This window comes from Ochotona curzoniae, unplaced genomic scaffold, assembly GCF_017591425.1.
Source record: "Ochotona curzoniae isolate NIBS_2020 unplaced genomic scaffold, NIBS_Ocur_1.0 contig_1014, whole genome shotgun sequence".
NCBI classification, from domain to species: Eukaryota; Metazoa; Chordata; class Mammalia; order Lagomorpha; family Ochotonidae; genus Ochotona; species Ochotona curzoniae.
The window spans coordinates 11,510,500-11,571,447 of NW_024464920.1; the positions used below are offsets into that span (position 1 = coordinate 11,510,500).

The following is a 60,948-nucleotide window of genomic DNA, read 5'->3' on the forward strand; positions in this document are numbered from 1 at the left end:
CTCGATGTGAAAAGAACAGAACCAGATTTGCTTTGGGACAAAAGTGTCGAGCTCTGCTCAGAGGTTGACCTTGGGAAAGCATCACACACACACACACACACACACACACACACACAGGCAAGGCATGTGAGCCTCAGTGTATTTCAGAAAAAGGTACATACACATTGACAACAAACCCACTGAAGATTCCAAGACCGGGACGGCAAAGGGAGGTGGTGAGAACAGACACTTGAGTTGAATTGACAGTGAGGGGACCCGGACAGGTCTTCAGGCATACGTACCAAAGGCATCCAAAAGGGGAGAAATATCTAAAAATGCAACTCATCTTTAAAAAAAAAAATCACAAGAATTAGTGAAGATATGTGAAGCATTTCCCCCAAAGTTAACTATCAGCTTGGAATCAGTGAAATATGTCTCTCTTTTTTTTTTAAAGTAAAAGAAAAAGTTGAGCCTGTTTTATTTTCGGGAATAAAACTGCAAAAGCAGCCCCTATTTGAGGACTTTTTAAAATAAGCAATTCTCCTGACACGGAGAGCTTGTTTCATTTCGACAAAATTTTAAGCACCCCAGTAAATCTAAGTGTAATATCCATCACATATTTTGCGAGAGTAATAACGTCGGGGCAGTGAAAGAACGCTCTATAAATCCTTCCTTTCCAAGTGTTGCTGACAAGCACGGGAGCCCTGTGTTTCTGATTGGATTATTCAATTTGACATATTAGCAGGAGACAGTAAGACGTGTCTCAACGGCTAGTTACGTAACCACAAAGTTCTTGTTTAATTCCTATTTAAAGCATAAAGATCCCCCAGCACAAGAGTTGCAACCTTTCCCTTCACTCTGGCAGTTTGCACGCCGATAGTCCGCTACCAACTCCTAAGAATAAACATTCTTTCTAGTAATTTGGGTAAATATGCATTCATATGACTGGCTGTTGGAAGAGTCCTTCTCTACAATAAATTAATTTCCTCTGAGTACTCAAGAGGGAGGGAGAATCACAGCTAAAGAAAAGGGAGGGTAAGAATAATGAACAGCATCAGGATACCCCTTCCCGTGCAAACTCCAAATGAAAACCTCCTAGTAACTCCATGTAGTTAGTGTTAGTTAGTTCAAACACTGACTTGGGCAAGAATCCCTTCTGAAGTCTTAAAGGACTTAGAAGAAATTAAGAGTTGGGCAGTAGATGTCTCAGCTATGAAAGGATATTCTTTGTTTCACTTTTAAGCTTTTTAGCAGAATATGTAAAGAGCTATAAAAATGAAAGTACCCTAACACTGGAGGTCAATGTTAGGCAAAATTAAGGAAGGACAGTCAGATGTAAGCTAAAACGTCCCGACTTCAGTTCCTTGATGCTATCTGCATTTTTCTTACGTTTCAGTACATTGTGACCTTGAAATCATTAGCCTCAGATTTTAGATGATAAAGATGTATCTATGTGAAAATATAAAGCACCTGGACTTAGAAACCAATATTTTTTTTTCCTTCTTATTTCCAAAGGAATTTATTTCTGAATTTCTAAAGCAAATAGTCCTGCAGGTGTTTCCTGCCAGCTCCGGGGAACATTCTATTTAGGGACCACGCCATGGAGCGGGACATCTTGCCTCTTCCCTTCCTGCTCGTGTCCAATGCCTTGCTGCGACTGTGGATCTGATAGCCAGCAGTTCTGATGAAGACTGGCTTGCCAAGCCTGCCAGCTTACTTCCGTTATTTACTTGGTCTCTGATCGTGGAGTAGCTTTCAGTGCAACAGAAATTCAGATCTTTAATAGGAAACTTTTCAAGTGTGCTCTGTGGTTTTCTTTTTCCCTCTTTGCTGACATACAGATCCTCCTGTGACATGACCATGTCTTATTTTAATGTGAGTTTTGAGCAAGCGGGAACTCAGTGTTCAAAGAGCCATTTTCTAGGCAAGCAGGTAATGTGGGAACTGAAATATCTGTTAATGCTCTGTACTTCCCAAACTGTTGGCTATAATCTAGAAGGTAACTGGAGGTGCTACTATGGTCATTTGTAAAAACAACTTCAGAGCAATGTGAAACCACAGGCTTTTTGAAACTTGGGTCTAGCTATTTGCTTTCTTCTGTCAGGAGTTCTAACTATAAGATGCAAACTAAAAATAAGAACATGAAGTGTCTCTGCATGCGTGGAATGCCTTAAACACCTGAAGTCACCAACAGATCAGATGCTTCTTTAGCGTGGGGTCATTGGGATAATCCCCACAGACACAGCTAACTGCCCCTGCAGCTCCAGCTTTCAGTTCCAGAAAACCGATTCTGTTGTCCCTAGCAGGGCCACCCCTGGCATCCAGAGTGGGTGCAAAGGGCAAATGGCTGGTATGGAAAGAAACAAACATGGAGAGAGCGAGTGGAAGACCGGAATGAAGAGGATGGCAGACGTAACACAGAGTGTTAGGAAAAAAGCAGCCTGCGCCATGGTTGTTTTATCAATGCCTTCTGAACAGAGCTCATGGACCATATCACACAAAAAGAAATGCTTCGGTGAGCCAGCCCTGGGGTTGTCTGTGGAGTCACAGGAAGGCAAGAGCCAGGCACCTGAGGTCTCTGGCCTCACCGCGGGAGGTGTCAGGTGTCGGGGCTGCTTGGCTGCCCCAGGCTTGTCCCTTTTTCTGAGGTCCCTGTGGAGAACTTCACTTGCTACTCCAGAGACACTCCTTGTGGGGAAGAGATTTAATTCTGAGGGCATTTCATTAGCAAATTGATAAGCTGATTTGGTCTGAGTATCAAACATGCTGCTTTAAAATTAACTGTGTTTTCAGGGAAAACCGGTCAGTTCAGTTCACAGCTTAAAATAATCATAATTTAATTGAGGTCTGAAATATCAAAGGATGTATGACCTTTTGGTAATGTGATTTGTAAATATCCAGGAATACGTGAAATGCACACACACCCTTTGACTGAATCCTCCCCACCCTCCCTGCCCTCTAAATCTCCTGACTGGCTTGGAATGATTTGTATTATTGCTGGTGTTTGTAACAGCGGCAAGCTGCAAACAACCTATATTACCATCAGAAGAGGATGATGGGTCCCAGCAACCGTGGGCATTCAGATCATAGAACATTGTACAGTTGCTGAAGGGACCCCAAATATCAGATTTAAAAAGGAGAGTGTGAAGCAGAATACATTACATGATACAAGTTGCATGTGTTTTTGCGGAGGATAAAAAAAGAAAATACCTGCATTGTATTTTTCAAACCTGGGAAGGATAAAAAGCCAAACTTTGACCAATAGTTATTTATGGGAAGTGGGGCAGGCAGGGGGTGGTCATTTCTTTGTCCTTTTCTGTCCCCTTCAGAATTGACTAGATTTTTTTTTTTTAACCACTGTGTGGTTGGGAAGAAATGAAAAACTAGCTGCTAAGAATTATTTACCCCCGCACTCACTGCCCCCTCCCCCAGCGATGCTCTCTTTGGGAGACAGCCGGCGGGATGAAGAAGTTAACCCATTAGTCAGAGAGCAAACCCAACCACGGTTTGCCGCCCCCCACTCCACCGCCACACTTGTCTGGGACACTTCCAGAATGAAATCCCTGGCCGCGGGTCCGCCTGCCACCGTTTCCTTGCCCCCGGGGCTGCGTTACATAAGGCCCGGGGAGCGCGGGGCGGACAGGGGCAGGGCTGCCACGCCACGGCGGCCCGGGGACAGCTGCCGCCGGGTGTCCTGGCCTGAGTGCCCGTCCTGCAGGAGCCAGACGGTGGCCGCTCCCTTAGAAAGTCCTCAGGCAGCGAAGCGCGGAAAAGTGTTCCGGGAGTGTCCTCACGCCGCAGACACGCACCACACATTCTCTCCTTTCTTTTTCATTTCTCTTGGCTAATTCCTAGAAATAGCCACCCTGGCTACTTCATTTCTGCTCTTGTATAATAGATGTGAACTATGGTCGCTTTCAATCTTTCAGTGCTAAACCTTATAGGGTCCCCCCGCCCCCAATCTCTTTTAGTTACTGTAAAAGTTCTCTCTTCCGATACTTCGTGAACCAGCTTCGTGATGACGGGTCACCTCTTTTGGGTTTGGAGCTCAAATATATCTTCCAAATTTAAAATGTTTACTGCCCTACAATGTATATGTCAGTAGAATTTTTTCTTGTTGTGTTGTTGTTGTTTTTCCCCGGTCGTTCTGCTCCGAGAGTATTCGGAAGGCTTTCGCGGTGCTGCCAACAAGTTATAACTTGCTCCTAAGCCTGAAAGTCTGCAGGGAGAAGCCAGGCAAGTTTAAAGGAAAAGTAACCCTCTGACTTGCCGGGGAATATTTACCATATAAATGAAGAAAGGGATGGCAATTAGCACGTGTGAATGTGAATCCGGCAAGAAGCCTTTCAAACAGTGCCATTCTTCAAAAACCAGCCAGAACGGTAAACAGCAATCAAACCTCCAGGTTAACCCCGGAGCAGTAGCTCTGCTAACTAGACTGGAAAATGCTATTAGAAAAATACAGGGAGGGGGTGCTCGCTGGTCTTCTGCCGCTGCCGGGGGCTGCCTCTGGAAGGCCCAGAAAATTGCCTGTTTTTGCAGAAAGCCCACATTCACAGTTCGGCAGGCTCAGATCGGGCGCTCCCAGAAGGCGCTGTGAACCAGCCCTAAAAACTGAAGTCCCTTATTTTTCCTGCCTCTTGAGAACGAGTTTCGCCGCAGAGTTCTAATAACACTAAGTTCCTACAAATCAACTTGGGAACGTCTGAACGTGTTTTTCCTAGAAAAAGTGCCAGACATCAATTTTATCTGGCAACCATCAAAAGAAAAAAAGAGAGAGAGAGAGAGGCCACGGGACTATACATTCATGGACCTCCCAAGCAGCTAGGCATGGAGGAGCCTTGCTGAACGGTAACTGCTGCAGCCTGGAGGCGTGAGCAGCCGCAGGGACAGCAGCCATGCTCCTGAGGACACGTAGCTGCATGTTCAAGAGCCTAACCATGAGTGGAGACTGCCTTCTCAGGTTCTGGTTGAAGGTTTCCTAGAGGGCAGGGTCCCTGGGGCTGGCCTTATCAAGGCACCTGGAATGGGTGCCCCGCCTCTGCTATTGTGTATCCCGGGAGGTGGCAGGTGATGCCTCAAGGAGTTGGCTACCCACATGGGAAACCCAGGCAGAGCCTGGCCCAGCTCCAGCTGCTGGCAGCATTTAAAGCGTGAACCAGCTAGATGAAAACTTGCTCTCTTGCCCTTTCTGTCGCTCTGCCTTTCAAATAAATGTCTTAAAAGATAATTACATATGGCAAGTGTTTGGTGCAATCGTTAAGATGCCAATTGAGTATGTCAGCATCCCATCTTGGAATGCCTAGGTTCAAGCTGTACTGCCACTTTGGATTCCAGCCTCTTGGGGCTATGCTGCAGTCAGCCAGCCAGCCAGTGATGGCTCAAGTAGTGGGTCCTTGCAACCCATGTGGGATGAGCCGGATGGAGTTGAGGTTCCTCACCTTGGCAGGGCCCAGCACCAGCCATGCCCTAAGGCATTTGGGGAGTAAATTAGCAGATGGGAATTCTCTCTCCTCTCCTCTCCTCCTCATCCCCTTGACTCTCAAAGTTTTAAAAAGATGCAAAGGAAAGAAAAGCGTGGGTCTGCTAGGTTGGAGAGGAGGGAAGCAAAGGGATCTACCTTTCTGGAGGTGGAATTTGATTTTTTTAAAAACCATACTATATGTTTTTCTTGGATAAAAATTGAGTAGGTAAATAACGCCAGCAGTAGGGAGGAGAGGGCAATCACAGTAAGGACAAGAAGAATTTTACTCCAGCCGGTAACTGGATGGGCAAAGGGGTGTGTGTGAACTCCTGCCTCCACTTCATGTCCACAATCCATCAGCCAGTTCACTCTCTCCAGCATCACTCACAAGTCCTGCCTTCTCCTCTCCATTACTGCCACAGCCTGCACATGATTGCTTGACAATTATCTTGAAGCACATGAATTCTGACCTTTTAGGGCCCCCCATTGGCAGCCTGCAAAGACTTGGGGAGCCCGCTCAGAACTTTGCACATGAGTCATAAGATACATTAGTCAATAACATGTAGTAGTAGCTCTAATATTTGCCAATGTCGGCTTAACGAAAAGTATAAAAGGCATTTTAGTAACTACAAATGATATCAAAGTACTGGATTTCTATTGGTGATAAGCTTCCATCCTCTCCTAATTTGATGCTTAGGTTCATATTAAAAGGAAAATGCTAAATTTTACTTAGTGAGGATAGAGATAGTAACAATGTAATTTTTTCCCATCCAAGTTTATGGATTCCAACAGTTCTAGGGATGGGTCCCTTGCATGTCTAGGGATCAGGTTAAGAAGCCCTGATGTCATGTCCCTCCAATGCAGACTGCACACTGCCACCAGATCTGATACTGTCACACTCTTGCTCAACAGCCTTCAACAGCCCCCTTACCTCCCAGAAAAAAAACAGTGAATTCTTCTGAAAGTCAAGTGGGCTGGAGTGCTCTGGTTAGTCAGGACAACTCACTCATTACAGTAGCAAGCCAAAAGCTGCCTCTTTGAAGAACTGCTCTGATGTCCTGAGGCCATGTATTCTTTGTCCATTCTTCCATTCTTTGCAAATACCGCATTCCCTGGGTAGCTACCACACTCCCAGAATGCTGAACCCTTATATCAAACAGTACAGTATTTGGATGTGGTCTATACACCTACATATTTTAAATCATTCTTATGTTACTTATAATGCCTAACACAGTGATAGATAATTGCTGTGAATGTTATAGATACCTGGAATCTACACAGGGAAAGCAAAAGCTGTCCATGTTCTGTACAGATGGAATCTCTGAAATGCTTCAGGAGGAGAGCATTGTGGCATTCACAGGTAGTGCCACCTCTCACACGGATATCCCAAATGGGGAATGGTTCAAGACCTGACTGCTCCACTTACACTCCAGTGGAAGATGGCCTCAATGCTTGGGCCCCTGCACTTGCATAAGAGAACCGGATGAAGCCCCAGGCTCCTGCCTCGAGCCTGGCTCTGTCTACGCTGTTGTGGCCATCTGGGGCATGAACTAAGAGATGAAAAATCAACTTATGTCTCTCCCTCTCTGTGTATCTCTGCTTCTCAAATAAATAATCTTTTGAAAAATGATCTTCGAGATACCGCCTTATTGTACAGTAGCCCCCCTGAGGCTTCAGTGGCCCACAGTCAACCCCAGGAAGCAAATGGAGTAATAGTCCAGAGATAAGTAATTTGTCATTTCACAATAACTTTTATTTACTATATTGTTAAAATCAATCTACAGCATTGCTATTTTTGTTCATCTCTCCCTATGCCTAAATCACAGACCATACTTTCGGTATCATGGATAGGAAGAAACATGGTGAATCCAGGAGTCTGGTACTAGCCTTCGTATGAGCCTCAGCCTGGGCATCTCAGAAGATAAGGAGAGATTCCTATCCTATCAAAGCTGGCGTGTGTGCTTCCCCTCGGGGTCTAGTAAGCAGATGCAAGTGGAGGAAGGAATACATGAATGGAGAGAAGCCTAAAAAAAAAAAAAAAAAAAAAGAGCTAACTCAGCAGAGGGAGAAGTCAAAAATAATGCTAAAATGTCTTAGATCAGTGTAGAAAAAAAGAACTGAAATGTGGGATGAAAGAAACAACCGAGTTCAGTAAAGCTGTAAAGCAAGCACATTTTTGCAGGCTTTTAAAGATGGTAACCCGTGAATACAGTAAAGCGTGATATACTCAGCTAAACCACAGCATGGGGGGAGTAGGGGGGGGCAGGCATTTGGCATGATGGTTAAGACACTGTTTAAGAAGCCTGGATCCATTATTGGAATGCCTAGGTTTGATACTGGTTCCGGTTCGTGGCTCCAGCTTCCTGGAGACCATGGAGTGCAGACCCTGGAAAGCACCACTGGTTTAAGCTAACTGGGCTCCTGCCAGCCACACAGGACACCTGGATGCAGTTCTTGACTCCTGGTTTCAGCCCCTGCTTTCTTAAATATCTGGGAGGGCAAAGCAGCAGACAACAGTTCTCTCTTGCTGTGTCTCTCCAATACATTTAAAAATTAAAATACAAGTATGACATTTATTTTGATTATAGAAAAAAATTGTTGTAAAGAAAAAAGGACTCAACCTAGAAATACATTGCATTCTAAAACAAAGCTTATCAATCAGCTATCTGAAATTTAGAATTTTTCCCAGAAGCAAATGAAAATTGATGATTAGAAACTCATTTGAATTTGAGCAAAAATTGGCAAAAAGAAAATCCTGTTATTATTCAATACCGCCATTATGCATTAATGTGATATACAATATGTAATAATGCTATATGTTTGTAATAACATCAACACTACTGAGACAATTAAGCAAAATAGTGAACAACAGAAGTGAATGTCAATGATATTTATTTATCATCAATACTGATATTTGCATTGAGTGTAGCAGGGCAAGAAGGCTCAGAGAGACGAGCTGAGAGCGCAAGGACTCTCTGGCCCTTCTGGAGGTTTCTGAGGTCAGCAGCTTCAGCTCTTTCATGTGTGTGACTTCACTAACTATCCAAAGCCTTTCCCTCTGGTTCACGCAAAACACAGACAAGACATTGCTTTGCAGTACTTGAGAAAGTTCTGAAAGAAAAAGAGGAAGGAATAATGGAGTTAACCTGAGGTCAAATCAGCCAAGCTAGGAGGAAAACAAAGACAGCCAGACACACAGCACATTTGGTGCAGCGTATGTGGCAGTCATGAATGCAGGTGTTTGTCCATTCCGGGGCCCAGAGAGGAGGACCGCACTGCACTGCCTGGCTTCCCGCTGGCCGGGCTGCAGCATTATCCAGAGTCTGGCCAAGGAACAGGGCATGGAAGCAACAGGAGAATCAACCGTCATTGGGATGCCCTGACCTCTCCTTTTCTATGGCCTCAGCCACGTTCGAGGTCACGGTGCTGTCCCTGAGTGACCAACAGCCTTGCTCACAACACACATGTGCCGATATGGCTGTAGCTTTGTCACCTTCTGTGGCCATTCAGAGTTTGGGGCTTGTGTTCTGCAGCACCACATGGCCTACTCCACCACTCAGCCAGCTTGCCTCCAGAGAAAGGGGTATGGCTGCACTGGAGGAAGACGGAAAGGACCTTAGAAGGGAGGGAGAGAGAGAGACAAACTCCGACGTGAAACAGTCTTCCCAGCAGGATCCCCAAGACGCAGCTCCTGACATCAAAGTCCTAGGGACACCATCACTGCCAGTTGGACAGACAGGGCGAGACTAAAGGTACTCATGACTGGTATACAATATTGGGGTGTCTGGTGGCTGTGGATGTACTAAGAAAATGGATTGAAGAGTAAATAAAAACAAGGAATTTGGAGTCAGACTGATCAGAATTCAAATAAGCCTCCAATCTTCCTCTGGGATCACTTAATCTGTCTAAGTGTCAATCTCCTTATCTCTAGAGATAAAAATAGAATCTACTTCAGAGGTTTGTTGGGAACACTCAATGATGTCATAGAGCAAGTGCCTGGCGTTCCTAGGTGTTCTAGCTTTTCAACCAGCCCTTTGGAAGTCCAAGAGATAGTTTGTTATAGAATGTCATTACCATGCCCTTGAAAGTAATGAGCCTCCTGGTCTACCCAGTGCTGCCTCCCACTGGAGCTCTAGCCAGCTTTTAGCCCTCACCAAGCTCCTGGCGTCCTTGGGCCTGACATCCACACGTACCCCCGCCCTTCTCGTGGCTGCTAGTCCATTCTCTGTCATGACACAATGTCTGAAGCTGGGTGACTAACAAAGAAAAGGACGCTTATTTAGCTCGCAGTTATGGAAATCCAGAGTATGGTGCCGGCATCTGTGCAACTTTTGGTGGCTGCAAGTGTTTGGGACCATCTGCTGCAGCTTTCCCCAAGCATATAAGGAGGGAGCTGGCTTGGAAGCAGAGCAGCCAGGACTCAAATCAGTACTCCCATGGATGGGATGCTGGATCACAAACAGTAGCTTCACCCACTATGCCACAACACCTGCAGCTCCAGATCCCCTGATAACAAAAATTATTATCACAGTGGCTGAAACAAACCAAATTCTTGACTCCTGGTTTTGGCTTGGTCCAGTCCAAGATGTTACCAGTGTTTAAATGGACTCAGCCTTGTAGCAGTATGCTAAGCATAACCTGGAATGCTTATTTTCAAAATAAATACCACAGGTCTAAGTGTCTGTGCTGTGCTTCCACACCAGCCCTGCTACAGCACCTGGGAAGGAAGCCGAGGACGATGCAAGTGCTTCGGCCCTGCACACACATGCACGGAGCTCCAGCTTGAGGTGATCCTGGGAGAGAGCCAATGAGAGAAGGGCTCTCAATTTCTATCATCCACCATCTCGCCCTCTCTTTCTTTCACTGTCTTTGAAATAAGTAAACTTTAAAGAGAATTAGAAGAGGCTTAGAAAAACAGCTATGAACTGACTCCAGCTGTGGAAAAAATTTAGTGGTAAGCAATAATTTTTTTTTCCAAAATAAATGAGAGCATACTATATAACACACATATAAATCCTACACTCTGATTTAAAAATTAAAACTGAAACTCGAGGGTCAGTGTGGTGACACAACAGATTAATTCCAGCACTCTCTAGAGTTCAAGTTTGATTCTTGGTTGTTCTGCTTAAGATCAAGTTCCCTGCTAATGTACTTGGGAAGGTAGTTAAAATGATGGCCCCAGTGCTTGAGACTCTGCCACCCACATGGGAGACCTGGAGTTTCATACTGCTGGCTTCAGCCTGCCTGGCCATGGCTGTGGCAAACCAGTGACGAAAAATCTTATGGTCTGGGCCCGGCGCAGTGGCCTAGCAGCTAAAGTCCTTGCCTTGAATGCGCCAGGATCCCATATGGGTCCGGTTCTAATCCTGGCAGTTCCACTTCCCATCCAGCTCCCTGCTTGTGGTCTGGGAAAGCCTGGGACGGCCCAAAGCCTTGGGAGTCTGCACCCGTATGGGAGACCTAGAAGAGATTCCTGGCTCCTGGCTTCGGATCGGCACAGACTAGCCATTGAAGTCACTTGGAGAGTGAATCAGTGGACAGAAGATCTTCCTCTCTGTCTCTCTTCCTCTCTGTATATCTGACTTTGCAATAACTGGACAGATGGGTAATCTCCTGGAAGGGACCAATGAGCATAAAGGCTCTGCTAGGGGCTGGCTGTGGCTTGTCCCCTTCTGAGCTCACGCTGGGATCTGATGGCCAGAGACAGCGCTGCGAGGCGGCCTCCAAGAGGCGTCTGCAGTGTGGGATTCATGGGCCCCCGTGAGCCTCCAGAGTTTTCTCTCATTTCCTCTCAATGCACCTGCCAAGAAGCCAGCATCACATTCTTGAACCCCCAGCACTGGGAGCTAGGCAAACCTGCTGCTTTTACTTATTTCCTCTGTCTCAGATGTTCACTTAGAGTCACAGAAAATGGACTGAGCCAGCAGCCAAGCGCTGTGTTTTATAGATGAGATAACTAGGGCCCTATGGGACTCACTGCTTGGCCCCGAGTCAAACAACCAGAAGAGGACGCCCCCATTGTTGGATTCCTAGGGTTGTGCTACAGCACCCCACTTGGCTCTCCTGAGAAGGAACTCTGCCTGTTCCCCAACATGCCCAAAATAGAAGCTGGTTTTCAAAAGGAAGTACGTATCAGTGAGCCCCAAGGCCCGAACTCCAGAGCACAAGGGAACCTCCACCTGAGATGGAGTGAGCATCCGACGCCCCATGTCTCCTCGCAAGCAAGGATTTGCTTCCCACTCACCTCACACCTAATCAGTCTCCCTAACCTCACCCCTGCTTTGTTCCAAGGCCTCTTCCAAAGGGCTCTAGAGGGATGATGTAACTCAGGAAGCAGTGCAGGTTTTTTCCCATTTACAAAGCTTCTATCCAGCAGTGGGTGTTTGGCGTGGTGGTGGTTAACATGCCCCAGGCATGCTGTGTCCTATACCGGAGGGCTGGAGTTAAGAGTCCTGGCTCTCCCTTCCGGTCAGAGCAGGTCAGGGCTCAAGTACTTGGGTCCCTGCCACCCATCTGGGAGACCTGAATTTGATTCCCAACTCTTGGCTTTAGCCCGGCTGGGCCCAGCTGCTGCAGGTGACTGAGACTGAGCAACAGATGGGGGTGGGGGGGAGTCTCTGTGTGTGTGTCACTCTGCTTTTCAAATAAATAAAATGTTTAATCTCTTTTGTCTTGGAAAAGCTTTGATCCATTCTCCCACTGCCTTCAGGGTAGATTTCGACTTTTTCAGCCAAGCCTGTCAGATGTCCCCCAAATCACTGGCCAAAGATCTCCTGCGCAGAGTGTGGCTGAAGACTCCTTCCAACCCCTTCACCCAAGACACAGAGACCTTCCTCTAGCCCCAACGATGACATCTCACCCCAGCTCTCACGGCCCTTCATGGCAGACTGCACATAGGTAGTGCGCCCACACAACCCAACACCCTGAGTTTGAATCGTGACTTCGCTCTGGGCTGGGCAGCAGGTTTCTGCACTTCAAGCTTCAGTTTTATGTCCCATAAAGCATACGCCCTGCAGTTGTGTTTCAGTAAAACGTTGCTCGTGGTTATTGGGAGGATCAAACAGAACGGCTTCACGGGATCCAACAGACTGCTTAACACACTGCTCCCTCTCTGCCCAGCTCTTCCCATAAGAACTAAGAGCTACCCTCATGCAAGCAAGAGCACTTCTCACTCTTTGCATGTCACCTGCTAAGTAACATGAGAGGCATACCATACATACTGGCAGCAATAAGGGTGGAAGTAACACAGGTGAGAAGGGAGAAGGGCCATGAGTGAAAGGAATGCATGAAGCTAGGAGCAAAACAGCAGGGGCTGGCATTGCCGCGTTAAGCAACTGCCTGCAGCGTGGCATCCCATACAGGCATCACTTTGAGCCTCGGCTATTCTACTTCAGCAGCAGATGGTCCAAGTGCTTGGGTTCCAGAATTCACTCATGTAGGAGACCCGGAAGAAGTGCCTGGCTCCTGGCTTCCAGCCACTAGGACTATTTGGAAAGTGAACCAGCAGATGGAAGCTCTTTGTCTCTCCTTCTCTCTGTAAATCTGCTTTCCAAATGAAAAATAAATAGATCTTGTTGTGTTCTTCTTATAGGCATCAATTATTGTGGAGAAAGAATACCTAAACCAGTGCTATGTTGCTAAGCTCGCTAAGGGAGAAATAACAGCCTCAATTACGGCATTTGCCAGTTCCTGTGGCGTAAACAGTCCCACAGGGGCTGATTTCAGTGGGCCAGTGATGTCCTCATAATGACTCGGTCCACAGGACCCAGCAACCGGCTCCTGGAACCTTCCCGCCCCGCAGCGCTCCACACCCCCCACCTTCCCGCACACTACAGGGTGAGTCACTTGTTACTGACATGCTCATCATGGGGAAGGCCAAGGAAAACCAGAGAGGAGAGAGCAGTAGCTCGTTTTCCTATTAGTGGTCCTAGCCAAAGAAACTCAATGAGGAGCAAGCGGAAACCACTGCCTAGATGTCTGCCTGAGGCTTCAAATTCTCCCGGCTCTCTGCCCCTCACTGCTACTGACCGTCGGGTGTGCACAATACGGGCATGGCTTCTGGCTACAGACAGAGCGGATGCCCACAACCCAGAAATAAAAAAATGGAAAGAAGCTCTGCTAGAAAATTCAGGAAAGCCAACTTCATCAAGACAGCAGGAGGAACGTTGAGATGGGAAGTCAAACGACTTCTCTGGGTACAAACAGCATGAAAGATGTTTTCTCTAAGTGGCGACATTCACAGCAGCATGCTGGATCAAAATCTAAACTGGGCGACTTACAGAGGCGAGAACCACTTAGAAAAGTAATTTTTATCTTAATGTTGTTGGGGACCGGGAAGAAAATAGAAAACTTTCTATAAAGTTCAAGATGTGTTTTTGTTAGTATTTTATGTATTCATTTGCAAGAGAGAGGGCAAAGAAAATGATCTTCCACCTGTTGCTCATTCCTCACACGCTCACACCAGCTGCGTTGGGCCGGATTGAAGCCAGCAAGCCTGGAGCCCCACCCAGGCCTCCCGTGAGAGTTGCAAGAACCCCAGTACCTAGATCAGCACCCGCAGCCTCCCAGGTGCATTAGCAAGAAGTTGGATCGCAAACAGCGAAGCTGAAACTCAAACCAGACACTCTGCCTTGGGACGTGGGCACGCAAAGAAGCGGCTCACTCTGGGTTAGTGAAAAAGGTTCGAGCCACCACGGCAAAGGGGTTTCCAGGGTAGCACTTCACACTCGGATGGGAGAGGGAAGAGGCACCATTACTATCTCCTTCCCTCCCGGCGTGAGTTTCCCTTCTCTGCTTCTAACTTGGGCAGAGCCGAGTGACGGTAACGGATCCAGGGCGAGCAGCGCTTCTGCAGCTTGAGGGTGCGGAACACAGGGAGAGCCGTCTGTAAAAGCAGTTTCATTTTATGGCTCGGCCGGTGTGCTCTTGGAAGAGTGTCTCGTTCTCTGGGTCTCGTTCTCTGGGTGACGCGGCTCAGGAAGGGGCAGGAAGGCAGACGCAGCTGCAGGGCAGGAATTGAGCTTACTCTCTAGGCACCCGGGATCCCAGGGCCATCTAAGGCTGCAGCCAACGACGGCTGGGACGTTGCCCTGATCATAAAGTCAGACAATCTGAACTCAAGCCACAAAGTGGTGGTGGGGGGGGAAGGGAATCAAACATATGTGAGGATGAGAATAGAGGAAAAGTATGTGTGGGGAGAAGCGAGCCAGAACTATCCCAGATCTGCTCCTGCGAACGGACAAGCGGAACGGCCCAGATGGGAGGCCTTTTCACGCAGCTGCACTTAAAAAAAACCTCTCCTGCCCCGAACTGGGGCAGCCAACAAAAACCTGTGTAGAATCAACATGTGGCACTCGGGGCTGGCTACTGGTTTCAAAACTTGAAGGGGACCAGGAAGACAGGAAAATAGGATTCATTTCAGGGTGCTCTACATTGCTCAATCACCCAACACCAGGAAGACTAACCCTCTTTCCCCCAGGACGGATGGCGACAGACACTGCCCACCGAGCTGTATCAGATGAGCTCAAGGGGCAACTTTAGGACACCACAGGGAGAAAGGCAAGCAGGAATGGATTCTGCTGGGATGCCCATGAACAGGCAAGAGTGAGAATGGGCTGACCAGTGAGGACGGGAGGGCGGACCGTCACTCGGGCCTGGACGGCTCCACCCGTGACTCACATCTGGCAGAGGCAGACATGACCTCAGCAGCCAGCATGGATGGGACGTTTCAGGTTTTCAAAAAGCAGAGAGATTAGCCATGTTGAGGAGTCAGAATTCATGCCCAACTCTGAAGTGCGTCAAGATACCAGGGATGTCGGCAAAGAGGGTGGCTCTTAGAGTCGGGGTGAAGAAAGCCCAAACTTGGAATCAAACACCTGGGGTTCCGCAGGCAGGCCTGGCCTCTGAAGACAACGGTGAGGGTACGAGACGGCAGCTTCAGCAAGGGCACAGGTGGGCAGCTACTGCAAACACCACATCCAAGATAAGAACGACCACGTTTGAATGCTGACACTGCTTGGCTGGGCTGTGCGTGCGTGCCCCTTTGGAGGGGTGCACAGTGTGGCGCAGTGAGGTGAGCTGTCCCCTGTGCAGCTGGAATCCCAGAGGAACACCAATTCCCTGCTAACACACCTGGGAAAGCAGTGGAACGTGGGTCAAAAAACAGGGCCCCTGCACCCATGGGGCGGGGGGGACCAGGATGGCGTTCCTGGCTCCTGGTTTCAGTCTAGTTAAGGCCTGCCCGTTATGGTAATTTTGGAGTGAACCAGCAAATAGAAGATTCTCTCTCTTTCAAGTAAGCTGAACAAATTATGTGATCTGAAAAGTGGTCCGAGGCTTGGAAATTCTTGGAAACTAAAAGTCAGGAGGTGGGACTGGGGAGGGGGAGACACAGGCCCATGACAACGACGTTCTCTCGTTGCCCAGGGCGGAGAGGCGTCCTGGGGGACAGCTGCTCGAGAGAACCACAGCCCCACGGGCAGGGCCTAATCTCACGACATTCCATCCCCGGGGACTATTCCATGATGTCTCTCTCTCCTGCCAACCGAACAGGGTACAATTTTCTAAAAGCAGAGGAAATTCTTCCCAAGCAAATAAACACTCCAAACAACGTCTCATTCTGCTACCTCCTTGAGTTACATAATTATTACGAAGTCAAGACTTTCTTAGTGCCACATCGAGAAACACCTCTCAGCTCACAGATCCGGCTGCCTCTTCCACTGTGCATAATTTTTAAAAATCTCCTACAAGTCCCAAAACAAAGCAGTTCACAGAACCCAAAGTTAATTGTAATGAAAAAAAAAAAAAAAAAAAAAAACAGTACCACCCCAGCTCCACCGAGAACACACACTCGCCTCACATTTGGTGTGGCAGTCAGGTGCTGCCTGGGACACCCACATCCTGTACTGGAGTGCCTCTGTGCCAGTCCTCAGCGTCGCTTCAGATTCCAGCTTCCTACTAACACACCTGTGACACAACAGGTGAAGGCTCCACTGCCTGCCATGCACGTGGGAAGACTAACTGGGCTCCAGACTCCTGGCTTCAGCTGGGCCAAGGCCTAGCTAGCTGTTGCAGGCTTCTGAGAAGTAGTTCAGAGGATAAAAAAAATCTTTCAAAATAAGATAAACATTCAAAAAAATTTTTTTGAACAAATAACTATCTTTACTTATACCCCAAAGTACTCTGCATACAAAAAGATTGTTGGATTTTTTTTTCCAGGTACTGTTGAGGATAATTTGGACAAGTGTGTATCTTCATGGTTTTGTCCCACTATGTGTAAAGCAGGCCCTACCAATAACTGATAACTGGCATCATTTACCAGCCACCGAGTGGACCTAAGGCAGCACTTCCCTGTCCATCCCTATCCCAGTTCTGGGAAGCCCCGCTTTCAGGAGTATTTGGGGCAAGTGCGACTAGGCCAACTTCGCAGGAACCCCACAGAAATAGCACTAATTAGGGTATCCACACTTCTCCAGGCGAGGCAGCAGGAAGATAAAATATGGCTGAGGGTTCCTTTTAGAACCTGCTGGAAACAGTCACCTCCCGTAATCACTGGATTCTGCTCATTCGTTTCTTGAGTCCAACGGGATAATGTGTGAAAAGCAGTAAACACTTGGTACACCTGTGAACTCAGCAAATCAGTGATGTTTGTAATTGTCAAAAGTCAAGCCAGAGGGTCCGGCACTGTAAAACACAGTAAGCTAGTCCTCCTTCCAGGACACGCAGGGATGTCTTTGCTGGCCTCTTGTACTCTCGTGGCTAGCAAGCTTGCTAGTAGCAACGCAGAACTTCCCATAATCTCACAGGTACTCTCGCCCCACTGACTCACTGACCCCTCGCACAGCAAAATGTTGGAGGAGATGGAAACGACCTTTGGAGAGATTCCACGAGGCCCTGGTTGGTATTCACCTGCAGACTCTGCCAGAAGAGCAAAGAACCCAAGACCAAACGCAAATGCGTGTGGGGAGAAGTCTGACAAGGGTGATGGGGTCCAGCCTTGGGGAAGGTTCGCGGCCCTGGCAAGGAGATCGCCCTTCTTCCTATCTCAGGCTACAACCTCCTAAGGCTCAACCAGGAGCGCTCGCTGTCTGGCTCCTGCGTTCAGATATGCATGTTACGTTTTCCTTCCAGGTACGAAACTGTTGTCTTAAGTTCTTCTGAATACTAAGGTACAATTGGTACTCTGCAGATTTTGCTAGGATTTAAGACTGAAGATTGACACGCACGGCACACCCAGCTCCGATTTTCAGATGCCACGCCCCGGGGACGTACTCTGAAGAAAAATAAAGGTGGCAAGATAAATAATGTCTAGACCCGAGAAAGATGGGACCGTTCCAAAGTTATGAGGCAAGAAAACGAGCGGCCATAAAACTCGGTGTTTGTTCAGTGCCATGCCTACTCGACTTGTAGGAGACCAGGTGGTGTCATCATTTTTATAACTTCTAAGAGTGGTGTTATTTGGAAACATGAAGGGCATAATCGGTGTATGCCTAACCCACCTTTCCAAGACCGGGATACCCGGCAGCTCTCATCATTTCTATGCCATGTGCTCCAAAATGCAGAGGGACAACCCAGCACTTTAGAGGAAGCCAAGCACCGTCCTGCCTCTTGCTGAGAGTTCGGCTTCATTCGCTTGACGTGAGTTTCACACGGCAACCCCTGACGGCCATGCAAATGCAAGCTGTCTACAACTCCAAGTAATCAATGCAAATTGTAAAAGTCAGGTTTTTTTTTTATTTAATACATTCTAATCAAATAGTAACAGCAGTAAATAAACACTTAAAAAAAAAAAAAACACAGGCAGGTATCCCCCCCCCCCCAATATCTGGAAGAAAATTATGTCAAAGTATTCTACATGGTAGAAGGGAGACAACTGCTGATGTCCGTGAATAGACAGTTCAGGACAACGTGGAAATTTCTAGAGCCATTTTCAAAAAAGTCAATGGCGACGGGTCAGGATACAGCTATCTCGGGGGGAGGGGGGTCATCTGTTTACGTCAACATTGGGTTTTGTTAACAAGGGTTGAGTTGCACCTGTTGAAGCAGGACATTCTTGTCTTTAGCCTTAGAGGAAAAGAGGAAGTCTTTTCCATGTGCACCAGTTTGAAGTATTTCTTAAATAAGGCTCCCTTAAGATGGATTACTACAGTACTCATTCAAAGGAGAGAGTTCATATATGTAGTAAAAAGACAAATGCAGGATTTCATGGTCTTTTTTTTTTTTTGGTTTTTTTTTTTTTTTGGCTGATTTAGTTAATTGCATAAAAATGAGGGGTGAATACTCACGAGCACAATCCATTTCACAAAACTCCTGGGTACATCAGAAAGCCAAACAGAGAATGTCCTAGGACGCACTCAGCCCACCGGGCAGGGACCGAGCCCAGCCTGGGTCGGCCCGGTTCCTCACTCAGAACTCCTGCCCTCTAACGGGCTGAGGCCCCAGGACCTCCCGGAAGGGAACCTCAGAGGGGCCAGTCTCTGCCCAGGGACCCTCTGGCCTTCTGCTGGGATATTTTGGCTCTCCGTTCCAGAGGATCAACTGGTCTTGGTAAGCCTCAGGCAGGGAAGCAGCACACAGGTGAATGGATCCGGAGGGGTGCGGTCGGGGAAGGACCTTAAATAACCTAGCTACCTCTTCACGTGTTTAAATTAGCTCGACGTCAGCGGTTCTTAAAGACAAACTCCCGTGTGGTTATGCAGAGCACACACTCAAGTGTGGTTCTCTTTTTACACAGCTGCACTCGGAGACACTCTACATGAGGCATGGTTTTAGAAAAAAAAAAAAAAGAGAGAGAGAGAGAAACACTTACACCTGGAATTTATATTCTTCCAAGTAATCTTTTAGTCTGGTGGGTAAAGGCAGTCCCCAGATGGTGCCGGTGCATTTGTTAATGGCCAGTCGGCAGAGATGCTGCAGGGGCGGTGCTGCCGTGTAGAGCGGCCTGGTCAGGTAAAGGTGCACCGTGCCGTTGCGGGGTGCTTCGGGGCCCGTTCGCTTATCCTTGCACATCTGCACATAATGGTCGATCAGATGGACCACGCTGTCAAACTGTTTGAGCTTGGATTTGACACAGATGATGGAGTCCAATCGGAACTTCCCATCTTGGTATTCGATTCTCAGGTTGGTGGGTCCCGCTGATGTCTTAACCGATATGGTTAGTAGGTAGTCTGAATGCGAACTGTCTCGAATCAAGAAAGTTCCCTCTGGAGCCTCTTTTAATTTCTCTTTGGCTTCATTAACAGTCATACTCCCCCAGTACCATCCTGGGTTTTTGTTTTTTTGTGGTTTTTTTTTGCCCAAAAGGAAAAAGAAAAGAGAGTAGAACAGTTATTACAGGGGTCTTTAGAATAGAGCAATGATTTTTTTTTTCTAGCTCTTAAGAAAAAAAAAAAAAAAGGCGGACGTTGGCGTTTACCGCGAATGCTTCTGGCTAGAAGGTAATGAAAACGAGTCCATTTTACTTTGCACACTGTAAGCCAATGGAACTCTCAGGGTGCTGCCTTAAAAGCTGAGCTCTGTGGGCTCCGCATGTCAAGGTTATCTAACAAGCCGAAAACACAGGTCCGCAGTCTCACAAACAGCATTTCAGTGTGCGATGCTTTCAGTGCCAGCTGGTGAAACAGATTTAAGTTGGCGGGGGATAAGTCATGCCTCTAAAAAGAACACCCCCCCCCAACTCCAGTCATCTCCCACGGAGTAGTAAACCAACTCCTGGGGGGCCAAGGCCCCAGGAAGACTTGCTCCCCTAGATTTGGAACACACAGCTCTGGGACAATAGCTCCTGTGTGCTGCCAGCTTCGATTACAGCTACTTTTATCAGTCGCTGAGAAATGGGAAGCCTCAGTTGATAATTAGAGCCGCAAATTTAGCAACCTTCGATGAACTTCTCCCAGACTTCACCGGAGTTCAAATCCAGGCACAGCCATCAGTCTGCTGTTCGATCTCTCTGCCTCATTCCCCCTACCCGCTCAGCCTGTTTCCAAAGGCATTCTTCATTGACAAGTTGGAACAGTGGACACCACACACACACCACTACCCTTCCATCCCCCAAGTTACCAAACATTTGCAATGGGCCAGTGCTCCCAGCTCGGGCAGCACCCCTGGCCGGCTCAGAAAGACCCAGGAATATCCCTCCCTCTACCGAAACTTCCACATTGCCTAAGCTTTCGGATCCTGACTTCCAGCGTCCGAGCCAACTGGCCAAACAGTTTCATTTAAAACAATCTTCCCTTCTTTCAGATATGCCGAGGGACGAGGACTAGAGCGCTGCCCCTGGAGGTCGCACCAGATGGGGGCTTCATTGCCGTGCACCTAGGCAGCCACCCTCCCTGCAACTCGATCCGTTCCCACACTTGGCCACGAAGTGCAAGGTTAAGGGGCTGCTGCGGGAGCGAGACAAGGCAGAGGCTGCGACGAGCCCCTGCACTCCATCCAATGGGAGGCGCAGGGCGCTCTTTCTCCCTCACCGGCGCCGCGGAAAACAGCAAACGGTCCCAGCGCGCTCCAAGGCTATTACCAAGGTGCCCTTTGCGCGCTGACATTCCCGAGTACCCTGGGAACTAGTTTCCTTTCGTATTCCCTAGAATCTTGGGGCCCCGCGCGCGAGCATCCTCGCCGAGATCCCCAGCCCCGGGGCAGGGATCGGCAGCTTAAGGGTCTCTCCCACTGCCATCAGGTGTCACTCGCAGCCGGCGCTTCCTCCCTGGCGGCCCCAGCCGCGCCGTTAGGGAGGCAGCCCCTCCCGCCCGCGTCGCAGCCGCCGGTTCCCTACCTGTCTGGCTGAGCTCGCGCAGAGCCTTCGCCAGGCGCGCAGCCTCCGGGGACGGCTCCTCCACGGGTGCCGCGGTCTCCCACTGGCTCCGCGTCCCTTCCGCGCCATTCCCGGAGGGCTCGAGGCACCGCAGGGTCATGGGAGAACGGTCACCGCGGCAAGGGCAGGTGGCCGCCCGAACTGGGGTCCGAGAGAGGTTTGCGTCCTTCTTGGTACTCAGTGGGAGCTCCAAAACCACTTCCCGCCCGGAGTCCGAAGCAATGGGGGAGGGGGAGGCGCACTGTCGGTTCGGTGTCGCCAGGTCCCGGCACACGGCTGGCACTGTCGCCTGCACACGCGCCCAGCCACAGATCGCCTGCAAAGAGAAAGGGAGGGGGCGGTCAATGCGAGCTGGACCCCTGCGGCTGGGGAGGAGGTGGGGAAGCAGAGACCTGGAAAATCCCGGGGACTCCTCCGCCCCTAGGCTGCGGCACCATTTAACCCCAAGCATCCAGCTACCGCCCCGACCCAGCTCTAGAGAAAAAGAATGTGAGAGCGCGGGGCTTCCAGACCCAAAAGTTGGCCAGAGAGGCACAGTGGGAGGCAGGATGAGGTGTCTTCCCGCCCAGGCTGCTCGCTCAAATCATACCCAGGCCAGCGCGAAAGAGCAGCCACCTGCGGGACCAGGGAGAACAGGTCCTTGTCAAGGACAGAAAGCAAATTTTTGAAAAAGCACCAGAGAGATCGCCGAACTGGCGCTCCCATCCCACAGTCTGCGCAGCCAAGAGGGCGCTCGGAGCAAGCACCCTACACAAGCCTGGTTCCACGCCCTACCGCGCCAAAGGACTCCCGGGGCCTGAGCTGCCAGCCCGGGGTGCAGAGGCGCACGAGCCGCCGCATCCCCGCCCCGGAGACTGCCTCGCTGCCCTCCCTCCCCCGCTTCCCGGCGCCCGCTCGGAGCACGGCTGGGGGGAGGGGGCGCCCCGGCGGCCGCGCGCACGGACCTAGACGGCGGCAGAGTCGGCTGCCGCTTGCGGCCGCCGCGGGCGCTGTCGAGGAATCGGCCCGAGCGCACGGCCGCCGCCGGAGCTCGGAGCCCAGAGGCCGGGACCGAGCCGGCGGCAGCGAGCGAGGCGGGACGCGCCAAGAACCAACGCCGAGCGCTTACCTCGGCCGCGGCCGCCGCCGCCGCCTCCGCACCAGGCAGTCTCCGGAGCGGACATGGGGCGGGGGGGAGGGAGCCGGGAGGGGCCCGGGCCAGGAAGGGAGGGGGGGCTTCTGCCCGAGGGTCCCCTGCCGACGTTTAATTTGGGAAACGAGGTAGCGGGGGGGTGGGGGGGAGGGATGCGACCAGCCCCGCGCGTTGCGGCGGCGGCCGGACTTCTGTGCGCAGGGGGCGGACAGAAATCTCAGCGCACACTGCCTAGACTGTCCCTCCCGCCCCGCCCGCAACACCCGTTGGGGCACGGACGACACCCCCCCCGTCTCCCCCGGGGCCCCCCGCTCCGGGGCAGCTGCCGGCGTTCCTCTGGCTGCGACCGAGGAGGTGGGAAGGAGAGAGGGAGGGAGGGATGGGGGAGGAGACAGGCTGGTGGGGAGGAGCAGGAGATCAGGTTATTAGGGTTATTAATTTAGGTGGCAGTTTGGGGGGCGGGGGAGAGGACAACTCCGGCGACTTCCCGACGCCGACTAGGACCGGGAGAAAGCAGGCAGGAGCGCCGGGCTGCGGGGCGGTGCCGCGGCTCCAACTCTCCTAGGACGCTCCCACTGCGGAAGCCCAGGCCGCCCGTCGCTCCCCCGCGCACCCGGCCGCGCCCGGCCGCCCTCCCCAGCGACTCTGCTCGGGGCGGAGCCCTCGGGGCGGGGGTCCCCCCACCCCAACCGCCAACACCCCAGGGCTCCCTCTCCGCGCCCCGCCGGTACCTGCCGCGGGCGCTGGGGATCCTGAGGCTGTGCGCCCGGAGCCCCGGCGCGCACCGTCCGCGGCCCGCGCAGCGCCGGTGGCTGCGGCCGAGGAGGTTCATGCTTCGAGGGGAGGCAGCCCGAGGCCGGGGCCGAGCCGCGGCGGCAGCGGCGCTGAGACTTGGCAAGAGTTAAACGCCTGTGCCCGGAGCGCAGCGCGCGCGCGACTTGCCAGCCCGGCGCCTCCCTCGCCGCCCGCCCCTCCCCCGGCGCGCGCGCCCCGCGCCCCGCCCGCCGCCCGCCGCCCAGGCCGCTTTCCAGGAACTTTCCAGGAATCCGCCTCACGTGACCGCAGCCCCCGCCGCCGCTTTAAAGAGGCTCCGGCGCAAATGCGCAGGCTTCAAGGCACCGCGGCTGCGAGCGCTCCGACGCGGTTTAGGGCAGTGTGGACGCCTGGGGACCACGCCCTCCTCTGACCCCGCAGCCTGGGGTGATCCGGGGTGGGGTGGCGGGGCGGGGGGGAGAGGGAGGTGTCCCGGCCACCCCCAACCCCGAGCGGCCTTCCGAGCCCGTCCCAGCACCCCACCCCCACGGCAGCCCCGGGCGGCCACTGCGAGGCGCGGGGGAGACCCCCGCTCTCTAGCCTCTGTGCCCCTCGGGGTCGCCCAGCCCCCGGCTGCCGCACTTGGGTGCGGGGCAGCATGCGGGTCCTCGGGACCCGGCCCCCTCTCGCTCTTTAACACAACAGCGTTGGAAAACGGGGCAAGCCCCTCGCCAGCCCCGGGGCCCGACGGGAGCGGGCCTGACGAGGTCCCTCCACCCCGGCTCGGGTCCTGGAAGGCAGCGGCGGGCGGAGAGCGGCGCCTCCTTAAGCCGCGTGCTCGCAGTGCCCTCCCCCTGGCGCGGCCGCTCGCGGGCTCCCGCAGCCCTGGTGCCCGGCTCCGCCCTGACTCCTCGTCGCAGCTCGGCCGCCACCTTCCCAAGGCGGCCCGGGGGGCTCACCTGCGCCCGTGGCGGGAGGAGACGCCCTTCACCTGCGCGCCCGGGAGGTGCCCGGTGGCGGCCCTCGCTCGGCGCGCGCACGGACCGCCGGAGCGCTCGTCCCGGGTTCCCTGCAGGGCTGGCTCGTGCGGCCGGAAAAAAAAAAAAATCGGAAGGATCCCACCGCCTCCTCCCTCCCCGAGACCCTCACCTCCCGCCCACCCCGTTGGAGGCCACCTGGTTTTAATGGAAACACGTCTCCCTGCTAGCGCTCCCTCCCCCCGAAATGTGACCTACTTTAAATGTGACCTACTTTTTAAAAAAAACCACCAGCACTCACGGGAAAACCGGATCCAACATTTCGATAACCATTTTTTTTTTCTCTGAAATACTGTTCCATTGCATCACAGTTCGAAAGCTTTGAAAGGTCAAGGGCCGCTTCTAGTTGAATCGGAGACTGGGGAAGTTGGGCAAGGAAGACGAGGAGGCGGCGTGGCTGCCGCTCCCTCTGCCGGCCGCGGGAGGAAGCGTGGACCGCCTGTGGTTTTTCTCAATGATTTTCCTGCTTTTGAGTAAATAGCTACGCGAAAGGATCGGCTCGGGGAAGGGAGCATTTCCCAGCCAAGAAAAGGCGTTGTCCACGACACAGACCCCTGTACGGAGAATCCCGGTTGCACAGAGAGGAGCTAACTGAAGCCCTTTTAAATGTCCTCCACAAAGTGTTTGAACACTTTTGCACAACCCATTTATGTTTTTCACACACACACCACCTTCCCTCTAAGTGCTGGATTCGGATTCTCAATGGGGCAGTGGATGGTGAATGAACCAATCAGACTCCGCGTGGAGTGTGTGCGCACAGAACGTTAGGAGGCACACCTCTGCTGGTGCTTGCTGCGCTCAAGATTATTCTTCAGTGATAGAGAATCACTGCGTACCCACTCATCTGACGTTCAGATGAGAAGATCTTCTGAAAAGCTATCCACACACGAGCCAAGCTTACTTTCTGTTTAATTGTTGAACCCTTCCTTATAGAATAAACACTTGCCTCCCCACGACCTTTGCACATGCTGTTGTTTCCAGCCAGTGTGCCCTGGCCCAGGGCTGGCTGGCTCTCATCCTTCAAGTCCTTAGCTCAAGGTCACCTTCACAGAGCACCTGCGTTTGTAGACCCTACAGTAAATGCAAAGCCATGGGGGGGGGGACGGGGGACGAAACTTGGTACCAAAGCAGCATTCTCAGCTTTTCTTTCTGAAATGTTTCTCAGCAAAACCTAGCATTTTGCTTCCTCAATAAAACACATTTGGGAGCCACAGAAGAAAATGTGCATGGGATCATGTTCAGTGGGGGGTGGGAGGTGGACGACAGCATATGAAATTGTAGCTATGCTGTGATTGCAGTGTTATAGATTGATCCATGCACATGGGTCAACCCAGAAGGGATTGTGGAAAAACGAAAGCAGCTGTTTTCAGGATGATACGATATGGGTGGATTTTTATACGTAACTTGCCTTTTTAATACTACTCCAATATATATTTTTGTTGATCATCGTTTTTCCCAAAACTGCATGTGGGATACATATGAATGCATACAGTACTCAGAGTGGGGCATGATTTTTTTAAGAGCTTATAACATAGGACTACTCTCCTGAACTCCAACTCCAGTATCATCTTTCAGACAGCTAATAGTTTAGTTTTGTTTTTAATGTTATAGTACTTAACAGCCAGATAGAGAGAGCTCTCCTCTGCTGGTTCACCCGCCAGATGCCTGCAGACGTCAGGGCAGTCCGAAACAGAAGCCCCCGTCTCCCACACGGGTGGCAAGGACCCAAGGACTTGAACCTCCCTTACTCTCTCCCGGTGTACGTCAGCAGGGAGGCAGACTCGGAAGTGGGGTCACTACTTCAATACGGAGTGTAGGCGTCTACACTGGCAGCGAGATGGCTAGACCCAAGGCCCATCCCAGACCTCTCAAACAGACCACCATTGCGGGACGTGACGGCCCTGCTCCCTTACAACAAAGCAAAAGCTACTTCCACACTCTCCCATGTTCTGAAAATGTGAGCTTGGCTGTCAGTTGGCTCGACGCTTGAAGCCTAAGTAAGACCCATTGTTCATTGCTGTGTCTTGCACACCCCGTGTCTCACCTGTAGGCTACTCACTTGGCCGATTTTCCAACAAGCTCAGAATGGAAGGCCTGTCCCATGGCCCCTGCACTCCAGGCCAGCTTCTGCCTGGCGGACTGCAGCAGCCTCCTCCATGGGCGCCTTGTCCCTGTGCAGCATCCCGCATGGTAATGAGAGGGACTGACTACGAAGTGCCCTGCTCCAACATGCATGACCGCATGCCCCCACGGAAAACACAGAACCCTAAAAGCTGACAATAATTCCTCATGCTTTGTTTCTTGGTCACTCTCCCCAACTGTCTCTTCTTTCTAGAACATACTGACCTTGTTCCTTCCTCAGGATCCTCATGTGTGCTGTTTACCTCTCATGCTCTTCTTTCAGATATCCGCCTGACGCAGCCCCTCACATCTTTATTGTCCCTTGTTAGCGAGACCTTGCCTGGTTGCCCCAATCACTACTGACCCTTCTTTGCCCACATTTCTTTCCCTCCATACTCTAGCTTTTCCTCACACTAATCACCAACATGGTCTGTTCTTCGTCTGTTCGATGGGGCATCTTTCTCCTCCCACAGTCTGTGAGCTTTCTGCATTTCTCCTTGCACTGTCACAGCTGTACTTCAGTGTCTCCCACAGGTCCCAGCACATAGTAGGCGATCAACATAATTGTCGAATGACTGAATGAAATGAATGCATCAGAGTGACGAACTGCCCAAGTAGGAATCCTTATTCATGCACTACTTGCTACACATGTGATCATTTAGTCTCACATGGAGATCATAACTGCACTTAACTTTATTATTTTTTATAATTATAAAGATTTTTAATTTTGATTGCTAAGTCAAGTATACAGAGAGGAGGAGAGACAGAGAGGAAGATTTTCCATCTGTTGATTCACACCCTAAGTAGCCACAATGGCCAGAGCTGAGCCAATCCAAAGCCAGGAGCCAGGAACTCTTCCGGGTCTCCCATATGGGTGCAGGGTCCCAAGGCTTTGGGCCGTCCTCCACTGCTTTCCCAGGCCACAAGCAGGGAGCTGGATGGGAAGTGGGGCTGCAGTGACTAGAACCAGCATCCATACGGGATCTCGGCGTGTGCAAGGGGAGGACGTCAGCCGCTAGGCTACCATGCTGGCCCAGCTGCACTTACTTTAAAGGACTATTAGAAAGTTATAAAAGGTGCTTTGGCACCTAGCAAATTAATAAATAAATAAATATTAGCTGTTGTTTTAGCCATCATCCTTCTACACCCCGTGAATTTGGGTGTTTTGCTCTATGTGACATTCATTTGCTTATGTGACATTCTGTGGTTGCCCCCCTACTTCCCTCCTGTGGCTGCGTGAGAACCTCATGTAGTTGGTTTCCAGAGTCCCCCACCCCTTCAGCTTTGAGGTTCACAGGTGTTCCTGGACTTCTGGGTGCATCGTCTGTTCTGCTCAGGGCAGTTTTCAGAAAGCTTGTGCTGAGTAATTGCCAAGACTTGAACATCCCCTCTGGGTGCCCGAGCAGCCCAGGACATTACTGGTTTTGCAGTACAGATGTTCTGATACTGTCAAGGGCTCTGCACTGAGTGCCTGCCTAGTTTGCCAAGAGAGCTTTTTGGGTTTTATGGGGGGGGGGGGGCAATGGAATGCTTTTTGGAATCTGCCACATGTAGGGGCAGAGGGAATGCTCTGGAGTGTCCATTCTTCCTACCTTTTGGAAACTGCCATCATGCATGTACTGCACCATGACACAGCTCACTCAGGACTCCCTGTGATCTGGGGACACCGGGCTGGCCAACAGGAACACCCTCATGCCCTGGCACCCACAGGCACCACAGACCCAGCAGAGCCAGCCACACTGCAGGCTTTGATGGAAATGCTGCTGATGAAGCACTCTATACCGAATGACCCTGGAAGTCGACTTTTCCACCACTTGGAGCTCCTTCTGGCCCCAAGCTGCACCAGAACTCAGAAAAGGAAAGACTCAGAGGCCTGCAGATCTCAAGCTGGAGAGGAGCCCTGCAGGCTATCCCCTGGTTCAAGCTCACCCTTCTAGATTCCTATCTGGCCCTGCAGGCATTGGTATGCACACTGCACCCCAGACTTTCTCTACAGGAAAAGTATTCTGAAGGCACAGATTTTGGGCATTAATTAGCAACCCAAAGCCTACCTGTGAGTGCCCCAGGGGCTTACTGACCACAGGGCAAACCCTTGCTCTCAGGGAAGAACAGATGATCTCCAGTGCTCCTGGGAGATCCAGGGCATCGCAGGCGCTGTTAGGCAGCCTTTTGTCAGAGGGTGGCTGATCATGAGGCTTTGGTGCCAGGAAGGGCACTGCTTCACCAGGGCAGAAATCTTGCCTTTATCTGCTTCCTCCTCCCCTACAGTCCCCTGCCCCTTTGGCCTCCTTGTTTCTCCAAGCCACCGCACCTGCCTTGGGCTGTGTGCTCATTTTACGTGAAGCACCCTGTCCCCAGTATTCTCAGGGTGTTGCTCCCTCATTTCATTCAGGGCTCTGCACTGAGAACTCCTCCCTCTTTATGTAAAATGCCAGTTCCTGTCAGTGACTGTGGCTTCCCCTGCTTTATCTTTTGTTCTGTGCTTACCACTACCTGATGTTGTGACAGCTGTTTATTTGTAATTTGTTCATGAGCTCTTTCTCACTGTAATATAAACAAGCGCTTTATTGTATTCTCAGCTATCTCCCTGGGTGCCCAGAGCAAACCCTGGGCTATGGAAGACACCTGATGTAAAGTTATTGAATAAACAAACACCTTTGATGCATCTATAGGTGGGAAAACGGAAACACTTTTTGTCACTTTCCTTCCAGCCTGGGCCCCTTTTGACATTTCCATCTCATCCTGCATAGATGCACTTCTCAGCATGTTCTCTGGCTTCCTTGCATATTTGGTTTGCTGTAAAGGAGAGCTGGGCGCTCTGAGTCCCTCCTCCATCTCCTTGGGCTTGAGCTCAGTACCTAGCAGAGAGCACATATGGGTCACCAGTGCTGCCAGCAGACACCTGTATGAGTTCCAGGCCTAGTGGACACAAACAGCTCAGCCTCTTTATCAGTCTGCTGATAGAGACACCATCAACAGATCATTCTAACAGAGTATGAAGTACCATGGGGGGGAATTATGCTAATGGCTTTGAACATAGCTGGAAAATGTCACTCAACCACCCTGGGGGGCGCCCAGAAAAAGGGGGCATTTGGTGGAGCCCATTAATTCCTCCAGATTTTTGTCTTCTCTTCAGTGACATAAAGAATTTGGATTGGGGCCAGCACAGTGGCTCAATTGGCTAATCCTCTACCTGCAAATGCCATTATCTCATTTTGGTGCTGGTTCACCTCCTGGCTGCTCCACTTTCCATGCAACTCCCTGCTTGTGGCCTGGGAAAGCAGAGGAGGATGGTCCAAAGCCTTGCTCACCCTCCTCCAACCCCCAACCCCACCCCAGCCCTTATGTAGGAAACCTGGAGGAACTTCCTGGCTCCTGGCTTCAGATTCACTCAGCTCCAGTCATTGTGGCTATTTGGAAAGTGAACCAGCAGATGGAAGATCTTTTTCTTTGCCTCTCCTTCTCTGTAAAAATGCTTTTCCAATAAAAATAAATCTTTAAAAAATATTTGGACTGGGCAAGCTATGATGACGTTTCTGCTTCGTTGGAATCTCCCTCCAAAGAGCAGTTGGCCGGTGGTGTTATTAGCCCAAAGCCTGGGTGGCTTCTAGGTGTGTTTGACTTTCCGGGGAAGTTCACAGAGGTCAAGGCCTGGTATGATGATGTGGTAAGCAGAGCAGGCAGAAGAAAAGCCCATTAGTAAACAACAGATACCACTCCTGGCTTAGTCATGGAATTCTGAGAAGCAACAGCACCCAGTGAACCAAGCTGTGCACTGGCAACCATGGCTGAGACTAAGTTTAGCCAAGTGCTACAAATAGGAGCTGGCTCTTTAAACCACAGGACGGCACCCATTCACATGCCATGTGGCCCTTTGCTGCTTTGCTGGCACGTTAGAATGGGAATTAGAATGATCGTATGCCATCATAAAGAAAGCAATATAGCAGCATCCGTTTGCTTTTATGTGGTGGTTTAATCTCTTCACCAATGTAAGATAGCCTCCAGCTGATGTTGTTCTTCTAACAACATTTTGATGATAGAAATGTAAACCTTTACCAAAAAAAAAAAAAAAGGTACATGTAACTAAAATTAAACTAAGGCACCTACAGTAGGTTATTGTGTGCTTAGAGACAAACTGCCATTAAGAAAACAGTGCAGGGGTTAAGGTGCACAGAGGTAACATTTTCAGTGGGAAAGTAGCTCCTCCGGAGGGTAAGCTGCTTCTAAAACAGGTCATTCACATCACTGTGAGTGCTATTCCACCTAGTGTGACTGCAATATTCTCAAAGGTTGTTTACCATATTGGGACATAGGTCATGGGCGAAGAATTGAAAAGGAACACATCCTGTGCTGTTTTAAAATCCTCCCAACCAAAACACTGTTACAGTTCAGCACATGCCAGCAATTCTAAGATAAACACTAAGGCCTTCCATCTTAGAAACTATGTTGAAAGATGGGCACGGCATGGTAGCCTCGTGGCTAAAGTCCTCGCCTAGCATTGGCCAACATCCCATATGGAGTGGCCTGGGAAAGCAGTCGAGGATGGCCCAAAGACTTGGGACCCTGCACCCACGCAGGAAACCCAGAAGAGGCTCCAGGTTCCTGGCATCAGATCAGCTCAGCTCCAGCTATTGTGGTTGCTTGGGGATGGAATACCGGATGGAAGTTCTTCCTCTCTGTCTCTCCTCCTCTCTGTATATCTGACTTTGCAATAAAAATAAATAAATCTTTAATAAAAAAGAGATACAAAAAATATAAATACATCTTACATCTCTGCAAAGGAGATGTTTCATTGCTAGCTCCCCTGAAAGAGTATCTCTCTTTTTTTTTCTCTCTCCTTTTTAAAAATTTTGTTTATTTTTTTTTCTCACTTTTAAGACTCATTTCTAAAAGAGGCAAGTTTGCATGAAAAAGCCATCAAACAGATCCTTGTCTTTTTCAATGTTTTTGTTTCGTTTCGTTTTGTTTTTAGTCCAGGGTCTGCATTACCTTCTTTTCTGCCATAGCCACCCAGGACACTGCTGCCACATGTCTGCTGTCAATCAGATTAACTGTACTGTGAGCTGCTGATCCCAGCCACCGAATGGACAGAACTAACATTGGGATAAGATGATAGTCATAAATAAATAGATCACCATAGCAACTGGAAATCAGAAAAGAGTCATGTGCCAATATCTCACACAAGTACCGCCGCAGGATAGTAAGAAACAAAATTAGCAAATGTCGCTCAAAAAAAACCAGATATACAGTGAATTCTACCACTTAGTGTGACACCCATTCCACACAGGTTTTTTTTCAGAAATGGAACCGTTAATAAGCATGCTATGAGGACAGCATTATCTCGATACCAAAGGCAGAAGGAACAGGAAAAGGCACTATAGTCCAATATCTCTCACACACATAATCACAGCGAAGTTGCCAACTACTCCGGAAATATGTAAAAAAGATAATATGTCAGTGATCTATTTGGCTGCATTCCAAGAAGGCAAAGTTGATGCAGCATTCAAAATCAACTCATAAAAACTCATGTTCATGCAGATTACAATAGTAAAATTATGTAGTTATCTCAAATGAATGCCAAAAAAAAAAAGTTTATATAAGTCAACATCTATCTACCAGAAAAAGAAAAGTCAACAAACTGAAGGAAATGACCTCAATTTAATAAAACCTTATCTTTAAAAAAAATACCTAGAGCTAACAGCATTATTACTGCTAAAAGATTAAACGCTTTCCCTTTAGAGCTAATGCTGTGCCCTAACAGGTGAAGCCACTGCCGGCAACGCCAGCATCCCATATGGGCACTGGTTAGAGTCTTGGCTTCTCCACTGATGATCCTGCTCTCTGCTAATGTCCTGGGAGAGCAGTGGAAGATGGTCCAAATGCTGGGATCTCTGCCACCCATCTGAGAGAACCAGATGAAGTTCCTGCTGCTAGCTCAGCCTGGCCCAGCCCTGGCCACTGTGGCCATCTGGGGAATGGACCAGTGGACAGAAGCTCTCCCAGTCTCTGTCTGTCTGTCTGTCTCATATATGTCACATTGCCTTTCAAATAAGAAAAAAAAAATAGATCTTTAAGAAGCTTTTTACGCAATCCAACCATAGTTTTCTCATAGTAAACATTTCTCATGAACTTTTCAAGGAATTTTCATATTCCCAAACCGACCCTTGATAAGCCCTTTGCCTCCACTTTTTTTTTTGGTAGAAATTGATCAACATTTTCTAAAGTGTATATGAAAAGGGAAAGGATGTAGGAATGACTTTGAAAGAGAATAACAGGGCCGGCGGCATGGCCTAGTGGCTAAAGTCCTAGCCTTGAGCGCCAGGATCCCATATGGGCGCAGGCTCTAACCCCAGCAGCTCCACTTCCCTTCCAGCTCCATGTTTGTGGCCTGGGAAAGCAGTTGAGGACGGCCTAAGGCTTTGGGACCCTGAACCCATGTGGGAGACCCGGAAGAGGTTCCTGGCTCCTGGCTTCTGATTGGCACAGTACCGGCCGTTGCGCTCACTTGGGGAGTAAATCATCTGATGGAAGATCTTTCTCTCTGTCTCTCCTCCTCTCTGTATATCTGACTTTGTAATAAAAATAAATAAATCTTTAAAAAAAGAAGGAGAATAACAAAATTGGAGAATACATATTACATACATAGTGTTAACATTTTATCCTAAAACTGCCATGAAAAGGACAGAGCAATGCTGGTGTAAGGATAAACATGTGGGGCCAAGGAATAGTCTAGAGCATCCAGAAATAGTCCACAAAGGTGCCAAGGTGATTTAACTGAGAAAGATTGGCTCTTTGTCAAATGATGCTATAACAACTTGACATCCATACATAAAAAAGAAGAATCTTGACTTTAAAAAAATAAGATTTATTTATTTTTATTTGAAAAGCAGATTTACAGGGCCCGGCACGGTGGCGCAAGTGGTTAAGGTCCTTGCCTTGCATGCCCAGGATCCCATATGGGCGCCGGTTCTATCCCAGCAGCCCCGCTTCCCTTCCAGCTCCCTGCCTGTGGCCCTGCACCCACGAGGGAGGTCCGGAAGAGGCTCCTGGCTTCGGATCGGCATAGCATCGGCCGTTGCGCTCACTTGGGGAGTGAATCATCGGACGGAAGATCTTCCTCTCTGTCTCTCCTCTCTGTATATCCGCATTTCCAATAAAAAAATAATAATAAAAATAAATCTTTAAAAGAAAATAAAGAAAAGAAAAGCAGATTTACAAGGAGAGAAGAAGAGGAGAAAGAGAGAACCATTTGCTGCTTCACTACCCAAAAGGCCTCAACAACCAAAGCCAGAAACTGGAGCCTCTTTCAGATCTCCCACACGCATACAAGGACCCCAGGACTTGTGTGATCCTTTGCTGCTTTCCTGGGCCATTAGCAGGGATGGAGCCAGATCAGAAGTAAAGCAGCTGAGACAGGAACTGATGCTCTTATGGAATATTGATGTCTCAGGTGGATGATTACCCTGATATGCCACCACATTGGCCCCAAAAAGCTTGACCTTTATACCACACACAAAAATTAATTTAAAATGGATCATACACTTAAATGTAACAAACAAAACTATAAGACAGTCATAAGTAATAGAAGTCAGTTGCAAAAGGCTCAATATTTTAGATTCCATTTATATGACATTCTGGAGAGTTGATCAGAAGTTGCCAAGAAATAGAGAAAACAGAGGAAGGAGACTGATGGCCAAGGGGCACAAAGGGATTGCGGAATTGATAGAATTTCCTCATGTGTTGATTAAGGCAGCTGTTACATAACTGAAGAAAATTCTGCTGTCTGCAAAGCCAGCATCCCAAATGGGAGTTGGTTCAGGTCCTGGCTGCTCCACTTTCAATCCAGCTTCCTGCTAATGTGCCTGGGAAAGAACTGGAGTGTGGCCCAAGTCCTTAGGATGGAAGACCTCTCATTCTCTGTTTTTTCCTCTTTCTCTTGCACGCACATATGCGCTTTCTCTCTTTAACTCTGACTTTCAAATAAGTAAGTAAATCTTCTAAAAGGAAAAATGAAGAAAACAAAACTAGAAAAAAAAACTACTATAGAAAAAGATAAAGAATCAGGGCAAACAATGAATTCTTCACATTATTCAGGCTAAGCAGTTTATGTCAAGGTCTCCATGACTGATCAATATTCTGGCCTCTTGGTGTTCACCCCAGGGAAGACAAACACTGGAGGCAAGGCTGACATCTACATTCATCTCAACGTCGGAAAGACTAGAAACATTTCCCAACCTTAATTTGGGTTACATAAGAAAGAAGAGTTCATTACAGATAGGAAAGTATATATAAGGAAGGATACTGACAAAGCTTGAGGATTGAAATTAGGTTTAAAAATAGCACAGCTAAAAAAAAAAAATAGCACGGCTGCAGTTATACCAAGCAGCTGTTGTTTTACACACATTCATTCTTAGCTCTCAAAAGGGCAAGGAGTGGGTAGAAATGCCAGTAGAGCAAGGTGCTTTGGGAACTGGATCATTTTGCTTCAGGGAAAGATGGCATTGGATCAGTATGTTGGAAAGATGGTTCTGGCAATCACCCTGTGAAAGGCAAGGTTGATTGGGGCAAAGCAAGCTAGTCAGGCATGATTACTGGGACTGTCCCTCAATGGGCAAGGAAGTCCTTGCTTAGGGTAGTTGGCAGTAACAGAGGTCATGGCAGCCACTCAGTGGGATCTGGCTCATTGGCTGAATGGGAAGATGAGTTGGGGCAGGGAGGTGGCATCGGGGATCACACCACCAACAGAGACTGGACAGGAGGGGTGAAAAGCAAAATGACCCAGTGCTGCTGGGTCATTTTGCCCATGGACCGAGTTGATCTGGGTTTTTTATATAGGCTTTTCCCAGAGGCGCTTTCTTGCTACAGGGAGGTTGGGTGCCTCTCTTGTCCATTTCTGTACTATGCATTCATGCATAATTAATAAAGACAAGAATCAATCTTCATGTCTTTCTTGCTTAATTAAGAGTTATTTGAGGGTCATATCAGTGCCTTCTCTCTCTCTAGGTCAAGTCCAGATTTCATCAACATGACGACTGACCAGACTGACCAAGCCTGGATAACCCCATCCCTGGGGCCTTCTCCCACTCATCATCCTGCAGCTGCTGAGCCATTCTTCTTTTACTTGCGTTGTTATTGCCTGCTGCCTGGAATGTTCTCTGTCCTCACAGTTCCTCCCATACCTGGAAATCTCTTAGTCATTTATTGGTTTCAGCTAAATCATTATTTCCTTTAGGAAACCTTCAGTGACTCTCCAATTCTGTATATGTTCCCACAGCACCTTTGCTTCCTAGTCTTAGGACCTACTACTCTATTCTAATTGCTTGTTTTCCCATTACCCAACACATTCCATTAGGTCAAAGGCATTATCTGTTTTATTTACTATAGTACTGTGGTAGCATTAACTTCTTAGTCTGTTAAGGCAGCTCTCCTCAGACTGGAACATTTAGAAACAACAGACATTTATGGCTCCTAGTTCAGAAGGTTTTGAAGTCCAAGATCCAGGTGCCAACAGACTGTGTGCCCGTTGAAGACATTCTTGGCTTCAAAGATGCCACCTTCACATGAGTAAGGGTGAACAAGTGCCCTCGAGCCTCTTACAAGGGCACCATAGGGCAGCAGCTGAAGCACCACTTGGGATACCTGCAGGCCATGTCCCAGTGTCTGCATCTGAGTGTCAGCTCTGTTCCCGATTCTGGTTTACCTGCTGATTCTGGTTTCCTCCCAGCATCTTCCTGGGATGCAGCAAGGACTGACTCAAGTAGTGTGGGTCCTTGTCACTCATTTGGGAGACCTGGATTGAGTTGCAGACATCTGAAAAGTGAACCAGTAGTTGGGATGTCTCTCTCTCTCTCTCTTTCAAATAAATAAAACCAAATCAATATCATTTTGAAAAACACAAAAGGGAGGGAAAGGATACCAATCCCCCAATCCCCTTCATGAAGGCTCTATCTTCATGACCTAATCACGCCTAATGGTTCCACTTCTTACTGTCACAGCATACTATGACATCAGGTTTACGCATAGGAATTCTGAAATGACAAGAACTGTTCAGATCATGGTAGTAATGTAAAAAGTAACAAGAAGATTGGCTAATATTTACTAGGTACTTCATAGAGGCCAGTGTTCTGATGTATTCACAAATGTGAACACCAACCTCTTCTAGGTGGGCCCTGATAACATTTTCCAGATCAGGACCGTAAAGTGTTGGGCACCAAGAGACTGGCTCAAGGTCAGCATTTGAAGAAGAGTAGGAACAAACAAGGGCCGTTTATTGTGCACTCCCCTAGCCCTGGGCTCGGTGCCTGTCAGAAAAGTGGTGTTCACTAAATATTTATGCAATTGATCTGAGGTGGGGAACATTACACTTGAGCTGGCAGTTATGCCTGGCAGAGAAGAGAAAGCATACCGGGCAAATGCTCAAAAACAAGGGGACCCTGCAAGTGTTGGGAGTCAGTGCTGGCCACACCCCTAGCGTGCCTGCCTGAAGGCCACCAACAGGATTCTTGTCTGTCAGAGCACCTCTACGACGTCATTTCATTCCAGAGTCCATGTCCAGAACGCAGCACTAGAATCCTCTCACTGGTTCTTTGTCCTAAACTGTACTGGTCAGGCAATTGCACACTTCTCACTGAAATGACTCCATGTGCCATCCTTACCCTGCCCTTCCTTAACTCTCTCTTGTGGTCCTGCTGTGCACCCTGGAGATTTTCCTGGATCATTAATAAGGTGAGAACATGCTACTGTGTACTGGAGGTAAACTCAATAGCTTGCTCATCCTATGTGTCAACCATCCCAAGGACAGGGCCCCAGACAACAGCCCAGAACTGAGTAATCAATGTAGCAATGAGAGTTTTCCAAACACCAGGAATGAATTAAGTCAGAATCCCTGATTTTCAAGTTCCCAGAAAGATTCCAAGGTTGGGACCCATTATAGAGGAATTCTGTGTATTGCTGCTCTCCAGATTTTCACACCCTGACCTAGAGTTAGTGACCAGTAAGTGGTTTCTGTCTGTGTGGGATGAGATAACCGAGCCCTGGAGGCAGTTGTGACTGTGTACGTGTGACGTGACTAAAACTCTGCAGAATCAGCCTTCCCTTAGGAGCTGGCCATGTGCTTCCAGATGTCATGGCCTGACCTGGATGCTGAAGGGGAGAGCAGCATCTCCATTCCCACCCCTGAAAGCACAGGAGTTTCCATTCAGCCATGGGAAATGGGCTCCCATCTCGACGGCTTTATCTATCCTGCTCTGAGCACCTGGAACTTTCTAGCCCATAGAGAAACGTATGGGAGTCTTACAAATAGATGCTCCATCTCCATGGGAATATGGGGTGCGGTGGCCCACCTACCCCCTCCTCACCCTTTCAGGGTCAATTAAATGTGTTAAGGTAAATCACAATATCCTTGCATATCTAGTCCTCATTTGGCCTTTGGAAGGAGCTGGCTTTGATATGCAGCATCTCATCTCATCCTTTCCATGCACTTCTCTGCTTACTTTCCCCAAACTGCGGTTGATAGATGGCAGAAGGAAAATAGAGTGTGTGAACAACAGATAAAAGCATCAGATACAATCACCCGAACAATGGTGGAAGTGGTGATAATAATTATCACCGTATCAGTACTGGTGATCATATTTATTGAGTTTTGGCTCAGATCTAAGCACTGTTTCACTTGTCTCTTAACCGAGCCTGTGAGACAAGGAAGTGTCACTATTCCGTAGGAGAGGAGAGGAGAGTGTGGGAGCTCTGAACACGATCCCTCAGACATGGCTGAGGATGTGACCCGGAGAGGGCTGGCAGGGCTCGCAGCAGAGCCTCTGATCCTGACTTTCCCTCCTTTCTCCTGCTCCCCTCTCTCCTCTCAGAGAAGCCACAGAAACTAGAATTCCTAAAAACAAAACACAGCTAGATTTCCTCTTCCCCAGTGTGGGCTGTGGATACTAGAACGTCCCTCGGGGTAAATATCACGGGCAGTGGCATAAATCGTCACTTGAGATACCGATACATTCCATTTTGGGGTGCCAGTTTGAGCCCCTACTCTGCCTCCAGTGCAGCTTCCTGATAATACATCCAGGAGGCAGCAGACAATGACACAAGCGCTTGGGCCCCTGCCACCCACAGGGGGAGACCCGGATGGTGTTCTGGGCATTTGGCTGCAGCTTCTCCCAGCTTTGGCTGTTGCAGGCAGTTAAGCAGTGGACCAGTGGGTGGAAGGTTCTCCTTCTCTTCTTCCTTCCCTCCGCCCACTCCCACCTCTCTTACCACTCTGCCTTTCAATTAGATGAAAAGAAAAAGAAGACTAGAGCTCCTCTCCTGCTAAGTCACTCATAAAACCTAGAAATGTGACTCTTACCTTGGTGTGAAGGAGCTGGCAGACAGAAACCCTCTGGCAGCCCAGCACAGTGACATGATTGGCTAACCCACCCCCTTCAAGCCCTGGGATGCCTTGAGGGCACCAGTTCCTGTCCCGGCTGATCCATTTCCCTTTCAGCTTCCTACTTGTGGCTTGGGAAAGCAGTAGAAGATGGGCCAAAGCCTTGAGACCCTGCACTTACTTGGGAGACCTAGAAGAGGCTCCTGGCTCCTGGTTTCAGATTGGCTCAGATCTGGCCATGAGGGTACTTGGGGCGTGAATCAATGGATGGAATATCTTTCTGTCTCTCTCCTTCTCTCTAAAAATCTACCTTTCCAAATAAAAATAAGTAAATCTTTTTTTTTTTTTAAAGGAAAGCATTCCTCTTTCTCCCTTGTCTGGCAGTAGATCAGAGGATTCTGATTCCACAGGGACCTGTCCCACCCACAGGAGGAAGGAATGCTACACAAGAAGGAGAGGCAGGATCTGAACTCACAGACATCACTGAGGTTGCCCTCTTCAGTCTGTTGGCACCTGACCAGACCCTGGGTCTTTGGGACTCCTTTTGAAGACTCCCGAGCCACATGAGTCAATCAGTGAGTGATGGCTTTGGTTCTAGGAGTGTCAGCTGTAACCCTGAGGATGGACGAGGAAAGGCCTCATCCCTTCCTACTTGCACAGAAGTCAAACAGTAGAGTAGTGCTGCGAGTCTTTTTGGAAGAATGGAAAAAATCAAGCGGTTCTCAGAACCACCTGAGAACTGTGCATCTGTAAACATTCTCTTGGCCAAGGTCAAATTCATGTACAGTACAACCACTGTAGCCACACAGACGCTTGTTGCTCTTTGATTTTGTCTCTGAGTTTGTGTTGCTCAAGTGAAGTCCAACTGGACAGTGGAGCCTGCAGGGGAGTGGGGGAAAGTCAGGACCTTGGCATCTGCTCTCCATCTTGCCCATCCTGTTCCCCATCACTGTCATTTTCCACCCAGCCAGCTCATGTTGATGAGAGAAGGATTGTGTTTACTGTTGTCCTTTGTCCCTGACAGGTGCCAGGACAGAGAGTGGGCCAGACTGGTATACACCTTCAGATGCTCTGGTCAAGGCCAGGCCAGCTGTGCCCACCCTAGACTGGAAGCACCAACTCCAGCACAGGACTTCTCAGGGGGCTCTGGCCATCTCTGACATAACTGCCAGGGGTATCCTGCAGGGAGATTACAATCACTTGCATTGGTGGTGGGGGTACATGTTGCTCACCTGTTGTGGGGCTTGTGCAAAGGGCACACAGCCTTCTATACTCCAGGATCAGACCTTGCATCTGTCCTTGGCACCAGCCCTGCAAATCATATAGCCGGCCTTATCTCTGGACAATACAAACTAGCAGAACTAAATTCTCATCATGGGGCCCAGGAATCTGTTCAAAGAAGTCCTCAGGTGATTCTGATGCACACTCGAGTTTAAGCCTCTGAAATCCAACAAAGCTAAGGAGGGAGATGGGTAAGAGCTCAAATCCTATTTTCATTCAAGGTGATCATAAGCAAGTTATGGAACTCCGATTTGCAGTCCTCATTCCTCTTCTTCCTCCTCCCTCCTAAATGTATATGAAAGGCAGTGTTGCAGAGAGAATGAAAGATAGAGTGAGAAAGAAATCTCCCATCTGCTGGTCCACTCCCCAAATATGTGCAACAGCCAGGGGCAGTAGGCCAGGATGAAGCCAGGAGTGAGGAACTCCATGAGGAACCCAGCTGTTTGGATCATCATCCACTGCTTCCCAGGCACATTAGTAGGAAGTAGGATTGGAGGTGGAGCAGTCAGTGCTCCAATATGAGATGCCAGCATCACAAGCAGAAGCTTTACCTGTGGTGACATAGCGCTTGCCCTGTTGGTGGGGCTGGAAGTTGCTCCATCAGGAACCACCCCACCCTCTTTAAAAAAAAAAAAAAGTTAACTTTATTATTTGAAAGGCACAGTGACAAAGAGAGAGATGAAGATAAGGAGAAAGAAAGAGAACTTCCAGTTGCTTATTCATTCCTTAAATGGTCACAATCACCAGGAATGGGCCAGGCCAAAGAAGTCCAGAACTCCGTCGAGCTTGCACATGAGTTCTAGGGGCCCAGGGACTGAGGACACCTGCTGCTGCTTTCCCAGGCACATCCGTAGGGAGCTGGATTGGAAGCCAACACCAGCATGAGTTCTTCACTGACACCAACCGATTTTCTGATTCCCTGACATCTGCTGCATGTCCCATTCCATTCTGTTCTGATACTGCCAACCTGTTGCCAACCTAACGTCCCACACGTTGAAAGGTTAAGTTCTATGACTTAAGACACCAGCTGCAGTAGGATCCCCAGGCAACGTAGGATTCTGCTGCTCACACCATAGACTGAAGGGATGCTTCAATTTGTTCACAGAACTCAGGAAAATGCAATACTGACACTACCAAGGGACAAAATTACAACAGTTGGGTTAAAAACAACAACAACAACAACAAAACTCCAGTAGCTTTGTTTTTGCTTCTTGAGTCAGGCCATACTCCGTAAGTGAGAAGACTTGTTCGAATGGGTTGAGGAGAGCTTCATTTTATAGACAGGAAAGATTGGGAAAATGCAGAAACATACAAAAGCAGGTTGGTCATCTGAATTTACTTGCTTTGTAAGGTTTAGGCATCAGGAGACAGAACAGTAGAAAAATAACAGGTTAGTTAACATTAGGTTCTTTCAAGTTATCTTTTTTGTGTAAAGAATAAGCAGAAGAGGACCCGGCACGGTGGCACAAGTGGTTAAGGTCCTCACCTTGCACGCCCGGGATCCCACATGGGTGCCGGTTCTAATCCCGGCAGCAGCCCCTCTTCCCATCCAGCTCCCTGCCTGTGACCCGGGAAGGCAGTCGAGGATGGCCCAAAGCTTTGGGACCCTGCACCCGCATGGGAGACCCGGAAGAGTCTCCTGGCTTCGGATTGGCATAGCATCGGCCGTTGCACTCACTTGGGGAGTGAATCATCGGACGGAAGATCTTCCTCTCTGTCTCTCCTCTTTGTATATCCGCCTTTCCAATAAAAACATAATAAAAATAAAATCTTAAAAAAAAAAAAGAATAAGCAGAAGGAACTATCATGCTAGCAGAAACTGGCATGATTAGGATATTTGGCTGCTACCTCTCATTCCTGGTTTTTTGAAAGGTCAGATTACAGCTTAGTTTCAGTTTGGTAAAATGGAGCTTTAGCATGACAGACTCCATTTTAGTTTCGGTCTGCTGGGGCCGAGTGCAAAAGACTCATCCACAACAGTGGTTTCCTATAACTTTGTTTTGCCTGTTTTTTATTAATTAATTTATTTGACAGGCAGACAGAGATGCAAAGTACTTCCATCTGCTGGTTCACTCCCCAAATACCCACAACACTTGAGGCAGACTGGGCCAGGGAGCAGGAGCCAGTACCTCAATCTGGGTCTCCCACATGGGTGGCAGGGACCCAAAGTGTATGAGTCACCACCTGCTGCTTTCCAGGGTCTGGCCTAGCAGGAAGGCTGGATTGGGGAGTGGAGCCAGGACTCAAACCCAAGGCCGCAGGCATCCTGAGTGCCACGTCAACTGCCAGCCCTGCCACTTGGGCTTTCACGCACCACTGTTTCACCACGGATACCGACAGCACCGCTGGGTCACTCCTTGGTTCAGGGACACATTCACCAACTCAGGAGCACTCCAAACTCAGCTGGTTAGGGGGTTTTATGTCTGTTTTCAGACACATACATGACTAAGTTGCAGGTCATTGGTGAAAGAACTCATCTCCAGCCCCTCTCCCCATCTCAGAAGCTGGGCAGTGAGCCCAGAAGTTCTAACTCTCACCACAGTGCTGCTTTTACTGGTAACCAGGTCCCATCCTGAAGCTGTGTAGATCCTCTAGATCCCCTCTCCGCAGCAGAAGCCATCTCATTAGAATACACAAGACCGTAATTTCCAGCGGCTTTGGGAGCTGTGTTCAGGAAACTGGGAACAAAACCAAACCCGTAGTTTGACTACACCACAGGTGCCAGTCATCTCCCAGAGTCCAGAATGGGGTCAGGCTGAGGCTGCAGCCACCTCTACCCAACTGTTCCCATGCCCTGTTCTGCTGCTTGGATATTCCTAAGGCTTCCACCTGGCCGGCCTCCCTCCCTAAAGCACCTGCATGCAAGCCCTGTCTTCAGCACTGCTTCCAGGAAGCCCAACTTAAGGTATACTGGCGGCTTTCGTCTCCACACACCACCGCCCCCTCCTCTCCCCGCGCCAGGGTGTTTGTGTGTCCTTTGTGTAGCCTCTTGGACAGCGGAGTGTCTTGGGATTTCTTTCGGGTCTGACGTATCTTTGTCCTCCAGTAACACCCAGCCCACAACCTTCCACGCAGAAAATCCTCTGGGAATTTTGTAGAATGAGCATCACATACTTTGAAATCATCTCCATGGGTAGTCAGGGTTAAACTGCTGACTTATTTTCTTGAATGCCTGTTTTGTACTCTTCATTCCCAACCCCTGACCCGTGAAGAGGTCAATTCCCTACTGCCAGAGATGAGGGCAAAGGACTCCAGACGCTGCCGGAGAGCAGGCCCTGCAGAACACCTGCAGGCTACTGGCACAGGAGCCTCTACACCAGACACACACGGGGCTGTGCAGGGCCTCAAGTTTTTTTTTTTTTTTAGCTCTTTCCAACTCCTCCGGCCCATCCAGTTAAACAGTCCCTAAGAGTAAATAAACGTGGCAAAGATAGAACAAATATTTTTTTTTCCCAGTTGGACTGGTTCATTTCTTACGTGAGTTCAGATGGGGGAGAACCAGAATGTTTTGATGAAATCAGTCACTGCCATCAGTAATTTGCTTGTTTACTAACAGTCTGTCCTGTCGTATTTCTTGTCATTATCTAACCAAGTGTGAATTCTTAGTATTGTTGAAAGGACTGTTCTCAGTACGAAAATGGCAGGGTTCCTTAACCTAATGTTCTCACCGTGCTACCAAGGACGAAAACACTAAATCAAAAGTAATTGGTAAACATAACCCCACAGAATAGCAGAGTGAAGAAAAAAGAGAAGCAGGTGGCATCTCTCTTCATCCCTTTCAAGAGCCCTACAGTATGCTTTTCATGACGAGTTTTTTTCCCTTTCCTTTCAAATATTGCATATGCTTCTCGCTAGGATGTTACCACAATTTGCTTCCCCAATACAAAATGTGCTGTTGCCGCCTGGGACCCCCACATTATCAGAACCATGTTTCCCTCCCCCCTCCCACCCCCATTTAAAGCTCTTGAGAGGGCAGGCATTTGGCGTAGAATTTAAGAGCCCCATATCCCAATCTAGTGTACCTGGGTTGGATTCCTGACTCTGGCTTCCTGCCAGCAGGGCTATTAGGAGGCAGCGGTGGTGGGGTTAAGTCCCTGGACTCTCAGCACCCATATGGAAGACCTGCATTGAGTTCCCAGCTCCTGTCTTCAGCCTCAGCTCTATTCAAGGCACTTTAAGCATTTGAGGAGTAGATTGATAGATGGGAACCCCACCTCAATTTGTATGTGTGTGTGTGCATACATGCCTCTCAAATTAAAAGTATATATATTTATATATAGATCTTGATCACATGAGATTGCCATTAGATCATTATGGTGGTAGTTACTTAGTTTATTTTTATTTGAGAGACAGAGAGAGAGAACTTCCATCCGCTGCTTTATTCCCCAAATGGCCACCAATGGCTGAAGCTAAGCAAACCTAAAGCCAGGAGCCAAGAGCTTCCTCCAGGTCTCCCACATGGAGGGCAGGGCCAAGGACAAGAGCCATCCTCTATTGCTTTCCCAAATCATAAGCAGAGAGCTATATCAGAAGTAGAGCATGAGGGACTCAAATCAGTGTCAATATGAGATGCTGGTGCCAAAAGTGGAAGCTGAACCTATCATGCCACAGAATCAGCCCCAGTTACTTAGTTATTAATCATCATCTGGAGTAATAGTAACACTAATTGATACTAATGATGATGATGATGATGATGACAGGCAACATTTATGGTGTATGCCAGATGTTGTTCCAGCACTTTATATGTAATTTATTTGTCCTTACAAAACTATGAGGTAGCTATCTTCAATATCTCCAATTCTATACATGAAAAAACACCTGACTCAGAGATGTGAAGTAACTTGCCTGAGCATCAAGATTCTGAGTGACAGAGCCAGGTTTGAACGCAAGCAGCTTGGGTTTCACCACACTTCCTAGTGGTGAATTTCTATTAATTGAGCCTTAACCACATAGCATGGCATTTGTCACCTTTCCTTCACGACAGCAAAATACCTCTGAGGGCAGGATGATTTTGTGAAGAGATTTATTTTGGCTTGTGGTTCTGGAAGTACAAGGTCTAGGGATCTTTTCTGACGGTGGCTTCCTGCTGGCAGAGGCCCAAGGTGGCATAGAGTATCAGGTGATAGGGGAGATACAGAGCCACGGGTCAGTCCATATGTTTGTGTGTATGTCTCTTTCCTTCCTTACAAAGCCACCAGAAGTTAATCACAGGACTCTACTCTGGTAACTCAAAAAGGCCAACCTCAAAGCATCCATTCAGATAAAGTGTATTCCCTCTTGATATCACTCACACAAGATTCAGGGGTGGGGTTGGCGCTGTGGCATGGCAAGTAAAGCCACTTCCAAGATGCTAGTTCCAGTCTCAGCTGCTCCATTTCTGATCCAGCTACCTGCTAATATGCCTGGAAAATCAGAGGAAAATAACTCAAGTACTCAGGTCTCTGCGACATGTGGGAGACCTAGATGAAACTCCTGGATCTTGGCTTTGGACTGGCCCCGCCCTGGTCATGGAGGTCATTTGTGAAATAAGAGTAAGAAGACCTCTTACTCTGTTTCTTCCCCTTTCTCTGTAACTCTGCTACCAAAATTAATTATTTTTTTTAAAAGACTACTGGGCTTAAACTCCTGCATGAGTTTAGCAAGGAGCTGGATAGGAAGTGGAGTAGCCGGGATGTGAACCAAAGCCCATATGGAATGCCAGCATGACAAGCAGCCTCGTAGGTGCTAAACCATAATTCCAGCCCCAGATGTGAGGCATACAATGTATGTCTCTGAACTGGTTCCACTTGGGTTAGCATCCTGGATCCACTCCCTCTGAGCTATATCACCTTGGGAGAGTTACTTCAACACTTTTGAATTCCCATTGCCACAGCTGGAAATCAGGACAACATCAGCAACTTCATGCATAGTGTTTATGGAAGGCTCGTTTGACCTAAAATACATAAAGTGCCTTTCCCAGAGGCGAGCACATTTGGTCCAAGCCTCATACATGAGTTCTACTCTTGTAAGGACTCAAGTTCTTAGCCACATTGGGGGTGGAGCCCTAACAAGAAGGCCCCAGGGCATACTCAGCTTTCATGATCTGATCCTGAAGCTCAGGCCTGAGCTTGCCTGGCACTCACAGACTAGAGTTCAGCATCAGGATTGAATAGTTATATTCTACATTAATTCTGCAACTCAGATTCTTTGTCTAGTCTCTTTTGCCATTCTTTTTCAATATTCTCTTTGTTTGCTTTCTTTTGAATGGCAGTTAGAGAAAGAGAGAGACAGATCCATTGGTTCACTCCCCAAATAACCTCAACAGCCAGAGCGGGGTTGCTCCACAGCTGGGAGCCAGGAAACTTTTTCCAGGTTTCCCACATGAGTACAGGAGCCCAAGGACTTGGGGTATCCTCTGCTACTTTTCAAAGCTATTAGCAGAGAGCTGAACCCAAAGTGGAACAGCCAGAATCTGAACTTATGCTCATATAGGACGACAGTGCTGCAAGTGGAGGCTTAGTTTGCTATACCATGGCACTGGCCCCCTCTCAACATTCTCAGTGTTTGAAATGTCTGTTTCCTGGGTTCCACCTGCAAGACAATTTAGGACTGTATTATGTGAATGCTGAGACACACAATGACTCCATGGTTGACGTGAGCAGTTTTTTCTTCCTCAGAGTCAGTTCATCAGTTAGGGTAACTATGCCTGGAGCTATAGGTTGGGCTCTGGTCTACCCATACTTCTCTGATGGCCCTTGGACCAGCAACTACTTAGGACCATTTTTCTTGTAAATATCAGGAGCACCAGAAGCTGAGTATAGCCATGTTTAAGGTCTATGATCATGTCCACTAACATTCTTCCAGCCAGAGAGTCTTAAGGTCAATTTCAACACCAGTGGGTGGAGAAGTAAATATATTCTGATCTGTTCAGTTGGAGACACTGATAGAGCAACATGTCAAAGACTAGATGTGTTCCAAGAAGGAACAGAGAAGCTGAAATGAAAACAAGATAGACACCTTCTGATTCATGGGAAAGGAGACAATAGCTATGTCAAAAGAATAAGTCAAGTCTTTCTGAAAAAAAAAAAAAAAGATATCTTAAACTCATTTCCAGACACTTACCAAAAGCAGAAAAAAAAAAATTGCTGCCCTTCCTGTGTGCAGGTCTGGTGGCACAGCAGGGACGCAATGCTCCTTCCACGGAGGGCTTCTCTTGGGTTGGTTGTTCTGGAACCACCACCTTAAAATTCATTTCTGAAAAAGAAAACCTGCCTTTTCATTTTGCAGTATTCTAGCAGTTATGCAAGCAACCTTGCCCACACGTGCTACACTTGGAGTTCTAGATGGTGATAATTAATGCTCAGAATGACTGCCCTGAGATCGGTCATTTCCTGAGTGACCCAAGATTCAATGACCACGGTCTTTCCCTCATTCAAGATTTTCAGAATACTATAGTGAACCAACCCACTCTATTTTCCTGGCATTTACACCATGCCACCCTTCCTGCAGCCACCCATGCTCAGATGACAGTCATGTATCAGCTGGGACATTAGCCGGTATGCCACATGTGATGTATGTTGGGGTAGTGTACACTATCTGGCTCAGCAGGCAGAGACACTTCACCCATCCCCATTTCTTTCTCTGTAGATAGCAAATCAGATTGCAAATGAGCAAGAATGACACCATTAAGGGAGCTAACCTTAAACCCACTCTGATGGCAAGTATAATAAATCTTTCACAAGCCTTACTCCTTTGGATATTATTCTAGTTTCTAAAGTGACAAAAAGACCCATTTTCAAGAGGTTTTTCAACCATGTTGACTGAAATCAAAGAGCACACTAAGTTTCTGGCTAACATTTCCCAGGGGCTCTGCAAGCACCTTGAGGCATGTCACTTGGTGACAGCCCCAGCCATATGCCAGACCCATCCTTCAAGAGATCCACTCACCCCTGTGCTGCTCAGAAGAGCGGAAAGATGTCAGATTGCTGGTCTGCTTGAAGAATCACAACAGATGTATTTGCTATTCAAGCAGCAGGGATCCTGCTCTGGGAAGAGACTAGTCCTTTTTCTCATTTGTTTGTTGTCTAGAAATTCATGCCCTTAACATCCCCCCTTCCCCAATGCCCCATCTGAAACCACACTCCTTGCATCAGCTAGCCTGATGGGAGCACATTTATTCATAGCATACTATATACCTCCCTAGGCAGATAGTACCACCGGCCAGCTTTTTCCAAAAGGTTAGCCCTCTAGGTACCTAGGGTCTTAGCTCTCCAACTTCAGCCTGCATCTCCATCACCTGGAGGGCTTGTTAAAGTTCAGATTATGGACCAGTGCAATGGCTCAACTGGCTAATGCTCCACCTCCAAGCGACAGCATCTCACATGAGCACGGGTTCATGTCCCAGCTACTCCGCTTCCCATCCAGCTCCCCTGCCTGTGGCCTGGGAAAGCAGTGGAAGATGACCCAAAACCTTGGAACCCTGTATCTGAGTGGAAAAACCAGAAGTCCTGGCTCCTGGATTTGGATCAACTCAGCTCTGGCTGCTGCAGCCATTTGGGGAGTAAACCAGCAGGTGGAAGATCTTACCCTCTGTCTCTCCTCTCTGTAAACCTGCCTTCCCAATGAAAATAAATACATCTTTTTAAAAAAATCAAATACAGATCATCCCCTCCTAGAGTTGTGTCACAAGTATTGATGCCCAGTGACCATCAATGGCCCACACCAGACCAGAGTTCTCTGGAATATATATGGCATTTCATTGAGTCTAAGACTCACTTGACGGTCACTATTGAGGGTGGCACTGTAGCACAACAAGATAAATCACAGCCTGAGACACTGGCATCCCATATTAGAGCAGCTGTTTGAGTCCTGACTGCTCAGCTTCTGAACTAGATCATTGCTAATGTACCTAGCAAAGCAACAGAAGGTGACCCGAATACTTGGGCCCCTGCTACCCACATGGGAGACCTGGTTGGCATTCTGGGTTTCTGGCTTCAGCCTAAACCAGCACGCCCTGTTTTGAGCATCTGGGGAATGAACCAGCAGATGGAAGATTTCTTTGTGCATTTCTCTACCTTTTAAATAAATATATATATTTAAAAGAATGAGCCCAACACTCAAAGGGAAATGGTGGTTAAAAAAAAAAGAAGAAAGAAGGGTGGGCTTCCAACCTAGCACTTATGTTGTCCATTGGGGAGCCTGTGTTCCACATCAGTTTATCTGATTCAATTCTGTACTACTGAATCCAATTTCCTGTTCATGTGGACCCTGGGGCTCAGGTGGTTGGGTTTCTGCTCCCATGTGGGAGATCCGGACTGAGTTTCCAGTCTCTCTCTCTCTCTCTCTCTCTCTCTCTCTTTAGTAAATACAAATTTAAATTTAAAAATGACTGGAGAGAGAAATAAAGAGGGAAAACTAGCTTTGCTACCACATGTCAGTCCTTTTTCTCTTCAATTATTTGAATTCAGTTTCTATTCTTTGCAAACACAGAAGTGCTTCCCCACACATAGCATTTCAACATGCCCCAGATCCAATGACTTCTTCATGATCCGTCAGCTAACCAAACTATCCTTGCCTCCCTCCTTCCTGTCTCCCTGCTCTCCTACACTGAACTCACCAGAAAGGCTTTTCCCTACCCCCCACAACTTCCTACATGCCTGTCTCATGCTTCCATTCCTCTGCTCCTGCACCTGAGTCACTCCGACCCTGTTCACTCACCTCTCAGCCTCCCGAGTCCCCTGACCCACCTAACTCATGTTCTGCATTGCAGTCAAAGCAATCTTGCCAGAACCAGGTAAGAACAGATGGTATCCCCAAAGAAAGCCCTTTGGTGTCTGCTCTTAGTCCTTCTACTCTGTGGGTCAGGCCTGGCTTCCTGCAACTGTGCAGAATAGCTTTCTGCTATATACTTTTCACATACTTATCTCTGCCTGGAACATTATTCCTAAATTACTGTTGATTAATATCACTCAACACTGCTTTAGTGGCACTTTTTGGAAGGGTATTCCCCTCTCCCTGGACTAGCTTGGGTTCCTCCAATTTCACTGAATGCCTTCACAGTTTTTACATCATCATCATCATCATCATGCTTTTAAAAATCAGTCATTAAATGTAACTTTTTAAATGAGAGAACATAGTATAAGCCTGTTTATACAAAATCTTTAAAATAACAAACTCTATTACTGAGATATTAATAATAAAAAAAAAAACCCAGTCCCACTTTGCAGTAGTAGACAGGCTAAGTGCAGGCTAAGACTTTCCTCGAGCTCAATGAAATCCTGTCACAATGCGCCTCTGCCTTCCAGACTGCATGGTGGACAGATGCACTCCTAGTAATTCTATCAGTTTCCAAGGTCTATTGTTATTGCTTGGACAATAATTTGGGTGTCCACAAAACACCCATGTAGGGGCTAGTGTGGTGGTAGAAGGGGTTAAGTTGCCGCCTGCAATGCCAGCATCCCATATGGTTGCCAGTTTGAGTTCCAGCTGTTCTACTTCCAATCCAGCTTTCTACTAATGCAGCTGGGAAAGCCACAGACGATGGTCCAAGTGCTTGGCTCTCTGAACCCATGTGAGAGGCCCAGATGAAGCTCCTGGATCCTGGCTTGGCTTGGCCCAGCTCTGACCATTGTAACCATTTGGGGAGTGAGCCAGAAGATGGAGAATCTCTCTCTAAACTCTTTCTATATATATATAACTCTGCCTTTCAATTAAGAAATAAAACTTTTAAAAAAATAACAATTTAAAAGTTTTAATTATCCACATGTTGGGGGCTTTGTCCTCAAAGTCTTATGCTAATAGTCAATGGATTAATGTTAATGATTAATGGATTAGGGTGGAGACTTGAGCTAATCATAGTTTCTAGGAAGTGGGGTCAGTGACAGGCCTTAAGGTCACTGGGGTATGCCCGCATTTGTTTAAAAAAGTTGTGTTGGCCATCTCTATCTCTCTGAGCTTCCTGACTTACCACGTCATCTTCCTCAGGCTGTATGACTCCCATATGACTCATCAGATAATGGACTCATGGGGTCACCCAATCTGGATCACAACCTTCCACAATCATGAGCAAAAATCCACTTTTTCTTTAAGTTAGTGTCTCTCAAGTATCCTGGTTAAGGTTGCCAAAAGTGGATTGACACAACTACCATAACAGACTAGGCCACTGAAATGACAAGAATGTACTTCGTCCTGATCCTGGAGGCTAGAAGTTCAAGACCAGCTTGTGGATGGGGCTGATATGTTCTGAGTTCCTTCTCATGCATCCTGACCTTCTGTGCTTAGAAATAGCTGCATAGGGCTTGGCACGGTGGCGCAAGTGGTTAAGGTCCTTGCCTTGCACGCCCGGGATCCCATGTGGGCGCTGGTTCTAATCCCGGTAGTCCCACTTCCCTTCCAGCTCCCTGCCTGTGGCCTGGGAAAGCAGTCAAGGACGGCCCAAAGCTTTGGGACCTGCACCCGCATGGGAAACCCGAAAGAGGCTCCTGGCTTCGGATTGGCATAGCATTGGCCGTTGTGCTCACTTGGGGAGTGAATCATCAGACGGAAGATCATCCTCTCTGTCTCTCCTCCTCTCTGTATATCCACCTTTCCAATAAAAAAATAATAAAAATAAATCTTTTTTAAAAAAAGAAATAGCTGCATAGGCAACTACTCCCGGGGACCTCACCTCATGGGAATTATCTCTGTAGAGACTACTTCCCGCAGCAGTCCCATTCTGAGGGCCAGGCATTAAGATTTCATCAGAGGAATAATGAAGAGCACCCTTTAGCCCATGATGTTAACACATCAGCATGTGGAGGTTCAGCGTGCTACCCCTGGGAAGCATAGAGGGAGAAGAAGAGATGCAGGAAGGTACTGTGCAGATCAGGGTGAGGAACCACAAGCCAGGGTTCCAAGCCACTACCTAGAGTGAAGGGAGTATCAGGGCACAGAATTTCCCCACAAATTGCACAAAGAACCAAGTATGCTGTGACACCTTGATGTAGAACTTTTAGCCTCTGTAACTTCTGTGGTTCTTAAGATCCTCATATGCCTACAAAAACCAGGAGTTAAGACGGACAGAAACTCAATCCAGGCCTCCCAATCACTTGCAGTCTCATCTGCCTCCCAGGGTGCACACTGGCAGGACACTGGATCAAAAGCAGAGGCTAGGCTGAAAACCTCTAATACGGGATGTGAGTGTGCCAAGTGGCAGTTTAACCCGCTGCATCACAACGGCTGTCTTGACTGGTATCTCCAACAATGGGCCAAATGCTTGTCTCTGCTTGTTATTATCACTGTCACCAGATAGAAAGTTAATCTGGGACACAAATTAGGTATGAGAAACATAGACATGCAAAGGTAAGTAAGATTTTCTTAGTCATCATTATTATTGTATTGGGCTGCTTTTATGGTGGGGGGAGGGGTAGGTGATGCATAACCAAACACATTTCAACAGTCTAGCCCAATAATAACTCAATCAGTGAATGACCCTCCCAGTTCATCAGTACCTCTTGGCGAATGGGAAAAAAATGCCTTACCGTGGTGCTGTTCAATAAAGAAATTGTACTATATAGCATGTTATCTGCTTATTTTGTCTTTCTGAAACCACTCTTTACTACGAAAAGTTTCCAGTTTCCAAGGGACCCTGTGCCATCCTGAGAACACCTCCCCCCACCCCCAGTACATGGAGAACCAAGAACCAAGAACCAAGACAGGGAAAGAACAAAGTCACAAACAAATCCCCTTGGTCTAGTTCAAGGTAGAATATTTAGTAACTGCATTGTTTTTCTTGTCTTATTTGGACCAGAAGTCTGTTTAGCAAAAAAAAAAAAAAAAAAAAAACTTGTTTACATAATGGTCTGCCTAGAACATTAAGTATTTAAGATTGAAATTTAAGCTTTTCTCTTTCCTGGAATCTGGGAAGCCTGAACATAACTAACTGTTGGGTCAATCAGTTCAGTGACTGAGCTCTGGTTGGGTCCAGGCCATGGGGTGACCCAACAGGAATGCACCAAAGTGGAGAACAGAGTGTGGGGGTAGGGTAGAGGGCATCACCAATCATTCATCCAACAATACTTGAATGGATGCTCTGCCAGAAATGAGACTAGGCACTGGATGGACAGTGATTTGCCTCCATGATGCTTTCTGTTGCATGAGAGATGACCGTTTAATCACACATAAACTCCAGTCTGGGTTGGTAAGTGCTAGGTAAGTGAAGGGTTTCACAAACAGTGTTACAAATGCCATGATGGGGGCTGCCTTTTGAGGTGGTGCTGTTTGAAGAATGAGTGAGTCATGGTTGGCAGAGAAATACCTTGGGTGCTTCAGGCAGAAGCTCCAGAGGGTTCTCGGAAGGAGCACTGTGTAGAGAACTGTAGGGAAGTGCTCAGACTGTGCAGGGTCCTGGGATTCAGTTTTCATCTTTTGATCAATGGTATCAGAAGCTTGATGACCTGGAAATTCTACACATAGGTCAAGATGATGCCAACTCACTTATAATAGAAATTGAAAAGTGGTCAACATTCAACCCCAAGTTTATTGGGGTTGGATGCTTGAGATCGGGGGGGGAAAAGGAGCGGCAGAGACAGGTTTCACTATCCGACGGGAGATGTATTAGGTTTTACTGGGTTAGGGAGGTGTGGCTGTGCCATCTAAGTCTCTGGCTCATTCACTTTGGCATGCAGTGGCTTCAGTTTGCACATAGCATGTTGTTCTGAGCAGGTGCAGTTGTTTCCTTTGCACACAATATGCTTAACATGGCAGCACTGTTCATCACTATCCCCCAGCAACATCATATATGCATAATCCTGGGCACTTGCCTCAAGTGGGGAAGTCTCCAAGATGCCAGAAGAGGGTCTTTGGCAGTTAGGATCTGGAAGCTTCTTGTTCCTGATTGGTTTGGAGCTGGATAGGGCAACCTGTGGGAGATGGATACATGCTCCTGTTGGACAGGGCTTATTTTAGTGAGTCTTGTTTCTATTCTGTCTCAAAAAATGCAAATTTATGCCCACAAAATACTTGAACACAACCACTCATAGCAGTTTTAAAATAGAGCCCTCCCAGGGGCCAGTACAATAGCCTGATAGCTAAAGTCCTCAAACTGCATGTGCCAGCATTCCATATGGTTCACGTCCCAGCTGCTCCACTTCCCATCCAACTCCCTGCTTCTGGCCTAGAAAAGCACTCGAGCATGGCCCAAAGCCTTGGGACCCTGCATCCACACGGGAGAACCAGAAGAAGCTCCTGTCTCCTGGCTTTGGATTGGCTCAGTTCCAGCCACTGTGGCTGGCTAGGGCGTAAACCAGTGGACAGAAGATCTTTCTCTCTGTATATCTGACTTTCCAATAAAAATTTAAATAAAAATAAATCTTTTAAGAAAAATAGCCTCCTTAACTCCCCAACTAGACCACCTGGCTCATCTAAGTCAACAAGAAGACACTGAGTACATCACTAACAGACAGAAAGAAGGACAGATGGAACAATACTCCAGGTCAGGCTCCACAACAAGCACTTAGGTCAGCAGACACACTGAAGTAGAGAAGGACATCTAACAGGCCTTATAAAGAATTCCTCACCCCTGGTTTAACTTAGAACAATCAAGACCATTCAAGTAACACCTGTGGGATATTCTTCACCACACTGGGACTTCAGATGACCATCATATGACCATTCCCACCCAGAGATGATGCAGCCAGAAACAGCACACTCCCTCCCTCCCCTTCCCTCCTGTCCCACAGACACAGGGGGGGAAACTAAACGGAAGTGCAAGGACCCTTTCCTCTCCTTTACATCAGTTACCAGAGCCAGGATACTCCGAAAGACAGCCCCTGACCCAGATTGAACAGAAAATCTGGGTCTCACTTTACTGATCTCCACTAGGAGTTGTACAAAAATGCTTGTCAGTTGAGCTGGAAAAGCAAGCTTGGGAAGCCGAGAATTAAGGAAACCACAAAGGAGACAACTTGAACGAAGCTTCAATTATGAAGAAATCTTCAAGATAAGATTAAAGTAATCATGTCTATTTTTAATATTTTAAATCTATTAAATGTGTTCTCTTCACTGCCAGAGTCTTCCTCTGAAATTAAGAATTCACACAAGGTGGGGATGTGTGATGCCATAGAAAGGTCATGATTACTTTTTATTCAGGGTTGGAAATAACAGACCACTATGGAGCAGGAAGCTTGGTGCTTAAAAAAAAAGTTGGCTTATATGCTTTTTAAAAGGTTTTATCGCAGGCACCAGTGTAAAGCCAGAAGGACACTTTCTGAAGGTTTTAATTCATTTAAAAAATTATGGAATCTAAGTATTTTACAGTTTGAAAGAATTCTTATGGGAGCTCCAGCCTACACACGTTACAAGTGACACACAAAGAATCAAACTACCCAGGAACAGTCATGACTGACATTTGATGGCTATCTTACACTTACTGCCTCACTTAATCCTTAAAAAGTGCTGGTGAATAACAATTACTATTTCCTATTTCAGAAGTGGAGGCTTGGGTTGGAGGTTTGGCTTGAAACACCCACATTCCTTATGTGAGTGCTTCAGAGTTAAAAAAAAAAAAAAAAAAAAAAGAAAGACATATATGTCTAATTGAAAGTAAGAATTACTGAAAGAGGGAGACATAAAGTGATTTTTTTAAGAAAATTATTTTATTTTTATTGGAATGGCAGATTTACAGAGAGGAGAGACAAAGAGAAAGATCTTCCATCCACTGGTTTACTCCTCAAGTAGTTGCAATGACCAGAGCTGAGTCTATCTGAAGCCAGGAGCCCAGAGCCTCTTCCAGGTCTCCCACGTGGGTGCAGGGACCCAAGGCTTTGGGCCGTCCTCCAATGCTTTCCCAGGCCACAAGCAGGGAGCTGGATGGGAAGTGGGGCTGCCAGGATATGAACTGGTGCCCATTTGGGATCCTGGTTTGTGCACAGGGAGGACTTTAACCACTAGGATATTGTGCTGGGCAAAAAAAAAAAAAAAAACAATGAAATCTTTTTTTTTTTTTTTTTAATATATGAAATTCCCCAAAGAGTACTTTGGGAGCTAAGCAACTGATTTTTCTTCTGGGCCCACAACAGTAATTACAGAGTGGAAAAAAAATGTGGTAGATGTTGTTTGTTGTCAATATTCCTCAAAAACCTAAGGCCAAGACCTAGTAAAATTACACTGGGCAGTAGTGCCTTAGACAAGAGGGATTAGAAAGTCACTGGTTTCATACGTTCAATTTTCAGGTATGAAAGGATTTAATCCAAAATATGTATTTTAATCTATATTATTGAAAAGGGCACATGTCCATTTCCCAACCTCACTCAATAACAGGTGATTTTGAACTCTTCCAGATTGAAAAGTCTATGAATCCTTTTCTGAGCCTGACTTTGGTGGTCAGAACAACAGCCCGATTGTAACAGATTGTTGCCATGGACATTTAAAGGGGCTGGGCTGCCTCTCTCCAACTCCACACATCTCAAGAAACTGACTGGATTTTGAGAAGAAAAAACTCAGAACACTGTTTCTTATGCAATGCTCTCATTTCCAGATAAATGACTGTGGGACAATTGCCAATACATTATGAGTTTCCATTTGTCTCTCAGATTGCATTTCTTAAAATAACAACAAAAAATCAGATATAAGTGTATCTGTCCAATTTTCCTCTTAAATACATTTCACATCCTAATTACAGCATTAAACAAAATTACTGTAACAAAGAATCCCATTTAGCAAATAGTCCATTTTTTTTTTTGGCTGAATTAAGCCCAGGTTTCTTTTTCTCCACCTCTGACACATCCCTTAGGTTGGTGCTATTCTCAGATGTAGCATTCTGTCATAGTATTCAGATGGCTGTAGCAATGCCAGCCTTACAGCTCCTCAGGTGCACATCCAGCAGAGAGGGAGAAATGCACCTGTTAGCAGCATTCCTGAGTGTCCTCTGATTGTGCTGGCTTAAGTCCTGTGCCCACTGCGGGAACACATGAGCAGCTTGTTTGGGGCTGGGCCACGACCTCGCTCTTGACATGGGGGTTAGAGTGTAACTGAGAATTCCTAGACTAAGAGCACGGGAAGAGCAACTTCTAGGAGAGAATGAAGAGGCAATTCTACAGAAGGGAAGCGCAAAGAGAAACAAATGCAATGCTTAACACAGATATCACAAAGCACTGTTTCAAGCACTTGATTAAAAAAAGAAAGAAAAGATTTATTTATTTGAAAAGCAGAATAACAGACAGTAACAGACAAATAAAAGAGGTCTCCCATATGCTCAGATACCCCATGGATGGTCACAACAGGACAAGACCAGGAGCCTAGTACTCCATCAAGGTCTCCCATCTTGGTGCAGAGAGCTAACGGGAAGCAGAGCAGCTAGGATTCAACAGGCCCTCCAATAAGCACCACACCCCCACACCTCAAAAAACATCACCCTTCTCTTATCCTTCACCTCACCCCATTCCTACCCTAGCATGAGAAAACCATGAACCAGGTCCCAGTGTTGTGCAAAGCTGCTGACTGCAATACGGGCATCCTGTGTGGGCATCAGTTTGAATCCCTGCTACTCCACTTGTGATCCAGCCTCCTGCTGGTGTGCTTGGGAGAGCAGTGGAGAATGGCCCAATTCCTTGGGCCCCAGCAGCCACAGGGAAGACCCAGAAGAGCCTGGCTTCAGTCTAGCCCAGTGACCCTTTGGGAGTCTCTTTCTCCCTCTTCCTCTCTCTCTCTGAAACTCTACATTTCAAATAAACAAATAAATCATTAAAGACAAAACAAAACACCATTAACCAGTTTGGATGGCTGTCCTTGAAGTCAGCACTTATCTAAATAAACACAAGGATTAGAGATTCTATTTAGTCTTAAGGAGTGTGGAATTTAACTAAGTAAATACGGATTGTCACTTGAGAAGTGGAAAGGCTAAACAGCCAAATAGAGACCATCAAACCTAGGGAAAAAACTCAATTTGAGTTAATGTAAGCATGAATAGGCACTTGGACAATTATTTGCAACTAAAGTGAAGAAAATAATATACATACTTCAGTTACCAATGATTTGTTTAATTTTAGAGAAGGAAATATTTGAATAAAATCATAAGATTAAACACACTTAGGGTAATAGTGAAGGGGGAGATAACGGGTGGAAATTACATTTAAACTAAGCTTGGTAATAATAATTATTATTGACAGGTTGCTTGTTTTAATATTAGGCATAAATAAGAAAAATCATTATGAAAAACTGATGGTTTTATTAGGAAAATGCAATACTATTTGTGGTCACTGCGTTTCTTTTTGTAAAGATTTATTTTTTAATTTTATTGGAAAATCAGATAAATAGAGGAGGAGAGACAAAAAGGAAGATCTTCTGTCTGATGATTCACTTCCCAAGTGGCTGCAACAGTCAGAGTAAAGCCAATCCAAAGCCAGGAGCCAGGAATCTCTTCTGGGTTTCACACATGGGTGCAGGGTCCCAAGGCTTTGGGCCATCCTCGAGTGCTTTCCCAGGCCACAAGCAAGGAGCTGGATGGGAAGCAGGACTGTCAGGATACAAACTGGCATCCATATTGGATCCAGGTACATGCAAGGCAAGGACTTCAGTCACTAGACTAATGTGCCAGGCCTGGTCACTGCATTTCTTATTACATGCTACTTATTTATATTTTTACTTATTTGAAAGACAGAAAGGCAGAAAGCTCCCATTCATTTCATTCTCCCGAAGGCCTGCGACATCCAAGCTGGGCCAGGCTGATGTTAGGAGCAGCGCACTGAATTCAAGTCTCCCACACGGGTGACAGGGACTCACCTTCATGAGGTCACCCCTGCTGCCCGCCAGGGTGCTCATGAGCAGGAAGCTGGACTTGGAAGCAGAGCCAGGACTCCAGTCCGGGCACATCGAAATGGGACGGGGCAGCATAAGCAGCAATGTATCCACTCCACCAAAACCCCAGTGGTCGCTCATACCATTATGGATGGGATATTTAGATATTTATGCAGATGAAGTTAATCTTTGATACTATAAGTGAAGTTGGGTTTTTTGCAATGCAAAGTAGATCTTGAAATCATTGTATAAGCAAAGTTCCCTTTGGTGAAACTTGACCGAATCCCAATTTCAGCTAGCTCAGGTAAACCGAAATCTGCTGGATACAGCTCCTAGAATTCTCACCTGAGACCACACTGGAGCCTCACACAGAATGAAATTCCAGCACCACTACACCTGCAATCTTCTCTTCCCAGCTCTGTTTCTCTTACCCTGCCTTGCTTTCTATGAAGTAGATCACAAATCTTTCATCCTACCTTTCTGTCTTACAGAGGGACTGAGCCTCTTTGCCCAGCTGAGACCTGGCATAGACAGGTCTCAAACCCCAAACAGTTCAGATGGCTCTGCTTGAGGCGGTTATTCTTTTCCACGCCCATCAATTCTAGCCAGCTAGTGAGAATCCCCTGGAGATGCATTTGTTGCAGGAGAATGGGCACTTTCCAGGAAAAAGAGGGTTGGAATGTCGGCTTAATACAACTAGAGAAAGCCACATTGAGCATCCAATTATTTTTTCATTTTCTTTCTTTTTTTTTTTTTTTTTTTTTTTAGATTTATTTGAAAAATAGAGTGACAAAGAGAGAAGGAGAGACAAGGAAGACAGGACTCCTCCATCTGCTGGTTCATTTCCCAGATGCAACACCTAGAGCTGGAACAGCTAAAAACCAGCAGCCAGGAAATCGATCCAGGTCTCTTATATGGGCAACAGGAACCTAAAAACTTGGGACATCATCTGCTGCCTCCCAGGGCTCTAGCAGGAAGCTGGACTGGAAGCATGCAGCAGCCAGGATGCAGACTAAGCACTCTGAGACAGGGGTATCCCAAGCAGCTGCTTAACCTGCTTGCCACAACACCCATCTTATCCAGTTCTTTTCTCTTTTCAAAAGAGATTTATCTATTTATTATTGGAAAGGCAGATTTACAGAAAGAAGGAGAGATAGGAAAAGATCTTCCATCTTTGTGTTTACTCCCCAAATGGGAGCTGAAGCTGAGCTGGTCAGAAGCCAGAGGTGAGCAGCCTCTACCTGGCCTCCCATACAGGTGTAGGGGCAGAAGCAGCTGAGCCATCCTCCACTGCTTTCCTGGACTATCAGCAGGGAGATGGATCTGAAGTGGAACAGCCAGGACTTGAACCGGTGCCAGTACAGGATGTCAGCACTGCAGGTGGAGGATTAGCCTGCCGCTGCTCTCCAGTTCCTTGCTTAATAATAAAAATTAAGGTCAATGCTAAATTTTTCACTTTAACAACAGAAAGTTATAAGTATGACACTAAAGTTCACAGCTGTGACAATCTGAAGCCAGGAGCCAGGAACTTACTCCAGGTCTTCCACATGGATGCAGGGTCCCAAGGCTTTGGGCAGAACGCGACTGCCTTCCCAGGCCACGAACAGGGAGCTGGATGGCAAGTGGGGCTGCCGGGATTAGAACTGGCACCAATAAGGGATTCCAGTGTGTTTATGGCAAAGACTTTAGCTGCTAGGCCACCGTGCTGGGCCTCAAATCTCTGCTTTTAAAGCTACTCTATTAACCAAAAACCTAAGACTAAGGGTTTTGTTGTTGCTGCTGGTGTTGTTGTTTTAGGTTTTATTTATTTTGATTGGAACGTGAGATATACAGAGAGGAGGAGAAACAGAAAGGAAGATCTTCTATTCATTGACTCACTTCCCAAGTGGCCGTAGATGCAGGGTGCCACCTGTTTGGGCTGTCTTTTATTGCTTTCCCAAGTCACAAGCAGGGAGCTGGATGGGAAGTGGAGCTGCCGGGATTAGAACCGATGCCCATATGGGATCCCAGGCCATGCAAAGTGAGGACTTAAGCCATGAGACTATCGCACTGTGCCCTATGACTAAGGTTTAAATGTCTTCATGAGTTTGGGGAGCCAAATCCCATTAAAAACATAACATTCAAGGAGAGAGAGCTTTGGATAACCTATTACAGCAATTTGGAATTTGGTGGAGTGACCTATAAGAGCGCCTAAGAAGCAGTGGTTTGCTGCAGACTGCGTGCTGTTAGAAAGCAGGTGGATTTCATGGTTGC

At 47.8% G+C, this 60,948-nt stretch overlaps 1 protein-coding gene and 1 long non-coding RNA gene across 2 annotated transcripts; one reads left to right on the forward strand and one right to left on the reverse strand.

Annotated features, from left to right (window-relative positions):
* Positions 1 to 18,514: 18,514 nt before the first annotated feature.
* Positions 18,515 to 23,329, reverse strand: SOCS2 (suppressor of cytokine signaling 2). Its single transcript, XM_040980833.1, has 3 exons — positions 23,115 to 23,329; positions 21,213 to 21,567; positions 18,515 to 19,704 (listed from the first exon to the last, which is right to left on the reverse strand). Exons 2-3 carry the CDS (start codon positions 21,349 to 21,351, stop codon positions 19,247 to 19,249), a joined length of 597 nt encoding a protein of 198 aa, XP_040836767.1. The 5' UTR covers positions 21,352 to 21,567; positions 23,115 to 23,329; the 3' UTR covers positions 18,515 to 19,246.
* A 13,409-nt stretch (positions 23,330 to 36,738) lies between these two features.
* LOC121162502 lies at positions 36,739 to 47,665 on the forward strand. The gene is made up of 3 exons (XR_005884804.1): positions 36,739 to 37,019; positions 38,156 to 38,247; positions 47,089 to 47,665. It is a non-coding gene; the product is annotated as an uncharacterized LOC121162502 (long non-coding RNA).
* The last annotated feature ends 13,283 nt before the right edge of the window (positions 47,666 to 60,948 follow it).

Bases quoted from the DNA above. Each gene is read 5' to 3' on its own strand.
- SOCS2 (XM_040980833.1), bottom strand. From the start codon at position 21,351: ATGACCCTGCGGTGCCTCGAGCCCTCCGGGAATGGCGCGGAAGGGACG. The intron at 19,705-21,212 runs GTAGGGAACCGG...ACAAAAACCCAG, and splicing joins GCGCGAGCTCAGCCAGACAG to GATGGTACTGGGGGAGTATG.